The sequence below is a fragment of the Euphorbia lathyris genome, chromosome 10 (assembly GCF_963576675.1).
Source record: "Euphorbia lathyris chromosome 10, ddEupLath1.1, whole genome shotgun sequence".
Lineage (NCBI taxonomy): Eukaryota > Viridiplantae > Streptophyta > Magnoliopsida > Malpighiales > Euphorbiaceae > Euphorbia > Euphorbia lathyris.
The window spans coordinates 16,406,265-16,478,353 of record NC_088919.1 but is presented as its reverse complement, the minus strand read 5'-3'; the positions used below and the strand labels follow the sequence as shown (position 1 = coordinate 16,478,353).

At 37.3% G+C, this 72,089-nt stretch overlaps 3 protein-coding genes across 8 annotated transcripts in view; 1 reads left to right on the top strand and 2 right to left on the bottom strand.

Moving 5' to 3' along the window:
- LOC136208032 (ABC transporter G family member 15-like) overlaps window positions 1-8,071 on the bottom strand; it is a 9,603-nt gene extending 1,532 nt beyond the window's left edge. Inside the window, exons 1-6 of the mRNA XM_065998882.1 lie at window positions 7,915-8,071; window positions 5,265-5,344; window positions 2,606-3,067; window positions 781-1,035; window positions 408-695; window positions 52-348 (exon numbers count right to left, since the gene is read on the bottom strand). Of these exons, the coding sequence (XP_065854954.1) occupies window positions 52-348; window positions 408-695; window positions 781-1,035; window positions 2,606-3,067; window positions 5,265-5,344; window positions 7,915-8,071 (1,539 nt within the window). The remainder of the gene's footprint in view (window positions 1-51; window positions 349-407; window positions 696-780; window positions 1,036-2,605; window positions 3,068-5,264; window positions 5,345-7,914) is intronic.
- Window positions 8,072-55,713: 47,642 nt separating this feature from the next.
- Window positions 55,714-63,094, top strand: LOC136208698 (peroxisomal ATPase PEX6-like). Of its 2 annotated transcripts, XM_065999811.1 has the most exons (18): window positions 55,714-55,856; window positions 56,443-56,751; window positions 56,928-57,053; window positions 57,336-57,563; window positions 57,667-57,910; window positions 58,077-58,218; window positions 58,445-58,613; window positions 58,835-59,026; window positions 59,507-59,788; window positions 59,949-60,020; window positions 61,121-61,207; window positions 61,325-61,447; window positions 61,524-61,634; window positions 61,719-61,757; window positions 61,869-61,990; window positions 62,075-62,219; window positions 62,431-62,511; window positions 62,661-63,094. In XM_065999811.1, exons 2-18 carry the CDS (start codon window positions 56,515-56,517, stop codon window positions 62,742-62,744), a joined length of 2,484 nt encoding a protein of 827 aa, XP_065855883.1. In that variant the 5' UTR covers window positions 55,714-55,856; window positions 56,443-56,514; the 3' UTR covers window positions 62,745-63,094. The 2 variants fall into 2 exon arrangements, with proteins under 2 accessions (XP_065855883.1, XP_065855882.1); XM_065999810.1 differs by having other exon boundaries at window positions 56,928-57,563.
- Window positions 63,095-65,290: 2,196 nt separating this feature from the next.
- LOC136208813 (ABC transporter G family member 12-like) overlaps window positions 65,291-72,089 on the bottom strand; it is a 7,165-nt gene continuing 366 nt past the window's right edge. The window contains exons 1-9 of one of the 5 annotated variants that reach the window (XM_066000061.1): window positions 71,960-72,089; window positions 70,873-71,543; window positions 68,115-68,194; window positions 67,476-67,937; window positions 67,142-67,396; window positions 66,773-67,060; window positions 66,421-66,693; window positions 66,210-66,317; window positions 65,291-65,887 (exon numbers count right to left, since the gene is read on the bottom strand). The exon at window positions 71,960-72,089 is cut by the window's right edge and continues 365 nt beyond it. In XM_066000061.1, coding sequence (XP_065856133.1) covers window positions 65,531-65,887; window positions 66,210-66,317; window positions 66,421-66,693; window positions 66,773-67,060; window positions 67,142-67,396; window positions 67,476-67,937; window positions 68,115-68,194; window positions 70,873-71,056 — 2,007 coding nt within the window. In that variant the 5' untranslated portion in view covers window positions 71,057-71,543; window positions 71,960-72,089 and the 3' untranslated portion in view covers window positions 65,291-65,530. Of the gene's footprint in view, window positions 65,888-66,209; window positions 66,318-66,420; window positions 66,694-66,772; window positions 67,061-67,141; window positions 67,397-67,475; window positions 67,938-68,114; window positions 68,195-70,872; window positions 71,931-71,959 lie in introns of those variants that run through there. The other 4 variants (XM_066000062.1, XM_066000063.1, XM_066000064.1 and 1 more) reach the window with 4 other exon arrangements.

The following is a 72,089-nucleotide window of genomic DNA, read 5'->3' as shown; positions in this document are numbered from 1 at the left end:
TCGAATTTTGAAGTTGAGTAAGGAACATAGACGAACATGTCATATACTTACAATGACTGCAGCTGAAATTCCTACGCCCATGAAAAAGTTGGGGACAAGCAATGCAACAGTCATAGTGATACTCTCCATAATCAAAATACAGAAGAATATATTGATGAAGAAATAGCAAAAGATAGAGAATCCCAAATGAAATTTAACCATGCTGTAAAGTATAGCAACAGGAGATATAGCTGCCAGTGTCACAAAAGGGATTGAGGAGAGGAAGTTTGCACACACAAATACTCCATCTCCATAATGCCTATTCAATCTTTCATAATGTAGCACCTGATTTGATTTCATGAGCAAACCCTATAATTAATGAGTAAGCAATTTTGCTAATTTGTTCAATTTGGTCATAAAATTTGTACCTTCCATTCTTCAATGAAAGAGGGCAGGCCTCCAACAGACAAGCAAAGTAAGAAATTAAAGAAAAAGGAGTAAACTTTAGCTCTTGACATGATTGAGAAGCTTGATAATCCAATATCAAAGAACATTATTCCAGCAGCTGAGGCAATTATGATAGAGAACACAATCCTTAACCAGTAATAACTAAAATCCCTTTTCATATTGACAAAAGATCGAACAGTTAGTGTGCAAAGCTGATTCCAGTTCCACCAATTGTCCTTGTTCATGTCTAACTCGCTCGCCGACTCAGCCTAATGTATATCAAAAACTACAAGGTCAATTAAGCACAATTGGGTAGAGTAATTTAATAAAAGGGAAGAAGTATGGATAACTTACATGAACAAGTGTAATTTCCCTAATGAATTTTCTTGCATTTAGTGAATATGGAGAGTTGTGGTAGTGTTGTAGAAGCTTTTCTTTGATGTTTTTTGTAGTGAAATTGAGTGAAGACTCAGGGTCCAGAGATGTGTGTGGGTGTGATAGGTAATTTCGAAATGGAAGAATGTTGTCGAAATCGGAATTGATACAACGGAGAAAATGATCAGAAGGGCTTCTTCTTGGTGGACAAGGAAATCCAGCATCACAAAAGAACTGCACTAGAAAGAAAGCTAAACCAAGTCACCATTCATATCTAAACTTACTTTTGGACATTAGAGCCTTTTGACCAAGAAATCAGAATTTACACCCATATCTAGCTCCTTATTGAGAGAATGTTGTAGTTGTTTTCATAGAATTTCACATTTTCAATTGAGTGGTAGAGTATATGAAACAAGAAATGAAATAGATAAATAGGGTTGTATTTGTTTCTTAAAAATTTCTATAATGGGTCAGTTTAGTTGATGCCACGTCAATCTAACTGTAAATGACGAATACATGATTGGTCAGTCTGATTTTATACTTGCATGTGCAAAAAAAAAAATTTTTTACTAAATCGAACTTGTTAAAAAAAATCGTATGTATACATGTTATAATTTGAGTGGTCAAGAACCAATTTGTTGTTTAAAATTCTGAATATGTATGAAAATTGTGTCTAAATAGAAAAAATCATATTTGGGGTGGGTCTAATAAACCAAAAAAAAAAATTGATTTAACAATGACCTAACAAATAAATAAAAAAAAATAGAATTTTGAATTTAGAGAGGACTAGACAGAACATGAGTCAAACTTGGGGGTGCTAATTCAGCACCCTTATCAAAAAAGTTTGGAGAGAGGGGGTCAGAACCACCACAACATCAAATTTTCTAGAGACAAGAGTCAAAACTATCCATGGTCAAAGTGGTTCCGGCGGCTGAAGGGGTCAGGTCCCTGCTAGCTGCTGATTGACATTATGTGAGTGGAGAGACCTATACTAATCCCGGTCCAGTAGAACCTTCCATTTGTTTTTTTCACCTTCTACAAGATGCATATAATGACTAGTTTTACTGTTATCCAAGTCAAAATTACCCACGACGAACTCAAAAATAAAAAGTTCAAGTTCAAAATCATAATTTCCATGGAACAATGTTGTAGATTTTTCAATTCACCATTTGCAGAGTTTTCTATCTTAAAACAACTCATTTCTCTCTCTTGACCAAACAATCCTTAAAACTACAAAAGTTAAAATTGCTTAAAATATAATTTTCATCAATTTTACATTAAAATGTTACATGCTATTGAAGTGGTTATCTTGATCAACAATAAAATTGCATTATATTAGTAAAATACAAAGTTTCAAGAGCCATAATATCCGGTTTCAAAGTTCCATGGTTGTAATAAAAGTAAGGCAAAATCATCGGTGCAATTTATGTGGTGAGTTTACAACCTAAAAAATATAAGCTATTTTTTATTTGGATTCACTTTGTTAGGATTTGACCGATAACGATTTCAGGTTATATATGTGTTGTTTTTTTAGGAGGGAGAAAGTTAATGTTTAGAGAGAGAAAATAAAGATTTTGAAAAATTAAAAATACGGTTAATATGATACTAAACAACTTTAATTTTTTTTAAAAATTCATTTTGAGGTCGTTATCGGCCAAATTTGACAAAGTAAAAATATGCAAAATTTTACAAACCACAGAATTGCGTTCGTAAAGAAAAATAAATACCACCGATATCCATCTAAACATAATCTACTTATAATTAAGCCATAATTTAACTATAGCTAATAAAGATTTGAAAGTACCTGGATGGCAGCCTTAGCCTCACCAAAATAGATGGTATCTCCACTTGAAAGAAGGCATAAATCATCAAACAAATCAAACACAAAACTACTAGGCTGATGAATACAGCATATAACAATCTTGCCATCAAGAGCAACATTTTTAAGAGCATGAATAACAAAGAAAGCAGAAGCACTATCAAGACCAGAAGTGGGTTCATCAAGAAGCATGAGATAAGGCTGTGTTAACATTTCAAGACCAATACTAAGTCTTCTCTTTTCACCACCACTTATTCCTCTTGAATGCCAATTTCCAACCCTATTTTCACCGCATTCCTCTAATCCTATCTTTATCATTGTTTCTTCTACTACTTTATCCATTTCGGTATTCGTCATTGTACATGGAAGCCTCAAACGTGCCGAGTAAGTTAGGGTTTCTCTTACTGTTAGACACCCTAACAGATTATCTTCTTGTGTTACATAAGACTGCAAAATATTTTATACAAACATTCAGGAATTAATATCAGAATTAAATTTGTTTAGATATATATGGACTTATAATATGGATTTAGATATAGATTCAATATGAGATGACCAAAAAAGATATTTGGACTTATAATATGGATTTAGATATAGATTCAATATGGTCTAAGATGGAGCATAGTATAAGGGAAGTAACGAATGAAGTTCTAGGGGAATCTAAATGTAGCATGCCACCGGGTAAGGACACATCTTGGTGGACAGAAGAAGTACGTCGAGCAGTAAAGAATAAGCGAGAATCCTATAAAATATTGGGGAAATGCAGGAGTGATGAGAACTACGAAAAGTACAAAGAGGCTAAAAGGGAAGCAAAGAATGTCATACGGGATAGGTGAATCGAGATCTATATACAAGGTTGGATACGAAGGAAGGGGAAAGAGACATATATAGAATTGCTCGGATGAGAGATAGGAAGACGCGAGATCTCGGAAAAGTTAAATGTGTGAAGGATATGGACCAAAAAGTCCTAGTTGGAGATAAGGATATCAAGGAACGATGAAGGTCCTATTTTGATGACTTATTTAATGGAGATCGCGGACAAGATGTTGGAATATAAGTATCCCTCACGATATGATAAATCATGACTGCATGTGGAGAATTCAAAAGGGTAAAGTCAAAATGGCATTAAATAAGTTGAGATTGAAGAAAACAGTAGGACCTGATGGCATCCTATTGAGATCTGAAGATGTTTGGGAAAGAGAGGAATTGAATGGTTGGCGACGTTCTTCAACAAAATTTGGAGAAACAATAAGATGCCATCAGAATTGAGGAAAAGTATCCTAATCCCTTTGTATAAGAACAAAGACGATGTCCAAGATTGTGCATACTATCGAGGAATCAAATTAATGAGTCACACTATAAAATTTTGGGAGCGAGTGACCGAATAAAGGCTAAGGAGGACAGTGAAGATCTCGGAAAACCAGTTTGGCTTTATGCCGAGAAGATCAATTATGGAAGTCATCCATCTAATGAGACGATTAATGGAACACTATCGAAATAAGAAGAAAGATTTGCATATGGTTTTCATCGACTTAGAGAAGATATATGATAAGGTACCAAGGGAAGTACTTTGGTGGGCCTTAATAAAGAAATGCATTTCGCGGAAATATATTGACATCATAAAGGACATGTATGAGGGAGCATGCACGAGTGTGCGTACCAGTGTTGGGAAGACTGAAGAGTTTCCTATTACGATTGGAGTGCATCAAGGTTCCGCACTAAGCCCATTTCTTTTTGCCATCGTTATGGATGAACTAACGAGTTCACTTCAAGATGGTATACGATGGTGCATGTTGTTTGCAGATGATATTGTGTTGGTTGATGAGACGAAAGAAGACGTGGAGAGGAAGTTAGAACTATGGAGACAAACTTTAGAATCTAGAGGCTTTAAGTTGAGCCGAAGTAAGACAGAATATTTGGAGTGTAAGTTAAGCGACGATAGGAGTAGGGAGGCAGGGACAATCACCCTAGATGGGAGAGTTGTTCAGGCCTCGGATTGCTTCTGGTATTTAGGATCTATTATCCAAACGGATGCAGAAGTAGATGGAGATGTTGCTCATAGGATTAAATCTGGTTGGGCAAAGTGGAAGAGTGCTACGGGTTTCTTTTGTGACCCCAGCATGCCTAATAGATTGAAGAAAAAATTCTACCGCACGGCAATCAGACCAGCATTGCTATATGGTACGGAGTGTTGGGCAATGAAACACTGTCACATTCATAAGATGTCGGTAGTAGAGATGCGTATGTTGAGATGGATGTGTGGTCATACGAGAAATGATCGGGTGAGTAATGAAATAACTAGGACAAAAGTAGGCGTTACATCTGTTGAGAATAAAATGAGGGGAAACCGACTAAGAGCGTTTGATACGCCGGTTAGGAGGACTGGAGAATGGCAAAGGGATGTAGTGATGAGGGGTAGGGGAAGACCTAAGCAAACTTGGAGGAGAGTGATCGAGAGTGATATGAGTTTATTGGGGATTGAGGAAAATATGGTAATGAATAGGACAGAGTGGAGGGAGAGAATTTGTGTTGTTGACACGGCTTGATTTTACGATTTTATATGATGGTTCATGTTAGCCGATCGCAAATCATTTCGAGACTAAGGTTTTATTGTTATTGTATATAGTAGGTGTGGCCAACTTACAATATTTGTAGAGGCTCTGCTTGTTTGCTTCCCATTCAGTAGGATGTTTCCAGTTAATAATACATTGGATGAAAGCCTTCCTATCAATATAAATTAAACTCATAAGGATTATGTTAGATAATATCCCGATTTGATAATGTTGCCATTGGGCTCAGACTTAAGGCCCATAAGATGACTCTCAAAATAGTCAAATTTACTTCTTTGAAAATTTTCATTTTGAGAAATTTATTGATTAAATTTGGTAAAGTTAATCTAAAATGGCTAACGATACCAACCAGATGATTTGTTTTGTAACAAAAAAAAAAAAAAAATTATAATTACTGATCTACTAAAACATGAAATCAAAGTGGTTTTATTTAAAATTAACTCTATATAATATTCTCATCTATTTTGCAGTGATTTTAGATGGTTAACTTAAATATCTCCTAATTGATTCTCCTATTAGCAATAGGAGAACCATATATGCAAATTATCAATTGTGCCTTGTTGTGCATCGAACACATAATTACACAATTTCCATAAATTTAAGAGTTTAGGTAAAATGTTTCCTTGATATACAGCTATGTTGCACGAAAAAACGGAAACAGATACGGATACGGAAACGATACTGGGAAATATAATTTCTAAAAAACATAGAAAACGGAAGCGTGGAGAAAACATGTAAATATTAAAAATATAGGGGCATATTTATAAATATTAAAAATATAATAATACAAAACAAGATGACGAAAGTCCAAACTCAATTAATTTTCAAGAGATAAGGATTATAGGAGAAAGAAATATGGATAAGTTCTTTAAATTGAAGGATATAAAGAAGTAATTATCTCTCAAATAGAAAGTTTCAATTTTTATAATATTAGATTGGGCAAGAACTGCAAAATAGAAAGTTTGAATTTCCAAAATTTTAATCGAAATATGTATGGAAACCCGTTTAATAACTGAGAGACACGTTTCATATTTTTGGTAATTATGGAAACGTGCCCGGAAACATTTTGTATCAGTTTCCGAGAGTTTCTGTTTCCCACATCTGCCGGAAACGGGGAAGCGCTTGTCATAAAGAGTTTCCATGCATTATAGATATACAGTGATATCATATTATCACAAAAGGTAATTATGGAAGAATCACACGCGAATCAATGAGGATTGTTTCATCAAAAATCATAACCGTCAATACATATGTCTCAATTAAGAATGACGAAGGGTACTGTATCCACGGGTATCTACCACTATCCAACCCTAATTGGACTACCCATACTATGCATAAAAGGGTATAAGACGGGTATGAGATCAAAACCATTACCCGTGATGGGTATGGGAATATCCCAGGATATCCGTTACCCGTGACGGGTATGGGAATATCCCAGGATATCCGTTACCCGTCATAAATCTTTTATATATTAAAAAATATTATTGTATTTTAGTTTTAAAATGTGGGATTCAAACCCCAACTTTTTGTTCTTCAACCATTGAGTCATACCATTAATTAAGATACTTTATTTTTATTGATTAATGTTTAATTTGTTCAAATTGTAGATTGATGATTTATTAAATTTATACTATCTGTAATATTTAGTGTTTTATGTATTGATTCTTAACGGGTAAAGGTACCCGCGAATTAAATAGGACGGGTATGAAATGCAAAAAGTATACCCGTTAAGGTAATGGGATGGTTACAGATAATTAAAAAAATAAACGAGTAAGGGTTTGGTATTGGTACTACTAGCGGGTATCATATCCGTCGTCATCCTTGGTTTAAATATACACTCTCTTTTCCCTCGTTTCTCATTGTAACTTACGAAAAAAGTGGACAATCCCAAAAGGTACCCGAAATGAATAGACCATTAAGGAATTGCCACGTAGAAACCTATTAAATATAGGATACCCAATTTCTTAAGGTACACACAACTGATTCCTTTCTCGATTATTTTAAAGCTCATACTTCTGAGTATAATACAGTCAAAAAACCAAGTTTGGAAATCTCAGACATCATACGATATTACAATCTTTTTAGATCAACTCATTGAGGGTTCAAATCTTGACAACTTCATTTATTAGTGGAATTTCAAACACACACTAAGACGTACTTGTGTTGTACACGTTACAATTTCAAAGAATTCGACAAACTTAAACTTTTAGGTCAAATAGTTCAATGGCATTGTATCGCAGCCTTTTAAACCAAGTGGTCTTGGGTTCAAATCTAGACATCTCCATTTATTAGTTGAATTTCAACACATAGTAAGATAAACTATTATCTTCAAACGCCTTAAAGCCCAAAGAGCATTCGCCTGTGAAGATATGTAAGAGGTAATAATAATAATAATAAAATCTATTCTCATGTCTATCGGTATACGTTTTTTAGTCAAATGGTTTCTTGACATAACCATAGCCTCTGAACCCAGATAGTAGAAGGTTCACATCCTAACAACTTCATTTATTAACAAAATTTCAACACATGAAAAATGGATAGGTATTGTACGCGTTTCAAGTTGAATTAACATTCGCGATAAAAGGGATTACCTTGTATGGATCCACATGGATACCTTTATACATTTATTCTGTTGACATATCCATTTTGTTTTATTACATGGAAAAGGAAGGCAAATAAAAGAATATGGGGAAATTATGAAAGATGTAGAGAAAGAAAGAGTACCAGAAAGTGCATTGAGCAAGGTAGATTTGCCAGAACCAGAAGGACCCATAATAGCCATAATCCTATTTGGCAAAGCAAAGCCACTAACTCTATTCACCAAAATTCTTTTTCTTTTGGGCATAAACAATGTCAAATCCTCCCACACTAAGTAATGCATCTTTTCTTTACTTTCTTCTCTCCATTTCCCTTTTCTTATATGTCTATGCATTTATATATAACAATTCTCACAATGGGTCACTTAAATGCATTATTAATAGAAGCACTGTTGTAGATGCAATTTTGTGGTTGCAAAATTTTTGCATTTTTTTACTTTGTTAAATTTGGCCGATAAGGACCTAAAAATATGAATTTTTTTAAGAATTAAAGTTGTTTAGTATGGAACCATATTTTTAATTTTCAAAAATCAGCATTTTTTGAGTTTTCTCTCTCTAAATATTAACTTTCTTTCTCATAAAAAACAACAACACTTAAATGACGTCAAACCTAAAAAGTTGAAGAATTAAAGTTACTTAAAATATCATTTAACTCTTGAAAATTTTCATTTCGAGATTGTTATCGGCCAAATTCTAACTCAAATGCAAAATTTTGCAAACGCAATAAATAAAATACCACAAATATCCATCTGCAAGTCGGTGAAACCACAGAACATCTATATGTAATTAACCCTTAAATATATGTGAGTCAATTTTTCGTTCAAATAATACTTATGGTTTAGTTAATTTGTAAAATTAAATGATCTATTTTGGATAATTTTCAAAGTCAGCATTTTTAATTTATACGGTTTTTTTTTTTTTTTGATAAATAGTCACGGTAAAATTTTTGAAAAAATAACATTTGTAGATTGTAAAAAACACGTACCTGTATCTACAAAATTTTAAGACAGCAAATCACAAGTAGTTTTCCCTTATTAATGTTAGCTAAGACCGTTAATTTCCTTTCTTGATCATTGTCACTTCTTTTCAATATTGACATGATTTTTTTTTAACCAAATAATTTATTGACATATAACACAGGTTTAAAAGTCAGAGCTTCATATCAATCGTTAATATTTTCAATCAACTAATTTTATTTTATTTTCCCAAATATATTTAACTAGTTGATTTTTTTCTTAATAAATCTGGGAACCAGAAGTAGAAAAAGTTAGAGCTTAATTGATTGGGTTAAGGTGTAAAAATACCCCTAACGTTTTGGGTCAGGAGTAATTTTATCCATAACGTTTAAAATGGTGCAATTTTACCCCTAACGTTGATAAATTGGTTCAATTTGAAAAATAATTCATCAAACTGTCTCCTCGGTCATCAATTTTATCATTTACACTTCACATATGCGTTATTTTATCAGTAAGAAATCACAAGCATATGTTGGGATGTGAAAAAAAAAATAAAAAAATACTGTCATTTTGTACGAATTAGACAAAAAAAATCCAAAAAATTCACCAAATTTATAAATATTAATCTTCAATTCTATTATTAAATTATAAAAAATATGAATTTTTTTTTAAAACGAATTGTTATACAATTGGTGTAGAATAAGAAACAAAAATATATGTGTTTTATAATAGTGTCTGAAATTGATCCAATTTATCAACGTTAGGGGTAAAATTGCTCATGACTTCCATCGTTAGGGGTAAAATTGTACCATTTTAGACGTTAGGGGTAAAATTATACCATTTTAGACGTTAGGGGTAAAATTATACCATTTTAGACGTTAGGGGTAAAATTGCTCCTGTCCCAAAACGTTGAGGGTATTTTTGCACCTTAACCCTAATTGATTTGTATTTTATATATATATATATATATATATATATATATATATATATATATATATATATATATATATATATAGTGCATTTATATTGGTTCGGGCAATAACACAGTATGGTAGGAATCACCCTACCGTCCAACTCCGGAGTAGAATGATATTTTCACATGTCTAGCATATTAGAAATAATATGTAGATTATTTAATAGAACCACAAGATTGAAACTCATATCAATTCATCGAAATCAATAGTGGAAACGTACCTGAATCTATAATACAACGGATTGAGCGCAATCGAAAGCGTCTCGGGTTGATTGGTCTTCTAGGACAAGACACGACCTGAATCTCTGCGCTTGATGGGGAAAAATGTAGAATCTGTAACAATGTCTGTCCTAGGGACCATAACCCCTATTTATAGTAAAATATAACGGGTGTTATTGCCCATCACAGAATTAGATAATTACAACCAGGTATCAACACATAATTAAGTCCATACCCGTATATACGCATCAGTCCCATAGACTAAATTAGATCACTTAACTGGCTAACATTATGATAACCCGTAATTTATAATATTATACATGTAAAGTTCACATTGTGGATTTTAATCCAACAATCTCCCACTTGGACGAAACATGTATATCCATGTAAATTATGAAACATTTATGACGTCAAATATGTTATCATATTTACTATAGGTGTATATCAATCATACCAACATATAACCAAAGTAGAATCAGTCATCTTTATTGGTCCCGTGTGATTAGTTCCAATGGGAGGTTAGGAACTAATATAACTTTTTTGTTTGTTTATTGTGCTGACTTAGTTATTTGGTGAGTTTGTCAACTCAGCTTTTGGTCAGCTTGGCCAGATATGTTACAAGACAGCTTTGGCCGGATATTGACTAAGGCTGTTTTACTTGTAAGTTAGATATTGACACTCTTGGAGGTCAGCTTCTAACTCAGCACTTGAAATTACTCAGAGTCAACTTTAAACAATTTTATATGTTGAGTAAACTTCTCACACAACACATGCAAATATATATATTGAGAGAGGGTTAGAGATTACTCAGTATCACTTATCCTGGTTCGGCCTCTCCGCCTACGTCTAGTCCCCAGAGTCCTCCGGGCTTTTAGAATCCAATACTGAGCTCTTTAAAGGTAGAGCACAAACCGATTACAAGGCAGTTGAATATGCAAGAGTATCTTCCTCTATCCGTCTACTCAACTCCTACTAAGTGCTACAACCCAGCACCTAGATTTCTCTACCACTGAATGTTTACAACCAAACGCTCAGCACAACGCTCTCAATGTTACAATTGATAAACACTTGTTCCTTTTCAAATAAAGAACACTTTAGAAGATTACAAGTAATCACTCTAGCATTTACACAAAGAATAGAAGATGGGTGTAAGATCTCTTTTTGTATCTAAGTGCTTTTGTATCTTTTCTCTCTTGTACTTTTTGTTTTTGTCAATCGGCAATGATCCAGGGATTTTGATTGTCCTTATATAGGAGAAAATCTGGAATCGGATCATTTTGAAATGATGTAGCCGTTAATGTTAAAACGACTCTTTTAGGAGACAGCCTCTCGTCAGCTTGAGAATTCTCAGGCCAATACTTTTCCTCTGATTTCTTCAGATTCCAGGTTTGTCATTATCTTGCAGACTTGTCTTTTTGTGCCAGTTGTCCTTTACCAATAATCCATTGACCCATACATCTCGGAATGTGTCCTTTGCGTTATTCCAAGGAATCAATTATTGGCGCAGAGGGATGGCAATTATTGTCTTCTAGTGAACGACTCTTTTATGCTGTCCTGAAGATTCACTCAGCTTTGTTCATTGTCTTTGGCAACTTCCATGCTGAGTTCACTTTTAGTTGGCTCAACTTCGTAAGACAATTGTTTCGACGGCTTCTCATGCTGAGTTCTATCTTACTTAGCTCTGTTGGACTATAAACCTCAATCTTTTGATGCTGAGTTCGATTCTACTCAACTTGATCATGAGACTTCTATACTTAGCTTGTTCTGTCATCTCATGCTGACTTTGTCCTATTTTACTTTTATATCTATTTATATTTATATTTATACTCAACATTGAACAAACGGATTAGTACAATTAAAATAAAGCACTTAAATTTGATTGTCTCTTAATCATGGATGATTTTGTCAAATCAAAATCTTGTGGAAAGGTGTTTCAACAAACTCCCCCATTTTGATGTTGGCAAAATACATGATTATGGAACTCAGTTTTGAAATTCCCCATGATTGAATTATTTTTCATATTTCTGAAATTGCTCCCCCGAAAGGGTTGCATCTATTAATTCACCTCTAAACCTTCCAAGATTTAATTGAGACAAATTAAGGATATTTGTACTGACTAGATTCAGGCCTAGGCATAAAGTTCTAATTTAGACGAGTCTAGGTCAGCTTTCAGAAATGCTTGAGTACTCAGTTTGATTCATTGATTTGTTTTTATGTATACTGAGTATGTTTCATTATGATTTGTTTGTTCAATTTGGACAGATCAGCGTATGGTATTAAGACAAGTTGGATATTAAGACAAGTTGGATAAAGTGATGCTCATCATAATTTTACTCAGCAAGAAATATAAAATATTAAGCACAAGTGAAGTATGGGCTAGGTTCTAAGCTTTAGACTAGACTACTTCTTTTTCTTCGGATTGACTTGAGCTTGGTGATCAGCTTGAGACTTGCCTTTTCCTTTATCTTTACTCCCTGATGCACCACCGGCGTGCTGAGTTCCATCTTGGCTTTTCTCCCCCGTTTTGCCATCATTGGGAGGAGAAGGAATGAAAGTATCATTTCTAGCAGCACCAGACAGAGCGTTTGAATAACGCTTCAACCTTCTTGTACTCTCACTTAAGCCATCAATAACTGGAACACAGTCATCTTGAACAGTTCGAGGAACCCATAAGGAGCTGCTCAGCATGCTGATGAGACATTCATGAGATTTGCTGATCCAAGAGATGGACGCAGTGAGCTGAGCAAAGGATTGATGGTACATCTTGAGCAGAGCTGAGTCGTAGAATTGCCGTTGAGCATTTGTGTAGGGTACTGAGCGAAGGATGGTTTGGGAGAAGCTCAGAAGGGTTTCATGAGTGATGGGGTCAACATCCATCTGTGCTTTGTTGATGTTGAGGAGACTTACCGCTTCACTCAGTTGGTCAATTGTACACTGAGAAGAAGAAGAAACTAACTCACGTGTACAAGTAAGATCAGCAGTCAGCTTGGCAAAGCATTCTTGCAACTCGGCAGATGTGGCAGATTCAGGATTTCCCGTAGACTGTAGATGGGTCAGCTCTGCAGTCAGCTTAGCAAAGTGTTGGGCTAACTCAGTTGAAGTGACATATCCTGGATTGACCACAGAGAGAGTGTTGATTTTTCCTTCAAGCGAATCCATGTGATTTACCATGAGAAATAGCAGCTCGGTCAGCTTCGCAATTTGGTCTTGCTTGGGTTGCTGTGTTTGAACTGATATCATAACACTTATAAGATCCTTGAGCCCCTTGATTTCATTAAGAAGTTGACCGATGGATGAGATGTTAGATGACTCGGGATGAACAGACCCAGCAGCATCAGAAGTGTTGAACTCCTGGAGAAGGGATTGAGCAGTTTCTACGATGCGACGGCCAGATTGAGTTGAACTAAGATAGGCAAATTGACCAGCTGGATTTGACTCAGAAGCAGGTATGGAAGTTGAGCTGGATGGTGGTGGAGTTGGCTGCTTATCAGCTTGAGTTGAGTGATCAACAGTTGGTCCTTGAGGTAATTCAGTACAAGGAGCTGAGTGTTCTTCATGAGGTGGAAATTGAGCAGGTGGATTCATGGTTTGGTCTCCTTTTTGAGTAGCTGTGACTTCGAGTTCTTGCTCGACAGATTTTGGATCCTCTGGAGTCTTGGCTTGTTCCTCAATATGAGTAACAGAGGCTTGATTTTTGGCCGGTTCTTTAGGAGGAGACTCTATGGTGTGGGAGAAGTATTCAAACTGAATATCAGACAGATCGGTGATTGGGTCCAGAGGTGGAGAATCTATGAGTAAATCAATAACTGGTCCCTTGAAGGCCTTCTTCTTGAGCCTGTTGAATGACTTAGCTTTAGGAGGAGATGGGTCAGCTTGAATGTCATCTGGACTTTCATGTTGTGTGAGCTTCTCCTCTTGCTGATCATCTCCTTCTTGTTTAGTATCTTTCGCTTGATGTTGCTCAGCATCATCTGACTCAGTATGAACTTCTTCCTCAACATCAGGCTGATTGACAGCCTGTCGTTGTTCTTCCTCTTCTTCTGTTTGCTCAACTGGAGTTTTCTCCAAGTCAATTCCAAGACCTTGAGCGTAGTGTGACTTGGGTGGCACAACCCAATCAATGGGATCAGCTTCAACAATATTCAAGCCAGAACTTCGACTCTTCTTCTTTAGAGGTTGTTCTGGGGTGTCATCACTTTCTTCTTCGGGCTCAGCTTGCCCTTTTCTTTTCTCTGCTGACCTAGGTGTAACCTGAGGTTGGGCAGCATCAACGTTCTTGCCCTTAGCCATGGCCCGCTTCTTCTTTAGGATGACAGAGATGTCCTTTGTGCACGTTTCAAGTGCTTTCCTCTTCTTCTTTGCCTTTGGTGACTCAGCAGGGACTTCCTTCCCTTTCTTAGGTTCAACTTCTGGCTCAGCATCACCTGCTTCTTCCTCTTCCACAATTTCTTCAATGGCTGGTTGAATACTAACCCAAACAGCAAAGCTGCGGTTATTTCTATTCCCAAACTCTTAGTCTCATTGATTGTCTCTATTTTGTGATCTTCAAGGATTTTGGTGATTAGAGAACCTAGTCTAAGTTTCTTACCTCCACGTTGAAGTGCACCAACCAGAAACACAGGCATATTGAGTGGGATGTAGGTCAGCATGTGCCATATAAAGCACTGCTCGAAGTTGGAGGCCTACGAGGCTGAGCTGAGTTTAGGGAAGATGAAGTTGGTCAGTATGTAGTGTGCCATCTTCTGGTTTTGTCCCATACAGGTACTGCGTATTTCTCCTTTGTGGTTTTTGGGTTTGCAGAATCCCTTGACATGATCAAGCTTTTCCTTTGTTGTTCTAAACTCAGTCCCTTCTTCTGGCTGATTTAGCAGGGTTGCCAAGTAGGATGGTGTGATTGTTATCTTGTGGCCCTTGACATGGTTTTCCAAGTAGTCTGCATCGTCTTCATCCACAAACAGACCGGAGTAAAATTCCCTAACCAGGTGAGGATAGGTAGTTCCGGGGAGAGAGAAAAGGCCTGCCCAATTGTTTTTCTCAATCCACTCACAGAATGGCTTCTCGGCTGTGATGAAGCTGGGAGAGAACCATCGGCATTTTAGGACTTCGAGATTGTTGACGTTCTTGTGAACCTTTACCATGGTTCTAGTCTTGGGTTTCTTTTGTTTCGAGGAGCTTGCTGGGTCATCTCGAGAGTTTTTGCTAGGAGTTAGGTTAGACTGAGGAAGAGATTTGAGGTTTTCATCGGTGTGTAATTTGCCGGAATCACCACCGGAGACGTTCTGAGGGTTCGACATTCTCAGAGATTTTTAGGGATTTTGAAGTTTTGACAGAGAGTGAAGAATTCGAATGCCTAAATCGCCCCCATTTATTGAACTAGCCGTTTCACTTTCGGATATTCAATCTGTTGAAACACCTTTCCACAAGATTTTGATTTGACAAAATCATCCATGATTAAGAGACAATTAAATTTAAGTGCTTTATTTTAATTGTACTAATCCGTTTGTTCAATGTTGAGTATAAATATAAATAAAGATAAATATAAAAAGCAAGACAGGACGAAGTCATCATGAGATGAACAAATGAAGCTGAGTGGAATCAAACTTAGCATCAAAAGACAAAGACATAAACGCCCAACAAAGAAAAGCGAAATAAAGCTCAGCATAAGAAGCCGCAACAACAACTGTCTTACGAAGCTGAGCTGACTAAAAATATACTCAGCTTAGAAATTGCCGAAGACAAAGACTTACGCAGTAGAAGCTGAGTGATCCCTCAAGACATCATGAAAGAGTCGTTCGCTAAAAGAAAATGATTACCGCCCCTCTGTACCAATAATTGAATCCTTGGAAATACGCAGAAGACACATTCCGAGATGTATGGGTCAATGGATTATTGGTAAAAGACAATTGGCACAAAAAGACAAGCCTGACGCAAGAAGACAAGCCTGACGTCTGAAGGAAAACAGAGGAAGGGAATGGCCGGAACAGTCTGAAGCTGACCAGAATCTGTCCCCTAAAAGAGCCGTTTTAACATCAACGGCTAAATCATTTCAAAATGATCCAACACAGATTTTCCCCTATATAAGGACAATCAAACTTCTTGGATCATTGCCGATTCACAAAAGAAAAGTACAAGAGAGAAAAGATACAAAAACACTTAGATACAAAAAGAGATCTTACACCCATCTTCTATTCTTTGTGTAAATGCTAGAGTGATTACTTGTAATCTTCTAAAGTGTTCTTTATTTGAAAAGGAACAAGTGTTTATCAATTGTAACATTGAGAGCGTTGTGCTGAGTGTTTGGTTGTAAACATTCAGTGGTAGAGAAATCTAGGTGCTGGGTTGTAGCACTTAGTAGGAGTTGAGTAGACGAATAGAGGAATGTACTCTTGCATATTCAACTGCCTTGTAATCGGTTTGTGCTCTATCGTTAAAGAGCTCAGTATTGGATTCAAAAAGCCCGGAGGACTCTGGGGACTGGACGTAGGCAGAGAGGCCGAACCAGGATAAGTGATACTGAGTAATCTCTAAACTCTCTCTCAAAAAATATATATATATATATATATATATATATATATATATATATATATTGCATGTGTTGTTTGACATATTTACTCAGCATATAAATTGCCTAAACTGACCCTGAGTAAATTAAGGTGCTGAGTTAGAAGTTGACCCCTTAAAGCGTCAATTCTTAACTCACAAGCTTGATAGCCTTAGTCAATATCTGACTAAAGCTGTTTCGCACTAAGCTCACCCAAGCTGACCAAAAGATGAGTTAACCAATTCATTTAAAACATATAAGTCAGCATAAATAAATCGAAAAAGTTATATTAGTTCCTACCCCCCCCCCTTGGAACTAATTACACGGGACCAACAAGTGGTATCAGAGCAAAAGCTCACTACTCAAAGATCTAACAATCTTGAGCTGATCCCGAAAAATGGGTGAGAATAGCACTCGTTTCCTTCCAGGAAACCAAACAACACAGATACTCCCTGAGGGATTATCAATCACTAGACCTCCTTTATTCTTTGGGTCTAATTATACATTCTGGAAGAATAGAATGAAGAACTTTATTCAAGCCACAAACATGAGTGCATGGCTTGCAATCATTCAAGGTCCACATGTGCCATACAAAACTGTTAACAATGAGAAAGTTGTTAAGAGTGAAGCTGAGTGGACAGAGGATGATCTTAAAAAATTACGAAATAACGCTTCGGCTATAAATATGCTTCACTGTGTGTTAGATGCTGCAGAATACAATAAGATTTAAGGTTGTGAATCAGCACAGGAGATTTGGAAAAAGCTTGAAGTGACCTATGAAGGCACTAGTAAAGTTAAGAAGTCAAAAGTCAATCAGCATATGAGACTCTACGAGCTGTTCGAGATGAACGAGAACGAAGATATCTCTGAAATGAACTCAAGATTCACAAATATTATAAATGAGCTTAAAAGGCTTGGAAAGAACTTCACTGAATAAGAACAAGTGAAGAAGATCTTGAGAAGTTTACCTAAGAGTTGGCAAGCAAAGAAAACAGTTGTAGAAGAAGCTCAGGACTTGACTACCTACAAATATGATGAGCTAATCGGATCCCTGCTGACCCACGAGATCTCTATGAAAAATTTTGAGGCAAAAGAAAAATCTGATGATAAGAAACAGAAATCTCTAGTGATGAAAGCTGACTCCACAGAAGCTGAGTCAACTGATGATGAGGAAATAGCTATGTTCACTAGAAAGATGAAGAAGTTGTTCAGAAGAAATGACAGGAACAGCAAAAGGCCATACAAAAGAGGTGATAGATATAAAGCTGAGCCAAGTGACAACAGATATAAGAAAGATAGCTCCAAGTCCGTCACATGTTTTGAGTGCCACCAAACTGGGCACATCAAGTCAAGCTGCCCAAACCTAAAAAGAGATAAGAAGGGAAACAAGAAGGCAATGGTAGCAACATGGAGTGACAGTGACGAGTCAACATCATCCGAAGCTGATGCAAATGAAACGGCAAACATATGCTTCATGGCCGATGATGCTGAACACTCTCAATCTGAGCAAGCTGACCTCTCTGATGAAACTGACCAGGAGGAACACAACAATGAGGTAACATCCCTACTTTTGCTTAGAAACGAGATGGTAAATGCCTTGAGTGATTTATACACACTAACTAAAAAGTGTAACAAGAAAATCAAATCACTCAGCAGGCGGTGTGACGAGATTGAAGAGGTCAAGCTGAGTGACCTCAGATATCTCCTCCAAGACAATGCAGATTTACATAACAACATCCAAATAATGCATAAGTTTGTCACGGAGGTTCAATCTGAGTCAAAGAAACTTAGAAAGGACGTTACAACCCTACAGAGTCAAGTAAAAGGCTCAAATAAACATAAATCCCATGCTGAGTACTCAAGTACTAGTCAGCATAAACAGTTCACCCAGTGTGAATGTTGCGGAAAAAGGGGACACACAAAAGATGTGTGTTGGTTAAACAAGCGGATTGTCCAATGTGACTTCTGCGGAAGAAAAGGACATACCACTAAGGTATGTTGGCATGCTCAACATAACAATGCTGACCACACTCAGCATCACCCTCAAAGGGTAGTTTATTGTGACTTCTGTGGTAAAAATGGCCACACTATAAAAGTATGTCGTCACAAACTAAAATATGATTTTGCACCTGTTTATACTAACAAGAAAGGACCCAAAAAGAATTGGGTACCTAAAGATGAATAGTTTAAAATGCAGGTTAGCTTGACATGCGTGGAGAAGTCAAAACTTTGGTACATAGACAGCGCATGCTCAAGACACATGACATGTGATGAAACACAATTCATCACACTAGAGCTTAAACAAGGTGGAAGTGTAAGCTTCGGAGACAATAAGAAGGGTAAGATAGTCGGCTCAGGAACTATCAGAGGTAACCCAACTGTTGAGTCTGTCTCCTTAGTCAAATGTCTCAAATACAATCTACTTAGTGTAGCTCAGCTTTGCAAAAGTGGTAGAAAGGTTGTATTTGATAATACCAAGTGTCAAATACTCGAGGGAAATACAAATGAATTAATTTTAATTGCCCCTCGGGTAGAAAATGTGTACATGCTAAATTTAGAAAAACAATTTTCCAAAAACATATGCTTGGTGTCTAAAGAGGATAACTCCTGGCTATGGCATAGAAGACTTGGGCATGTCAGCATGGACCTTCTTGCCAAATTAGCTAGAAAGCAATTAGTTGAGGGATTACCCAAATTAAAATTTGAAAAAGATCAACTGTGTAAAGCTTGTCAGCAAGGCAAACAAACTAAAAAGTCATTTCATAGTAAAAATATTGTCTCAACCAAGAGACCATTGGAATTACTACACTTGGATCTTTTCGGACCTATCCAGCCACTCAGCTTGGGAGGTAAGAAATTTTTCTTAGTCATTGTAGACGATTTCTCTCGGTACACTTGGATCATCTTGCTGAGTAGCAAGGATGAAACATTTGAGATGTTCACCACATTGATTAAAAAGCTTGAAATTGACAAAGACCTAAAAGTAGCTCATATTAGAAGTGACAATGGTGGAGAATTCAAAAACCAATAGTTTGACGAATTCTGTGAAACCAGTGGTATTGACCACAATTTCTCTGCTCCTAGAACACCTCAACAGAATGGGGTTGTTGAAAGGAAGAATAGAACTATTGTCGAAATTGCTAGAACCATGCTGAGTGAAAATAGGCTTCCAAAGTACTTCTGGGGTGAAGCTGTCCACACAACATGCTATATACTGAATAGGGCTATAGTAAGACCTATACTTAAGAAAACCTCATATGAACTTTGGAAAGGACGAAAGCCCAACATTGGGTACTTTCGTGGTTTTGGGTGTAAATGCTTTATACTCAATACAAAGGACAATCTTGCAAAATTTGATGCTAAAGCTGACGAAGCGAACTTCTTAGGGTACTCAACAAACAGCAAAGCATATAGAGTCTATAATAAACGAACTCAGGTTGTAGAAGAGTCTGTCCATGTTGAGTTCGATGAAGCTGACCCTGCAGGAAAGTCAACTCAGCTCACTGAAGATGAACCAAGCTCAGCTTCCGCTGATCAAAATGGAGCCTCTGAATCATCAATACAAGGGCTGACCAAAGGTAAGCAAGAAGTTGAAATAACATTTACTGACCAATCTATTCCTGTAGAGATTGTAGAAACACCTATTCCAAATGACTCAACATTGCCCAAAGAAATAAAAATCCCAAAAGGGCATTCAGAAAAGTCCATTCTTGATGCTACTGACAACAAGCTGATGACCAGAGATCAGATTAGGAAATACCTCAGCAATGTTGCATTCGTCTCAATACATGAGCCAAAGAATTTTGCTGATGCTGAGCACGATGAATATTGGATCAATGCCATGCAAGAAGAGCTTGACCAATTCACCAGAAATGAGGTATGGGATTTAGTGCCTAAACCTAGGAATCAAAAGCCTATAAGAACTAAGTGGGTCTTTAGAAACAAACTAGATGAGCATGGAAATGTAATAAGAAACAAAGCACGACTTGTAGCCCAAGGTTATAGTCAGCAAGAGGGTATTGACTATGGGGAAACATTTGCACTTGTTGCTAGGTTAGAAGCAATACGTATATCGTGTGCCTATGCCAGTTTCATGAACTTTAAGTTATACCAAATGGATGTTAAAAATGCATTTCTTAATGGTTTCATAAACGAAGAGGTATATGTTAACCAACCTCTTGGGTTTGAAGATCCAAAATTTCCAAACCACGTTTATAAACTCAAAAAGGTCCTGTACGGCTAAAACAAGCTCCAAGAGCTTGGTATGAGAGGTTGACCAACTTCCTGCTAACCAGGAATTATGTCAGAGGAAAAGCTGATACAACATTAGTTATTAAGAAAAAGGGTAAGCATACCCTACTTGCATAAATATATGTAGATGATATAATATTTGGTGCTACTGACGAATCTTTGTGCAAAGAATTTAGCAAACAGATGGAAATTGAGTTCGAGATGTCCATGATGGGGGAACTCAACTTCTTCCTTGGACTCCAAATCAAGCAAGGTAAGAATGGCATCTTCATAAGTTAGTCCAAGTACACCAAAGAAATGTTAAAGAAATTCGATATGATGGACTGCAAACCCATATCAACCCCTATGAGTACTGATACTGTCCTATGCAAAGATGAGAAAAGTAAGTCAATAGACACTAAACTCTATCGAGGTATGATAGGTTCGTTACTTTATCTCACAGCTAGTCGACCTGATATACAGTACTCAGTATGTTATTGTGCGAGATATCAAGCTGACCCCAGAGAATCTCATCTAACGGCTGTAAAAAGAATTTTTAGATATTTGCAGAGCTCAATTAATGCAGGTCTATGGTATCTGATAGGGGTCAACAACCTCTATCTTTGGGTACGGTTTTAGGACGGTTTTTAGGTTTATTTGGCTAATAAGCGAGCAATTCTCGCATTTAAATGCTTTTGTGTGAGTTAGTTAGAAATTGGAAACATTCTATTTACTTTTCGTCGATTAGGCTCCTTTTATGATCAATTTAGGCAAATACGGCCGAAATAACATGCATATTAGAATTCCGTTATCTTTTGAAGCTAATTGGTCCGTCAAAAGTCGCACCAAACGAAGCGTTTGCTCAAAATAAGCGATTGACGGATCAATTTGGCTTTTGGACTAATGTTTTCTGGAGTTGTTATGCGTGTGCAGGTGTAAGTTCGGACGAAAAAGGGTTTGGAAGTCATCCGGCACGGATCGAGCGCGCTTCGGGCGAAAACGCTCGGCGAGCAGGGCCCCCCGGGCCATTTCTGCTCGCCAAGCAGGCCTCTAGAGGCCTGCTCGGCGAGCAGGAGCCTGCTCGCCGAGCAGGGCGCCAGGGGCCTGCTCGGCGAGCAGGAGCCTGCTCGACGAGCAGGCCACCAGGTGCCTGCTCGGCGAGCAGGGGCTGCTCGTCGCAATCCTGCTCGGCGAGCAGACCTGCGGGAATTGGTCAAAAAGACCAATTTCGCCCCCACGAAGCCACGTTCGGCCCCACATCTTCCTACACCAACAAGGACACGAAATTAGGTCAAAACGAGACCCGAGACGCGGCTATAAATAGGAATTTCCAATTGTAAATTAGATATCTTTTGTTTTTATAATTTTCTTATCTTCCACCTCGAGAAATCCTCTCCACCTCCTCCAAAAACCTTCAAACCTCCATTGAAGACGCCTCCGAAGCTCCATTCACCGAGGATTGCTCGAGCTCCATCCTTAAGTCCTAGGAAGACGCCTGCATTGGTTGACAGGTTCCCTGAAAGGGATTTTTCTTCTTTTATAACTTGTTTATCCTATGATACATGCTATGAATCTTAGGCTTATTGTAACTTCGTGACAATGTTCTCCATCTTTGATTAATATAATAGTTTTGTTTCTTCAATTGTTTTAATGCTTTGAATCTTTGTCTTACGCTTTGTTTGATTGGTTTAACTCATTCGATAATCCTAAAATCAAGTTGGCACATATTGCGAGCTGAATCTGACCTAGTCAGTGCCTATAGGATTGACGACCCTATAGAAGATTAAGCCCAAATTACTGAGCCTTAGAGCTAGTTTCGGCCTTACAAGGGAATCACGAACTAGGAACCTTAGGAGGATAGGTCGGGTTAATCGCCTCGAACACAAGTGACTTAGGTTTTAATTCAATTGTTTAAACAATCTATTTCCATTATCATCGTATCCCTCCATGATCCTTTAGATGATTGCATTGACAAAAGATCACTTAGGAGTAGTTTAACTTAATTAGGGGTAGAGTAATTTAGTTAGGGTTAGAATAACTTAGTCAGAATTAGATAATCTAGTTAGGATTAGTGCAAACCAACCTAGGAGTAGATTAATTAAACAAAACCAACTCAAACCCCTTAAGCCTAGATAACATCCTAGACTTAGTAATTCGGTACTTGCAGAAATAAATCCTGTGGACGATAACCTGGACTTAAACCCAGAAATTTATTACTTGATAATGACGGGGTACACTTATCCCTTAGTGAGTTCCCATCTCTAACCCAGGTGGGGACGCATCAAGTTTTTGGTGCCGTTGCCGGGGATTTATTTCTTCTGCAATATCGAACCAAAGGTCAACTTGTTAGTTTAGGCATTCTTTGTGAATACTTTCCTTGTTAATATCATATATACTTGTTGATATACTATTACTTAAATTGGATCGTTCTTCCAGCAATTATGGACAACAGAGCATCAAACCCGTCCATGAACGATCTCAACACAAAAATGGACTTCCTGGTGGCTTCATACAACCAAAATAACCAACCAAGGATACCATTCTGCGAGAGATGCGGCCAGAATCACCCCGGTAGGGTATGCCACATCAACTATTACGTACCTAGAGGTGAGAATGTAAGTTATTTGGGTAATCATCAAAGGTATAATTCTGAACCCTCAACTTACAACTACTACGATCAGGAGCATACACGATATCCACCGGCGCCCTACGTGGCACCTATGGATACCTTTCCATGTCCTCATTCTAACTCTGATTTTTATGGCAGGCAAACAGGGTACTCAGAAGGAATAATGACTCTCCTAAAAGAGATATCCGTCCGACTGGCAGCCAACGAGGAGGCATGCATGACCTTGAGTGACCAACTCGCCACAATCAGACAAGAAGAAAGGGAATGCCACGAGGCGTTCCTCTTGCAAGAAGAGGCGGCTCAAACCATCGCCCTAAGGAGCGGCAAGGAAGTGGATACACTCGTGGCATCTCCATCGCAAATACCTCTGTCACCTCAGGTAAGTAGGGAACCGGAAGTGGTAAGCAACCCCGGTCCCGCATCTGAAACTTCAGCCTCTGAAAAAGCTGTAGGAAAAGTGGTTAGGACTTATACACCAAAACTGCCATTCCCTCAGAAGCAGAAAAAGGCCAACCTAGATAAGAAATTTGCCCGGTTCTCGGAAATCCTTAGTAGATTAGAAATAAACATTCCATTAATGGAAGCACTAGAGGAGATGCCGAACTATGCAAAATTTCTTAAAGACATGTTGTCGAAAAAGAAGAAGTTTGGGGAAAACGAGATAGTGGATTTAACAGAACAATGCTCGGCCATAATCACCCATAAATTAGCCCCCAAGCTTAAAGATCAAGGGAGCTTTACCATCCCGTGTAGGATAGGCAACATGCACATAGATAGGGCATTATGTGATTTAGGAGCAAGTATTAATCTTATGCCTCTATCAATTTTCAGGAAATTGGGGCTCGGAGAACCTAAACCAACAAACATGACACTGCAACTAGCGGATCGGTCAATTGCACGGCCTAGAGGCATAGTTGAAGATGTGCTTGTAAAGGTGGACAAACTGATCTTCCCGGTCGATTTTGTGGTCCTCGACATGGAAGAAGATGACTCCGTCCCCATTCTCCTCGGGAGACCGTTTCTTGCAACCGGTAGGACACTAATAGACGTCCATGGAGGTAAATTGGTCCTAAGGGTGCAGGACGAAGAGGTAACATTTAACGTTTATGAATCTATGAAATTTCCTCAAGAACGCTCCAAAAGTTGTAACTTTGTGGATGCACTTATAGATGAATGTGTTGAGGAAGTTGATCTCGATATAAGAAATGCCTGTTTAGAACTCGGTCTAGGTGGTGAGACATGTGAAAACTCAAGTGAGCCATTTGAAGATCTCCCACCTGAAAAATGTTATTGGGTTAAGGGTAGAAAAGAGGACCTTGATCGTGAGATCAAACCTAAACCTAAGACCTCGTTGGAGGAACCTCCAAAATTGGAGCTTAAACCCTTGCCCAACAACCTGAAATATGTTTTTCTTCAACCTCCCACAGATTTACCCGTTATTATTTCTTCTTTGTTGACAGTTGAACAGGAAGAAAAATTGGTGGAGGTGCTGATGGAACATAAAGGAGCCTTTGGATGGTCAATCCACGACATCAAAGGTATCGACCCCAAAATCTGCACACATAGAATTTTTCTTGAGGAGGAGATCAAGCCATCTGCCTAACCTCAACGACGGCTCAACCCTAACATGAAAGAGGTGGTAAAAGTCGAGGTTATAAAACTCCTCGACGCAGGTATCATCTTTCCAATTTCTGATAGTCAATGGGTAAGCCCGGTTCAATGTGTGCCCAAAAAAGGGGGAACAACGGTAATGGAAAATGAAAAAGGAGAATTAATCCCAACTAGAAAGGTTACGGGTTGGCGTGTATGCATAGATTATAGGAAATTAAACGAGGCCACCCGTAAAGACCACTTTCCCTTACCATTTATTGATCAAATGTTGGAACGATTGGCAGGGCACGAATTTTTCTGCACTTTAGATGGGCTATCTGGCTATATGCAAATCCCTGTGGACCCTTTGGATCAAGAGAAAACAACATTCACTTGCCCCTATGGGACTTTTGCATATAGACGGATGCCTTTCGGATTATGTAATGCCCCTGCCACGTTCCAACGTTGTATGATGGCTATGTTTTCTGATATGGTCGAGGAGTTCCTAGAAATTTTCATGGATGATTTTAATGTTGTAGGACCTACTTTCGACCAATGTCTTGAAAACTTGGACCGAGTCTTAGAACGTTGTGAAGACAAGAACTTGGCACTTAATTGGGAAAAGTGCCAGTTCATGGTCCAAAACTGCATAGTATTAGGACACAAGGTGTCGGGGAAGGGGATCGAGGTCGATCCGGCAAAAATTGAGGTGATTGAAAAACTGCCACCTCCTACTAATGTGAAATTAGTTAGGAGCTTTTTAGGACACGCGGGGTTTTATAGACGATTTATAAAAGACTTTTCAAAAATCACTAAACCCCTCACTCAATTATTGCTAAAAGATGCTGATTTTAATTTCAATGAAGAATGTATGCTTGCATTTAAATTGCTGAAAAAGAAATTAATTGAAGCACCCATTATGGTAAGCCCGGATTGGTCCCTTCCCTTTGAGTTAATGTGCGATGCTAGTGATCTGGCTGTAGGAGCCTGTCTTGGGCAGAGGGTGGATAAACTTTTTCGCCCAATTTTCTATGCTAGCAAAACCTTAAATGATGCACAACAGAATTATTCAATAACTGAAAAGGAATTGCTAGCCGTAGTATTTGCCTTTGACAAATTCAGATCTTATTTGGTGTTATCTAAGGTAATTGTTTTTACTGACCATGCAGCCCTGAGATATCTGATGAGCAAACAGGATGCAAAACCTAGGCTGATCCGTTGGATCTTACTACTCCAAGAATTTGACATCGAGATCAGAGACAAAAAAAGGGGTAGAAAACGTGATAGCGGACCATCTATCCAGGTTAGAGTCAGATCAGCAATCCTTAGAGCATGGGGCAATAAAGGAAGTATTCCCGGATGAAACACTATATTCGGTAAAAACTCTCCCCTGGTTTGCAGACATCGCGAACTACAAAGTCGGTAACATTCTTCCTCTTGATTTAGATGCAAACAAAAGACGTGAGTTTTTGTTTGAAAGCAAACAATATTTTTGGGAAGAGCCCTATTTATTTCGATTCTGCACTGATGGCATGATTAGGAGATGTATACCTGAGGAAGAGGTAGAGTCAGTGATTAACATGTGCCACTCTAGGGAACCAGGCGGCCACTTCGGGCCAGATAGGACAGTGGCTAAAATTCTCCAAAGTGGACTTTGGTGGCCACAAATGCATAGTGATGTCAATAATTATATTAAATATTGTGATGCATGTCAGAGAGTAGGGAATATTTCTAGGAGAAATGAAATGCTTCAACAAGGCATACTCGTCTGTGAGCTATTTGACGTTTGGGGCATAGACTTTATGGGACCTTTCCCTATGTCACACACCAACCAATACATTCTTGTTGCGGTTGATTATGTCTCTAAATGGGTAGAGGTCGAAGCCCTACCCACAAACGATGCTCGAGTAGTGATAAAATTCCTGAAAAAGAATATCTTTACCAGATTTGGTACACCCCGGACTATCATTAGCGATGGGGGATCCCATTTCTGCAATAAGCAGTTTGACACATTGCTCCAAAAGTATGGCGTAGCCCATAGGGTCGCAACACCTTACCACCCTCAGACAAGTGGTCAGGTAGAAGTGTCAAACAGAGAGCTAAAACGCATTCTTGAGAAAACGGTAGGGAATGCTAGAAAAGATTGGAGTCTTAAACTGGACGATGCTCTCTGGGCATACCGGACAGCATTCAAAACTCCCATAGGAATGTCCCCCTACCGTCTGGTTTTTGGGAAATCTTGCCACTTGCCTGTTGAATTAGAGCACAAAGCTTATTGGGCGCTAAAATTTCTAAACTTTGACCCTAAACTTTCAGGTGATCTACGGTTAACACAACTGCACGAACTGGATGAGCTCCGATATAACTCTTACGAGAATGCCAAATTGTACAAAGAACGAACCAAGCGGGTGCACGATAAAAAGGTACAGCGGAAAACCTTCCAAAAAGGCGACCAAGTGCTACTCTATAACTCCCGATTGAGATTCTTCCCAGGCAAGCTCAAGAGTAGATGGTATGGACCATTTTCAGTTCTTGACGCACATCCCTCCGGTATGGTTGAGATCATGTTGAAAGATGGAACCACCCAAAAAGTTAATGGACACCGACTTAAACTTTATCTCGGTAAAGACACTTCGGGTGTCCAAATCCTCCAGCTTCAAGATGATTAGTAAGTTGTCTTCTCCACCCTAACTTTTTACACTCGTATTTCATGATCTGTGATGCAATGTTGGAACTTATTGCATATTTTAAGTGTGAGGAGGAGGGGTAGACAAACTTACAAAAATTGTACAAATTTTTAAATTTTTGTTGCGTCGTGTCTAGTTTAGGTTTGCGTTTTGGTGTTTTATTTCTGCTTTACTTATGTTTTTGCATGTTTAGGACCTAAAACCGTGAACCTCCTTCGAATCTAAACTTCGTTATTTGTCTTTGAGGGCTGAAAACCGAATCTAAAATTGCATGACAACTATTTTAAGCGTAGGACACAACTCTTGTATCTGTAAAAGCATGAGCTACAGTTTGCATTTAGACCCTACTTTTGAAGAAATGCTGAAATCATTACTTAGGTAGATAACTTAAGAATTGAAGGCATGTGATATTAAACTTGAGTTTGGGGAAAACTAGTAAACACAAAATTGAAACCCAAAGAATTGTGAGTTGAATTTGAGCCTAAGAGCGAACATCAAAAAGCTCTTTTTCTTGACATTTTTGTGTGAATGCTTTGACTTGTGGAAGATTACATATTTTGCACCTAATACTGTGTTGAACCTACATGCAATGATTTGAGATGATAAACGATGAATCAGCCTCATTAGAATTAACCCTTTTCTTTACCTTGTTTTTCTTTTTCATCCACTCTAGGAAGCCCTTTGAGCCGACATTTTTGTAGTTTATAGATTTTTCTTTTGTTCTAACCCGTTTTTGCGAACCACAATTTGGTTCGCTACTTTACCTTTGTTTTTGCAAAGCTCGAACTGAGCCTTTGTTTTCTTCTAGCGTTTTATCGTTGTTTATGGCATTATAGTAGCAAGCCAAAAGGCTAAGGAGTGAATGAGCATCACTATCCCAAAAGAAAAAAAAAAGAGAAAGGAAAAACAGAAAAAGAAAAAAAAAAGGGGAGAAAAGAAAAGAAAAGAGACGAACAAAAGGGAAGAACTTCATTCCCCAGTTCCTGAAAATAAAAACATCTCAAAAAGAAATCCAAAATAAGGGATGAATAAAAAGCTCAGTCACTTCATATTTGCTAAAGCCATTTAAACTCTGTTTTTATAACGCTAGAACGTTTTAACCCTTGTTGTACCTTTAACCCTCTAACCACATTACAACCCCAATTAGAGGCTGTTTTTGATATCATCGGAGTCATATAGCATAGTAGAGGAACTCGGATGAACGTGCAAAATCAACGTAGTCCTAAGCAAGAATATAAGCCGAGAGTAAACACCTTAGCCACCAAAAATTGTGTGAATGAGTGAACTACCTATGGTGAGGTGTTTTACTTAGCGATCCCCTCAAGCTCGTTTAATTGAACATGTGTCCCTTTACTTAAAACTATGACCTATTGTAATTGAAATGCGGCTTTTGGATATCGTGTCTCTACTTTGTATTTCCGAATGCATGTAATTACAGATGCTCGAAATTGTGTCAAGCACCTAGTCAAACTGGGAAGTTTTCTAGCTTGCTTGTGATGACGGGTTTAGTTTTTTAGTTTACTTGGGGACAAGTAAAGTTTTAAGTGCGAGGAGGTTTGATAGGGGTCAAAAACCCCTATCTTTGGGTACGGTTTTAGGACGGTTTTTAGGTTTATTTGGCTAATAAGCGAGCAATTCTCGCATTTAAATGCTTTTGTGTGAGTTAGTTAGAAATTGGAAACATTCTATTTACTTTTCGTCGATTAGGCTCGTTTTGTGATCAATTTAGGCAAATACGGCCGAAATAATATGCATATTAGAATTCCATTATCTTTTGAAGCTAATTGGTCCGTCAAAAGTCGCACCAAACGAAGCGTTTGCTCAAAATAAGCGATTGACGGATCAATTTGGCTTTTGGACTAATGTTTTCTGGAGTTGTTATGCGTGTGCAGGTGTAAGTTCGGACGAAAAAGGGTTTGAAAGTCATCCGGCACGGATCGAGCGCGCTTCGGGCGAAAACGCTCGGCGAGCAGGGCCCCCCGGACCATTTCTGCTCGCCGAGCAGGCCTCTGGAGGCCTGCTCGCCGAGCAGGCCACCAGGCGCCTGCTCGGCGAGCAGGGGCTGCTCGTCGCAATCCTGCTCGGCGAGCAGCCTTTCCTGCTCGGCGAGCAGACTTGCGGGAATTGGTCAAAAAGACCAATTCCGCCCCCACGAAGCCACGTTCGGCCCCACATCTTCCTACACCAACAAGGACATGAAATTAGGTCAAAACGAGACCCGAGACGCGGCTATAAATAGGAATTTCCAATTGTAAATTAGATATCTTTTGTTTTTGTAATTTTCTTATCTTCCACCTCGAGAAATCCTCTCCACCTCCTCCAAAAACCTTCAAACCTCCATTGAAGACGCCTCCGAAGCTCCATTCACCGAGGATTGCTCGAGCTCCATCCTTAAGTCCTAGGAAGACGCCTGCATTGGTTGACAGGTTCCCTGAAAGGGATTTTTCTTCTTTTATAACTTGTTTATCCTATGATACATGCTATGAATCTTAGGCTTATTGTAACTTCGTGACAATGTTCTCCATCTTTGATTAATATAATAGTTTTGTTTCTTCAATTGTTTTAATGCTTTGAATCTTTGTCTTACGCTTTGTTTGATTGGTTTAACTCATTCGATAATCCCAAAATCAAGTTGGCACATATTGCGAGCTGAATCTGACCTAGTCAGTGCCTATAGGATTGACGACCCTATAGAAGATTAAGCCCAAATTACTGAGCCTTAGAGCTAGTTTCGGCCTTACAAGGGAATCACGAACTAGGAACCTTAGGAGGATAGGTCGGGTTAATCGCCTCGAACACAAGTGACTTAGGTTTTAATTCAATTGTTTAAACAATCTATTTCCATTATCATCGTATCCCTCCATGATCCTTTAGATGATTGCATTGACAAAAGATCACTTAGGAGTAGTTTAACTTAATTAGGGGTAGAGTAATTTAGTTAGGGTTAGAATAACTTAGTCAGAATTAGATAATCTAGTTAGGATTAGTGCAAACCAACCTAGGAGTAGATTAATTAAACAAAACCAACTCAAACCCCTTAAGCCTAGATAACATCCGAGACTTAGTAATTCGGTACTTGCAGAAATAAATCCTGTGGACGATAACCTGGACTTAAACCCAGAAATTTATTACTTGATAACGACGGGGTACACTTATCCCTTAGTGAGTTCCCATCTCTAACCCAGGTGGGGACGCATCAGTATCCAACTTCAAATGACTTCACACTCATTGGATATACTGATGCTGACTATGGACGAGATAAGCTAGAACGTAAGAGCACTTTGGGAGGATGTCATTTCCTTGGAAGCTGTCTAGTATCTTAGTTCAGCAAGAAGCAATCATTTGTAGCCCTGTCTACAACTGAAGCTGAGTACGTGGCTGCTGGAAGCTGTGTTGCTCAAGTTCTATGGATAAAGCAACAGCTTGAGGATTATGGAGTGAAGACTGAAACAATAGAGATCAAATGTGACAACAAGAGTGCCATTGATCTGTCCAAAAACCAATCCAACATAGCAGGATGAAGCATGTCAGCATAAGGCATCACTTCATCAGAGATCACGTACTAAAAGATGAGATCAAGCTGACCTACGTGCCAACAAATGAACAGCTTGCAGATATCTTCACCAAGCCCCTGGCACGTGAACAATTCAACATACTAAGGGAAGCTATCGGTATGTCTAATCCCCTTCAATAATTCTATAAGTGAATGTTGAGTGATTGCCATGTTGAGTGAAAATTTGAACGTTGTGCAAATACCATGCTGAGTAAATTAAGTAACTACTACTTACTGAGCTTGAAATCTAGAATAATCACCCCATACTGAGTTGACATACATACTGTGTGATTATCCTGAGTAGGTACATATACTGAGCAATTATCATACACTAAGTGGCTTAGAGATAGGAAAGTTACCTTAATAGAACTAGGTTCTTAGTATCACAAACGGTTCACTTTCTAGGAAAACTACGCTAAAACCCACTTGCACTATTAAATACCAACACGTGTAATAAATAGCACCTGGAAAAGGCAAACAATTATGAGACAAACCATGCGCCGAAAATGTCATAAATGACAGAATCTCTGTCGGTTGAACGCCCCAAGGAAAAACGGCTAGTTCAATAAATAGGGCCATTTTTAGATCTATATAAATAATGGAAGAATTACTCCTCAAATCTCCTCACGTGTAAATCCTTTGGTATTTAGAATCTCTCTCTCTCTCTCAAAACTTCCACAAAAATCTCTGAAAATGTCCAACACTCAGAACATCTCCGGTGAAAATTCCGGCAAATTGATCACCGATGAAAGCCCCAGATCTATTCCTCAATCTAACCTAACTCCGAGAAAACGCCGTCAAGTTGACCCAGCAAGCTCCTCAAAACAAAAGAAACCCAAGGCTAGAACCATGGTAAAGGTTCACACGAAAGTCAGCAACCTGGAAGTACTAAAATGTCGCTGGTTCTCTCCCAGCTTCATCATCGCCGAAAAGCCATTCTGTGAATGGATTAAGAAGAACGAGTGGACAGGCCTCTTCTCTCTCCCTGGAACCACCTACCCTCGGATGGTTAGGGAATTCTACTCCGGTCTCCATATTGATAAGGACGATGTTGACTATCTAGAGACGCACGTTAAGGGTCACAAGATTGTAATCACTCCGTCCTACTTGGCAACCTTACTCAACTTGCCTAACAAAGGAACCGAGTTTAAAACAACAAAGGAAAAGGTATCAACAGAACAGGTTGACTAGATGAAGGGATTCTGCAAACCCAAAAATCACAAAGGAGAAATACCCAGCACAAGTATGGGGCAAAACCAGAAGATGGCGCACTACATATTGACCAACTTCATCTTCCCTAAACTCAACTCAGCTTCGTCTGCATCCAATTTCGAGCAGTGCTTTATATGGCACATGCTAACCTATAGCCCACTCAATATGCCTGTGTTTCTGGTTGGTGCACTTCAACGCGGAGGTAAGAAACTTCGACTAGGTTCTCTAATCACCAAAATCCTTGAAGATCACAAGATCGAGACAATCACTGAGACTAAGAGTTTGGGAACAGAAATAACCGTGGCTCTACTATTTGGGTTGTTATTCAACCAACCTTTAAAGGGAGCTGAAGATGCTGAGGAAGATGAGGAAGAAAATGATGCTGAACAAGGAGTCGAAACTGTTCAAGAAGTAGAAGCTGTGCAAGAAGCAGGTGATGCTGAGCCAGAAGATGAGCCTGAGAAAGGGAAGGAGGTTCCTGCTGAGTCCCCCAAGACAAAGAAGAAAAGAAAAACACTTGCAACATGTGCAAAGGATATTAAAACTGTGCCCAGGAAGAAGCGGGCTATGAACAGAGGAAAGAACGTTGATGCTGACCAACCTCAGGTTACACCTAAGTCAGCAGAGAAAAGGAAAAGGCAAGCTGAGCCCGAAGAAGAAAGTGAAGAATCCCCAGAACAACCTTTAAGGAAGAAAAGTCGAAGTTCTGGATTGACAATTGTTGAAGCTGATCCCATTGATTGGGTTGTGACACCCAAATCTCACTGCAGTCAGAACATTGGGATTGATCTTGAGAAAACTCTAGTTGAGCAAGCTGATGAAGGGGAAGAACAAAGACAGGATAATACTCAGCCTAATGTTGAAGAAAAAGATCATGCTGAGTCGGATGATGTTGAGCAACATCAGGAGGTACATGCTGACCAAGAAGAAGAAGATAAACAAAGTGAGGAACTGGATGTTGAAGCCGAGGTTGAGGATATAAATGTTCAAATTGACCCTTCACCTCCAAAAACTAAGTCCCTCAAAAGACTGAAAAAGAAAGCTGTTAAAACTCCTCTTATTGATCTCTTGGCAGATTCTCCACCTTTGGAGCAACTTACGGATCTATCTGATATCCAGTTCGAGTATTTTTCCCACCATGTTGAGTCTTCTCCTAAGGAACCGGAGCAAAACCAAGCCTCTGTTACTCATACTGAGGAACATGCCAAGACTCCACAGAATCCAAATCCTGCCGAGCAAGAGCTCGAAGATCTAGCCACTCAACACGGGGAGAAAACTATTGATCCACCTACTCAATTTCAACCTCATGAAGACCACTCAACTCCTGATACTGAACCTCATCAAGAACCAATTACTCAAGCTCATAAGCAGCCAACTCCACCACCATCCAGCTCCACCTCCATTCCTACGTCTGAGCCAAATTCCACTGGTCAACTTGCATATCTTAGTGCAACTCAGTCTGGTCGTCGAATCATAGAAACGGCTCAATCTCTTCTCCAGGAGTTCACCACTTCTGATGCTGCTAGGTCTGCTCATCCTGAGTCACCAAATGTGTCTGCCATCACTCAGCTTCTTACTGAAATTAAGGGACTCAAGGATCTTATCAGTGTTATGACCTCCGTCCAAACACAGCAACCTAAGCAAGATCACATTGCCCAACTGACTGAGCTATTCCTCCTGATGATAAACCACATGAACTCCCTTGAAGGTAAAATCAACAATCTCTCTGCACCAAATCCAGGATATGCAACTTCGGCTGAGTTAGATCAATACTTTGCCAAACTGAGAACAGAACTGCCCAACCTTGGGACAACGGTTACTCCTGAGTATGCCACATCTGGCGAGTTGCACGAATGCTTTGCCAAGCTGACTGCTGATCTCATTTGTACACGTGAACTCGTTTCCTCCACTTCTCAATGTACAATTGATCAACTTAGTGAAGCCGTGAGTCTTCTCAATGTCAATAAAGCTCAGATGGATGTTGACCCCATCACCAATGATAATCTTTCACAAGGTATTCTGCAGTCCATGCGCATCGACAATGCTCAACGCATCTTCTATGACTCTGCCCTATTGAAGATGTATCATCAATCCTTTGCTCAGATTACCAGCTCTCTTACTTGGCTTAGTAAGTCCCATGAGTGCATTATCAGCCTGATCACTGGGTCCATACTAGTTCCTCGACACATTCGAGATGATAGTGTTCCTGTGATTGATGGGTTGAGTGAAAGCACCAAGAGATTACAGCGCTATTCAAATGTTCTATCTTCTGCTGCGAGAAATGATACCTTTGTCTATAACCCGATGCTGGCAAAACAGGGGAGAGAACTCAAGATGGAACTCAACAAAGGGCAGGTACATCAGGGAGCCAAGAGAAAGGAAAGGGTGTGAAAGGAAAGGGTAAGGCTGTGCATGAAGCACAAGTGAATCTAAAGAAGAGAGACCAGTGAAACTAAGATTTTCTATTCTGTAGGCACAAATATTTTGTATGTCTCATTATCCAATGAACTTTGTCTTTCATTCTGTCCAAATGCCATGCTTATCAATGCACATTAACATAAGCAAATTGAACAAACAAATACTCAGTATACATAACAATGAATAAATCAAACTGAGTATTCAAGCATTTCTGAAAGCAGACCTAGACTCCAAATAAATTAGAACTGAATCTAGTCAGTACTCACATTCTTAGTTTGTCTCAAATAAATCTTAGAAGGTTTAAGAGGTAAATTAACAGATGCAACCCTTACGGGGGAGCAATTTCAGAAATATGTAAAATAAATCAATCATGGGGAATTTCAAAACTGAGTTCCATAATTATGCATTTTGCCAACATCAAAATGGGGGAGTTTGTTGAAACACCTTTCCACAAGATTTTGATTTGACAAAATCATCCATGATTAAGAGACAATTAAATTTAAGTGCTTTATTTTAATTATACTAATCCATTTGTTCAATGTTGAGTATAAATATAAATAAAGATAAATATAAAAAGCAAGACAGGACGAAGTCAGCATGAGATGAACAAATCAAGCTGAGTGGAATCAAACTTAGCATCAAAAGACAAAGACATAAATGCCCAACAAAGAAAAGCGAAATAAAGCTCAGCATAAGAAGCCGCAACAACAACTGTCTTACGAAGCTGAGTGATCCCTCAAGACAGCATGAAAGACTCGTTCGCTAAAAGACAATGATTACCGCCCCTCTGTACCAATAATTGAATCCTTGGAAATACGCAGAAGACACATTCCGAGATGTATGGGTCAATGGATTATTGGTAAAAGACAACTGGCACAAAAAGACAAGCCTGACGTAAGAAGACAAGCCTGACGTCTGAAGGAAAACAGAGGAAGGGAATGGCCGGACAGTCTGAAGCTGACCAGAATCTGTCCCCTAAAAGAGCCGTTTTAACATCAACGGCTAAATCATTTCAAAATGATCCAACACAGATTTTCCCCTATATAAGGACAATTAAACTTCTTGGATCATTGCTGATTCACAAAAGAAAAGTACAAAAGAGAAAAGATACAAAAGCACTTAGATACAAAAAGAGATCTTACACCCATCTTCTATTCTTTTTGTAAATGCTAGAGTGATTACTTGTAATCTTCTAAAGTGTTCTTTATTTGAAAAGGAACAAGTGTTTATCAATTGTAACATTGAGAGCGTTGTGCTGAGTGTTTGGTTGTAAACATTCAGTGGTAGAGAAATCTAGGTGCTGGGTTGTAGCACTTAGTAGGAGTTGAGTAGACGAATAGAGGAAGGTACTCTTGCATATTCAACTGCCTTGTAATCGGTTTGTGCTCTACACGCTCTCAATGTTACAATTGATAAACACTTGTTCCTTTTCAAATAAAGAACACTTTAGAAGATTACAAGTAATCACTCTAGCATTTACACAAAGAATGGAAGATGGGTGTAAGATCTCTTTTTGTATCTAAGTGCTTTTGTATCTTTTCTCTCTTGTACTTTTTGTTTTTGTCAATCGGCAATGATCCAGGGATTTTGATTGTCCTTATATAGGAGAAAATCTGGAATCGGATCATTTTGAAATGATGTAACCGTTAATGTTAAAACGGCTCTTTTAGGAGACAGCCTCCGGTCAGCTTCAGAATTCTCAGGCCAATCATTTTCCTCTGATTTCTTCAGATGCCAGGTTTGTCATTATCTTGCAGACTTGTCTTTTTGTGCCAGTTGTCCTTTACCAATAATCCATTGACCCATACATCTCGGAATGTGTCCTTTGCGTTATTCCAAGGAATCAATTATTGGCGCAGAGGGATGGCAATTATTGTCTTCTAGTGAATGACTCTTTTATGCTGTCCTGAAGATTCACTCAGCTTTGTTCATTGTCTTTGGCAACTTCCATGCTGAGTTCACTTTTAGTTGGCTCAACTTCGTAAGACAATTGTTTTGACGGCTTCTCATGCTGAGTTCTATCTTACTTAGCTCTGTTGGACTATAAACCTCAATCTTTTGATGCTGAGTTCGATTCTACTCAACTTGATCATGAGACTTCTATACTTAGCTTGTTCTGTCATCTCATGTTGACTTTGTCATGTTTTACTTTTATATCTATTTATATTTATATTTATACTCAACATTGAACAAACAGATTAGTACAATTAAAATAAAGCACTTAAATTTGATTGTCTCTTAATCATGGATGATTTTGTCAAATCAAAATCTTGTGGAAAGGTGTTTCAACAATCTTTAGCGTGACCTCACCAACAATGATCACATATATTAGCAAAATCAAATGACATGAATTAGGTATGGATGTGTAGCATGGAATTTACATATAATGTAATCTCAACATGCCTATTTCGGACTAGTCCTACTTTAGTGAGATTAAGACAATAACACTTGCATAATGGAATAAACTTCAAAACTTTATTAACTACAATAGGTACTGAGCAAACAAGTTTGTCTAAAACTAAAAAGCATCCAAAATACAAACGCACACTGAACTCAGATATTCTTAAGCAATACAACACCCAAATGAGCAATATGCTCATGAAAGACCATAGATAATTATTATTAACTGAGCGGATCCGCGATGATCTAGTTTGTCCTAATAATATACTCATTAGATACTAGTCCATTCTGAACTCTCTACCAAATATTGAATTTACTGGTAAGATATAAGTATTGACTTATTGTCACAATATATTGTATTTCTATGCCAAAATTGAAGTCTAATGAAAATTTCATAGTTAATAAAAAATTTCCTTATGGCTTTGAACCTTATCATTGATGAAGAGTTTTCGTTTCTGAGATATGGTTCAGTATACCATATCTTCATCATTCTTTTTGGTCGGCCGCCAGTAACGACGAAATGTTGGTCCCTTGTAGGGTTGCAAGTATAGTTCCAAGGGGGGGTTAGGAACTATTTAAACTTTTTCGCAATTAGGGCAGACTTCTTTTTCTAAGGAAAAAGGTTTTAACAGCGGCGCTGAGTAAACAACAAGATACTGGCTTAGTCAACTGGTGACTAGGTCAGTTTCTTAGCTTGAGTCAGGAGATAGCACTTAGAGTCTATTCCTAAGCTCAGACGTTCAACGCGCACAACTCAACTTGACCTCTTTACTTGGTCAGTTTTTGGTTATTTTAAGCAAGCAATATAAATAAGGAGTTAAAGGTAAGAAATACTTCACTCAGCAGATTTATCCAGGTTCGGCTTCTTCTAAGCCTACGTCCTGTCCCCGGAACACGTTCCGAGATTTCGAATCCTCTACTGAGCTCTTTAAAGGTAGAGCCTCAAACCTTTTACAATATCAGCAACTGAGTATGACAAGAGTACCTTCCTCTATACCTCTACTCAATCCTAATCTCTCGCTGAGTACTAAAACCGAGTACTCAGCCTCTCCTTTCTATCTCTAGAAATGATAAGTGTTTTGTCCTATACAAAGATTTGCTAAGACACTTTAGACGATTGAAACAATCACTCTAGACTTTTACACAGATATAAGAATTGTAGTGTACGATTTTTCTTTGCTTCTTTGCTTGTAGAACTTGTAGAAATTTGGTCAGCGTAATGTCTTGATTAAGTTCTGTATTGAGTGACGCTTCTGATGGCACTATTTATAGAGACGTCTGGGCATCGGTCATTTCGAATTTCGAAATAACCGTTGGAGGGAAACGGCTACATGTCGTTGTCATCCTGACTTGCTCAGAGCTCTCGGCCAATCAGAATTGTGTATCTTCTGTCCTCGGTCACCTCAGCAGACTGTCTCTCCTTTTATGGTAAAGTCAACTGGACAGCATACTGTGTCGTCTGAACTTTGCCCAAAAGGGAAATACTTTGTCTGGAAGTTTTGCTTTGCCAGCTGCTGTCTTGTACGCTTTGTCGAGACTACTCAGCAGCTTCATCTTGAAGTTGTTCCCGAAGGTCTTCTAGATCCTTCCGTTTGCTGAGTTGCGTTTTGTTCAAAACCGCAACGTCTTGACACACGCGGGCCGAGTTGTACTGAGTTGTTTGACTTGGGCCTTGGCTTCCGTATTGGGCTTGGGCCTTTTAATCCTTATGTCTTATAACAGTTTTAACTCAACATTGAACAAACACATTAGTGGAATAAATCAAAGCATTTAAACTTAGTGTGTTTAGAATATGTATTTTAAATTATACTTAAACAATTTTGTCAAATCAAAATTATGTGGAAAGGTGTTTCAACAAACTCCTCCATTTTAATGTTGGCAAAACTATTCGGCGAGGAACTCAGTATGAGCTCCCCCATAATAGTTGACCTAGTATAATTGAGAAAACTCCCCCGTAAGGGTTGAGCTACTGACTTAGTTTTACTCAAAACATTTAAAGGTTTAAATGAGTAAGTCTAAGGTCAGTTTTCAGATATAGGTCAGCTATATCAACATATTCTATTTACTCAGTATTAAGCGGAAGTTTTAGTCATATAGAGCGCGCTGAGTAATTTGTCGTTCAATGAGTTCTTATCAGAATGTTTTATAAACACATAGGTCAATGTCAAACATGTTATCAGCATATCATTTAGTCAATAAATGTTACAAGTATTAAACATGGCTGATTTAATTGAAGATACATAATGACTCAGTACTTAATAACATATATTATAACTCAGGATTTGAATAAGAGATGCAAATATGATATATAGATAGAAGTCAGTAATTACACAGCAAAATTTTTATAGATAAGGCAAATAGAATTAGATTACAAGTGACTCAGTCTAAAACTGGGCTAGCCTATCTATTTCTTTTTCTTGTGATGCGATGACTGACTTCGCTCATGCTGAGCTCTTGCTGCATGTTCTTTCTCCCCCGTTTTGTCAACTTCAGGGAGTCTGAAAGCATCAGTTAATACAGCGCGAGTCAGTTCTTGGGATAGCTCCTTAAGCTTCTCAGCGCTTTCATTTACTCCATCAAAAATGGCAACTCCATCAGCTGAGACCTCTTTGGGTACTTTGAGATCAGCAGCACTGAGCATATTGATGCTAAATGCTTGAGCTTTGCCTTGCCAGATAAGAGCTTCAGTAAGGCCAGCAAAGATTTGGTGGAAGGTTTTTAAGAGAGCTGTGTCGTAATACTGACATTGGATGTTGTTATGACGAATGTGATTAAAGGTCTGTTGTGCGAGAGTCATCATCTCGTTCTACTTCATTGCATCAGTATCCATCTCTTGCTTATTCAGATTAAGCAACCTTATAGCCTCACCAATTTGCTCTACTAAGCACTGACTATACGACACCATTTGCTCGTTGGTCTTAAGTTGCTCAGTATGAAGCTGAGCAAAGAGCATTTTGATTTCAGATGAAGTGGCATAGTCAGTGTTCACAGCTGATAATTTTTGGACTTGTTGATGGAGAGAGTTCAGGTGTTGCACGGTTGTCAGCTGGATCTCAGCCAGCTTGGCAATTGAATCCTGCTTAGCTTGCTGTGCTTGGAAGGATAAGATGACGTTCAACAGATCCTTTAGTCCCTTAACTTCGTTGAGAAGCTGAGTGACCTGGGAAAGCTGGGTGGTCTCAAGAATTGAAGAGCCATCAGCAGGAGAAGTGGAATGTTGAAGGTCTCTGATTAATGCTTGTACTGAGTCAATGATCTTTTTGCCGGACTCAGTGGCATTCAGATGGCTTTGGGAACCTTCAGGGATATCGGTATGACCGGAAGGAAGAGGAATGAAAGGAGTTACCAGGTCAGTGACTGGAATAGTATTCTCAATCTGCACTTGAGTTTTAGGGATAGTTGATTGATCGGCAGAGAGTTGAGTTGCAGAAGGTGTAATGCGAATACTGTCTGTGCTGACGGCAGAGGTGTGTGGAGTCAGCACCATGCTTGAGGAAATAGCATGAACAGTAGACGACTCAACCTGACTGGTTGATGTTGCAGAAGCATTGGGGTCGGCATGTTCCTGTTGAGAAGAAACAGAGGCTTGCTTTTCTAATACCGCCGATGTAGTGGAAGTGGATTGGCGTTTGAAAAACTTGAGTTTGACAGTAGAAGGGTCCTTAGTTGTCTTTGAGACGACAAAGTCAGGAAGAGTTGGTAGTTGCACAGGAAGTTCACTGTCTAGCTTCTCACTGGCCTTGACCAACTTTCGCCTTCTCCGAGGTGGAGTGACAGTATGATTAGGTTCTCCTGAGTGAGACGGGGAAGATTCTTGTTGCTCAGTATGAGGCTGGTCAGCTTGCTCTTCAGCTGGATCAACAGTATGTTGGTCGAGTACTTGCTCAACTCCAGCAGCCAACTCAGTATCGGCATGCTCAACCTCAATCTCACTGGCTGTTTCCTCAGAGTCCTCAGCGTCATCCTGACCACTGGCTTCTTCTTCTTCTTCTTCTTCAGTACTGTCACCATCAAGTTCTTCCTCAACTTGAGAGATGAAGTGATCATCTAGTTGAACCTCATGTTCATCATGCTCAGCTTCTGTACCTTGACACTGGGTGAAGTGAGAGTCACCCGGTACAACGAAGTCCATAGGTATGGCGTTCAGTGGAGTCAGTGTTGAAGACTTCTGCTTCTTCTGAGGTTGCTCAGCAGCTTCCTCAGTTCCAGGCTCACCTTGCCTGCTTCTTTTCTCAGCTGACTTACCAGCTGACTTCTGCCTCTTTGAAGGAGAATCAACGTTTTTGGTAGGAGTCTCAGTAGTTTTCCTCTTGCGGGAAGCTGGGGCCTTAGTCCTTCACCCTTTCTTAGGCTCAGCAGTTCCCTCAGCTTGGCCAGCAGCAGCAGCAACTTTGCCTTTCTTCAAGGGCTGTCCAAACTTCAATGCCCTCAGCGAGGCAGCTGTTATCTCAGATCCTCGATTTTTCTCCTCACCTTCAAGATCAACCTTATAGTCAATGAGGATTCTGGTGATGAGTGATCCAAGCCGCATCGTGCCAGTGCTTCGAAGGAACCCAGCAACGAGAAAGATCGGCATATTGATGGGGGTGTACGTCAGCATGTGCCATATAAAGCACTGCTCGAAATTGGTTGCTGATGTAGTGCAGTTGATCTTGGGGTATATGAAATAGGTCAGCAAGTAGTGAGCCATTTTCTGGTGCTGACCCATTGATGAAGCTGACACTTCTCCTGAGTGACCCTCAGGTTTGCAAAAGTTGTGTGCATAGTTAGTTTTGTCCTGATCTCCCGATCTTCTCAGCCTTGCTCCCTCAGTTTTTAGCTTGAGAAGATTTCCTATGTAGAGAGGGTTGATGAAGATGGTTTTGCCTTTCACCTCAGTGCACAGGTAGTCAGTGTTGTCATTGGCAACTTTGAGGTTGTGGTAAAACTCCCTCACTAGGTCAGGATAGGTTTCATCCCTAACCGAAAACAGCTCCGTCCATCCGTTTTGTGAAATCCATTCGTAGAAAGGTTGTTCGTTCTGTGCGAAGTGTTTTGAGACCCATCTGGAGGGCTCAACTTTCCATTCTCGTACGTTCTCAAAAACTTTGGAGTAGGTTCGGACTTTCACAGTCTTTCCTTGACCAGAGGTTTGGCCAGTTTTTCCTATGCTCGGCGTAGGAGGATTTCCAGTAGGTTCATCGGAGTTAGTCTTTTGGTGGCCGGCACCGGAGACGTTGTAGGATATCTTAGTCATTTTCAAGGATGGGGAAGGTTTAGAAGGATCTTGAGAGAGAAAGTTTCTTTGCCATAGAATTTGATTAAGCGTAAAGAATAAAAAATGGGAAATTACCCATTATTTATAGAAGAAATGAGCGGTGTGGATTTAATCAAATCCATGTGTCAGCTTTGCCTTGGGATTGTGTACCGACAAAGATCCTGGAATTTATGACACATACGGTGAATACGTCATCCTAGGGCTATACGCGTGCTATTGCATTCATTCTAACGGATCTAACACTCAGCGTGTAGAATACTAAGCGTTTGATATTCTGAGTGGTCAGTATTGCATAAAGGGATGATTTTTAAGTTTAAGTTTAAACTAATTTACTCAGTGTGCAAGTTTACTCAGTATTTGATGTTCAGTCTGTTTCGATGAGTTACTCAGCAAACAATCAATCATTCAACATAGTAATTCACTCAGCATTCATATTCATTTAGCACAGGAATTTACTGAAGAGGATTAAACATACCAATTGCTTCTCTCAGTATGCTGAACTGCTCATGGGCCAGTGGCTTCGTGAAGATATCCGCAAGCTGTTCGTTCGTTGGGACAAAGGTCAGCTTGATCTCACCCTTAAGTACATGGTCTCTAATGAAGTGATGTCTGATGCTGACATGCTTCATTCTGCTGTGTTGAATTGGGTTCTTTGAGAGATCAATTGCACTTTTGTTGTCACATTTGACTTCAATTGTCTTCGTTTGAACACCATAGTCTTCAAGCTGTTGCTTAATCCATAGGACTTGAGCAACACAATGACTAGCAGCAATGTACTCAGCTTCAGTGGTAGACAAGGCTACTAACGCCTGCTTTTTGCTGAACCAGGATACAAGACAGCTTCCTAAGAAGTGACATCCTCCAGAGGTGCTTTTATGTTCTAGCTTATCCCGTCCATAGTCAGCGTCAGTGTATCCGATGAGTGTAAAATCATGAGTATTTGGATACCACAGACCTGCGTTCACTGAGCTTTGCAAATATCTAAGGATTCTTTTTACAGCAATGTAATGAGATTCCTTAGGGTTAGATTGATATCTAGCACAGTAGCATACTGAAAACTGAATGTCCGGTCTACTGGCTGTTAAGTAAAGTAGAGAGCCTGTCATACCTCGATATAATTTGCTGTCTACTGACTTACCATTCTCGTCAGCGCAGAGGACAGTGTCAGTGCCCATAGGAGTGGATATTGGCTTGCAATTCTCCAAGTCATATTTCTTTAATATCTCCTTGGCATATTTGGCTTGACTGATGAAGATGCCATTCTTTCCTTGTTTAATTTGAAGACCGAGGAAGAAGTTGAGTTCTCCCATCATGGACATTTCAAACTCAGTCTGCATTTGTTTGCTAAACTCCTTGCACATTGATTCGTTAGTTGCACCAAATATTATATCATCAACATAAATTTGGGCCAGCAGGGTATCTTTACCCTTTTTCTTAATGAATAAGGTTGTATCAACTTTGCCCCTGACGTAATTTCTAGTCAGCAGGAAACTGGTCAGCCTCTCATACCAAGCACGTGGTGCTTGCTTGAGGCCGTACAGAGCCTTTTTGAGTTTGTAAACATGGTTTGGGAACTTAGGGTCCTCAAAACCTGGAGGTTGATTTACATAAACCTCCTCATTTATAACTCCATTAAGAAATGCACTTTTGACATCCATTTGGAATAATTTAAAGTTCATGTAAGATGCATATGCACATAGAATTCTAATTGCCTCTAGCCTTGCCACTGGGGCAAAGGTCTCACCGTAGTCAATACCTTCTTGCTGACTGTAGCCCTGAGCTACAAGCCTTGCTTTGTTCCTGACTACGTTTCCTTGTTCATCCATCTTGTTCCTGAAGACCCATCTTGTTCCGATGGTCTTTTGACTCTTTGGATGAGGCACTAACTCCCATACATCATTTCTTCTAAATTGATCGAGCTCCTCTTGCATTGCGATCATCTAGAATTCATCGTACTCAGCTTCAGCGAAATTCTTCAGTTCTTGTACTGAGACGAAAGCAACATTGCTGAGGTACTTCCTGAGTTGATTCCTCGTCATCAGGGTATTCCCAGCAGAATCAAGGATTGCACTTTCTGAGTGCCCTCTTGGAATCCTTATTTCTTTGGGTAGATTTATGTCTTGTGCTGTTTCTGTTTCAACAATCTCTGCAGAAGTAGATGGGTCAGTAAAAGTAATCTTAGGTTCACTCTTACTCTTGGTCAGCCTTTTCATGAATGACTCAATAGCTGGTTCTTGGTCAGCGGTGGTTACTGAGTGTGGATCATCTTCGGTCAGCGGCTGGTATCTACCTGCAGGGTCAGTTTCGTCGAACTCTACATGTACTGACTCTTCTAAAACTTGAGTTCACTTATTAAAAACTCTGTATGCTTTGCTGTTTGTTGAGTAGCCCAAAAAGATAGCCTCATCAGCTTTTGAATCAAACTTTGCTAAGCTATCTTTGGTATTTAAAATAAAACATCTACAGCCACAGGCACGAAAGTATCCAATATTTGGCTTTCGTCCTTTCCAAAGTTCATAGGGGGTTTTCTTGAGTATAGGTCTAACTAGAGCCCTATTAAGAATATAGCATGCTGTGTTAACAGCCTCTCCCCAAAAATACTTTGGAAGCCTATGCTCATCCAGCATTGTCCTGGCTATTTCAACCAGAGTTCTGTTCTTCCTTTCTACAACCCCATTTTGCTGAGGTGTTCTAGGAGCAGAAAAATTATGGTCAATGCCGCTGGCTTCACAGAATTCAACAAACTTTTGATTTTTGAATTCTCCACCGTTATCACTACGGATGTGAGCTAATTTTAGGTCTTTTTCATTTTCAATTTTTCTAACCAAATTTGAAAATGTCTTAAAGGTCTCATCCTTGCTGGTCAGCAAGATAACCCACGTATACCGAGAGAAGTCATCTACAATGACCAAGGAAAATCTTCTTCCACCCAGACTCAGCGGCTGGACTGGACCGAAGAGATCCAAGTGTAGTAACTCTAACGGACGTTTAGTTGAGACGATAGTTTTGCTATGAAAAGATTGTTTGGTTTGTTTTCCAGCTTGGCAAGCGTGGCATAATTGATCTTTTTGAAATTTAAGTTCAGGCAGTCCCTCAACCAATTGCTTTCTTGCTAGTTTGGCCAGGAGGTCCATGCTTACATGACCAAGTCTCATGTGCCATAGCCAGGAATTTTCTTCCTTTGATACTAAGCACACAGTTTTTGAAAACTTTTTCTCTAAATCTAGCATAAAGACATTATCTATTCGAGGGGCAGTTAATATTAACTCATTTGTTTTACCCTCGTATATTTTACATCCAGTAGCATCAAATATAACTTTTCTCCCATTGTCACATAGCTGAGCTACGCTGAGTAAGTTATATTTGAGTCCGCTGACTAGGGAGACAGATTCAATAGTAGGATTACCTCTGATGGTTCCTGACCCTACTATCTTACCCTTCTTGTTGTCTCCAAAACTTACGCTCCCTCCTCGTTTACGCTCAAACGTGATGAACTGAGTTTCATCACCCGTCATATGCCTTGAGCATGCGCTGTCAATATACCACATCTTTGACTTCTCGGCACATCTCAGGCTTACCTCATTTGATTGCTCCTCATCTTCTGATAGGTCAGCATGCTCAGAGACGCATGGCTCAGCAAGTTCGTCAGCCATGAAGCATATCTTCGCTGACTCGGTGGCCTCAGTTTCTGTAGATGAAGACTCATCGCTGTCGCTCCAAGTAGCCACCATTGCTTTCTTCCCACTTTTCTTGTCTTTCCTCAGCGTGGGGCAGTTTGACTTAATATGGCCAGTTTGATGGCACTCAAAGCATGTAATGGGCTTTGAGCTGTCCTTTCTGTATTTGCTGTCACTTGAGTCAGCCTTATACTTATCAAACTTTCTGTAAGGCTTTTTAGAGTATTTGTCACTCTTCCTGAATAGTCTTTTCATATTCCTTGTGAACATAGCCATCTCCTCATCGTCAGTTGAACTCCCGTCAGTGGAGTCAGCTTTCATGATAAGGGATTTCTGCTTCTTGTCTTCAGATTTTTCCTTCACCTCAAAGTTTTTCATGGATATCTCATGGGTCAGCAATGAACCGATGAGTTCGTCATATTTATAGGTGGTTAAATCCTGAGCTTCCTCAACTGCTGTCTTCTTTGCTTGCCAGTCTTTAGGAAGACTCATGAGTATCTTTTTAACTTGTTCTTCCTCAGTGAAGATTTTCCCAAGTCTCTTGAGCTCATTAATGATGTTGGTAAACCTTGCATTCATGTCTGAAATTCCCTCATCATTGTTCATCTCGAACAGCTCGTACAGTCTCATCTGCTGATTCACCTTAGACTCTTTTACTTTATTGGTTCCCTCGTAGGTGACTTCCAGCTTTCTCCAGATCTCTTGTGCCGACTCACAACCTGAGATTTTATTATATTCTGCAGCATCGAGCGCACAGTGAAGCATATTGATAGCCGAAGCATGGTTTTGGAGCTTCTTAAGATCATCCTCTGTCCATTTGGCCTCAGCTTTTACAACTGTTTGGCCAGCCACAACCTCGACAGGTACAAATGGGCCTTGGACTATAGATAGCCAGGCACTCATGTTTGTAGCCTGGATGAAGTTTTTCATCCTATTCTTCCAGAAGGTATAGTTTGACCCGAAGAATAGGGGAGGCCTAGTAATGGACAGCCCCTCAGGCAGTATTTGAGTTGTTTGGTTTCCAGGGAGAAACCGAGTGCTGTTTTTGCCCATGGTAGGGATCAGCTCAAGGTTGTTAGACCTTTTAGAGTGAGCTTTTAAGCTCTGATACCACTTGTTGGTCCCTTGTAGGGTTGCAAGTATAGTTCCAAGGGGGGGTTAGGAACTATTTAAACTTTTTCGTAATTAGGGCAGACTTCTTTTTCTAAGGAAAAAGGTTTTAACAGCGGCGCTGAGTAAACAGCAAGATACTGGCTTAGTCAACTGGTGACTAGGTCAGTTTCTTAGCTTGAGTCAGGAGATAGCACTTAGAGTCTATTCCTGAGCTCAGACGTTCAACGCGCACAACTCAACTTGACCTCTTTACTTGGTCAGTTTTTGGTTATTTTAAGCAAGCAATATAAATAAGGAGTTAAAGGTAAGAAATACTTCACTTAGCAGATTTATCCAGGTTCGGCTTCTTCTAAGCCTACGTCCTGTCCTCGGAACACGTTCTGAGATTTCGAATCCTCTACTGAGCTCTTTAAAGGTAGAGCCTCAAACCTTTTACAATATCAGCAACTGAGTATGATAAGAGTACCTTCCTCTATACCTCTACTCAATCCTAATCTCTCGCTGAGTACTAAAACCAAGTAATCAGCATCTCCTTTCTATCTCTAGAAATGATAAGTGTTTTGTCCTATACAAAGATTTGCTAAGACACTTTAGACGATTGAAACAATAACTCTAGACTTTTACACAGATATAAGAATTGTAGTGTAAGATTTTGCTTTGCTTCTTTGCTTGCAGAACTTGTAGAAATTTGGTCAGCGTAATGGCTTGATCAAGTTCTGTATTGAGTGAAGCTTCTGATGGCACTATTTATAGAGACATCTGGGCATCGGTCATTTCGAATTTCGAAATAACCGTTGGAGGGAAACGGCTACATGTCGTTGTCATCCTGACTTGCTCAGAGCTCTCGACCAATCAGAATTGTGTATCTTCTGTCCTCGGTCACCTCAGCAGACTGTCTCTCCTTTTATGGTAAAGTCAACTGGACAGCATACTGTGTCGTCTAAACTTTGCCCAAAAGGGAAATACTTTGTCTGGAAGTTTTGCTTTGCCAGCTGCTGTCTTGTACGCTTTGTCGAGACTACTCAGCAGCTTCATCTTGAAGTTGTTCCCGAAGGTCTTCTAGATCCTTCCGTTTGCTGAGTTGCGTTTTGTTCAAAACGGCAACGTCTTGACACACGCGGGCCGAGTTGTACTGAGTTGTTTGACTTGGGCCTTGGCTTCCGTATTGGGCTTGGGCCTTTTAATCCTTATGTCTTATAACAGTTTTAACTCAACATTGAACAAACACATTAGTGGAATAAATCAAAGCATTTAAACTTAGTGTGTTTAGAATATGTATTTTAAATTATACTTAAACAATTTTGTCAAATCAAAATTATGTGGAAAGGTGTTTCAACACGAAAGAGAGATCCGGTCAGCATGATTCTAAGATCTCTGCAAACTTCACTAAAGCTAAAAAGCTCCATCCAAACGGTGGGAGTGATTTGGCATGGGCATAAGTTAAATTCTTGTAAAACCGAAACGACGCCCTCATGAAGGGGAATGTTCATCTCCCACTCTAGATATTGGGTGAAAAGCCCCAATTTCACTTCAGAGGGAGGATTGTGAGCTCTCTGGTGGGATTTTAGAAGGGAAATATTCATCGTCTCAAGCCAATCGTACTGTTATTTTATATCTTGGAGATTTTCTTGGTCAGAGAGGAAGGTTGATCTGGGATCCTGGGTTTCATTTTTCTAGGTTTTTTTAACCTTCTCAACATCTTCAGGAGCTTGGGAATTGCGGATTTTCTTGGTAGCGGCTTTAGGAGCCATGTGAATCAAAGAAAATTACGGTAAAATGAAGCAGACAGGTTAAAGAACTTACAATTTTTGCCAAAGTCAGAATCACTGAAAAAGGAGAAGAAGTGCATCCACCAAGCTTTTCTAAATTTATAGAAGAAAAGGATTATGAAGAGTTTTTCTTAAAGTTGTCAAAGCATTTATTACTGAAATGTAATAATGGCTTTAGGGGAAGACGACACATTTAAAGGGGTGTTATGATGATGTCATTACTGTTAGAGTAATGATGGAATTAAGACAGCCGAATAAGCCCTAAAAAGCTCTTCAAAAGACTTTTGGTGGGAGACTCCTCATATGGTAATTAGTGATTTATGGGCTTAAACGAACTAAGTCCAGACCCATTAATTACCAAGACATCAAGCAGCCCGTTAAGAACGGAGGCAAAAATGGAAAAAGAGCTTTGGACGTCATAAACATGCTCATTGCGGAATTATAGGGTCCAAAACCTATAATATGTTGACACGTGTACAAGGCACAAACTAAAAGGTAAAAAGTTATCTATAAATAACATGGAAGTGATCACCATAGGTACGCGATTTTCATATATTGCACACTTACTAAATTGCTTTCAAGTTAGTATTCCATTCACTGATTTAAGCATTAAACAAAGGAAAATTACACTAAAGACAAAGGAAAACCCTCAATCCACCCCACCTATGTGATTCGAACCCATGACCTCTAGGATCATAAGTAAGCTCTCAACCAACAGGCTAAGAGTTTCACCACTAATTATTAATTCTAATTAATTTAAAGGGATAAGGTGCAAAAATACCGCTACAGAGCGTTTGGTATTCTATGGGGATAGAGATATGGATAAAAGTTGATACAGAGATAAGGATAAAAGATTGAGATAAAGATAAAAATAAGATAAGAGAGTTTATTATCCCATGTTTGATATGTAGGATACAGATATGGATAAAATAATTTATTTTACTATATTACCACTATCCAAATTTAAATAAAAGGTATATATCATTGTAGTATCAACATATCAACCTAAATGTAATAACTTGAGCAATACTTGGAACACTATTAAATTTTCAAAATACAAAAAATGTAATAACTTGAGAAATATTTGGAACACTGTATTAAATTTTCAAAACACAAAAAATAGATTAACTAATATATTTAAGATGCAGATTAAATTTAATTAATTTTATTCGACATTGATACTACAATAATATATGGACAAACTTAGGTTTTTAAAAGTTCAAAGATTAAAATTAACTTGAAAAAAATTTAGAACACTCTAGTAAATTTTCAAAACACAACAAATGGAATAAATAATAAAATTTGAAGGACAAATTAGACTTTTCCATCTAAATAATTTATCCGCATATCGTATACCACCACCCCCTCTAGGAATAATTTTAGTGGCATAAGAGGCTTATCTCTACCTTGTCTCACCCTTTTATCTCCCAAACAAACATGGAATAACTTATCTCGTTTTTTTATCCCTATCTCACCTCTTATATCTCCTCTAACAAACACTCCGCTAAAGTTTATGAGTAGGAGTAATTTTATCTCCAACGTCTAAAATGGTGCAATTTTACCCTTAGCGAGGGCAGCCAAGAGCAATTTTACTCCGAACATTGACAAGTTGGGTCAATTAGAGAAATTATTTATCAAATTATCTTCTCGGTCATGAATCTTCTCATCTACACTTCACATATGCGTCATTTTATTACTTATGAGTAATATATCACAAACAAATGATTAAATGTGATTTTTTAAGTTAAAAAATATACTGTATTTTTTACGAGTTGGACCAAAAAAATTCAAATATTTCGCCGAATTTTTAAAAATATTAATCTCCAATTCTATTATTAAATCACAAAAAATATGAAACTTTTTTTTAATCAATTTACGTGCAATTGATGCAGAATACGGAACAAAATATGTGTGTTTTATATAATACTATCTGAAATTGACCCAACTTGTCAAACGTTAGAGGTAAAATCAACGTGAGAAGTAAAATTGCATCATTTTAAATGTTAGGGGTAAAATTATTTTTACTCGTAAATGTTTGGGGTATTTTTGCACTTTATCCCTAATTTAAATTAAAATCAAGAAGCTTTACAAAAAAAAAAAAAAAAAAAAAAAAGGGGTATGTATATGATGAAAGAGATGAAATCAAAGAGAGTTTGCTAATTAAACCATGTCTAGACAATAACCTTGAACCACCCCATTTATGGAGCATGACATTGACAACTTAACCAAATCATTAAATAGATGAAAAGAAGTCAATGGTTCGCAACATGCGACTTGTATTTCCAAAATACCTTTGAACTTACCAACAAATTCTAAAAAAAAAAAAAACAAAAAAAAAAAATTCTATATCTCACTTTCTCCAACTTATCTACATATGATTGTTTTAATTTAGGGTAAAGGGATATAGGTACATAATATAAATCGATTAGTTGTCTACGTGTAGAAAGCTACTCAAGAGTTAGGTACCTTTCACTTATCTATAAATAGTTATTTCTAAAAGATCATAAGTTACATAATCATCTAACTTCATTCTTCATTACTCTTTTCTTAATAAAATAGTCACTTAAGTATCAGAAAAGGGACGACATGCATCAGTCCCTCCCTGACAGTTTGTTCATTCTGTTCAACTGACTCCAATTCATCCTAATCAATATATTTTGTAAAGTGACATACATCATTTGGTGCGGTGAACGTGAATCTTATTTCGTATAATGTCTCAGTTAAATAGTTTTGTCATTCAGCCAGTTATCCAACCAGTTTTTTTATATTCCAAGCACATCGGCTACTCGAAATCGTGGCCTCGTGGACACTAGCAATAACACATTGGAGCCACTGTATATCACTCCAACCTTAGACCAGAAGATTGGGGCTTGCTTAGGATCTTTGGATCATGAGCAGCATCGGTTCATGGACGGAATTACAAAGCAGCTCATATACAATATGGGCTCCGTTCAAGAATCGATGGATATTTTGAGGGCGGAACATGCAATGCAGATGGAGATTATGAGAGTAGAGCTATCGGGCAACGTTTCAAAATGAAGGATTAGGTTTGAAGAATATATTCAGAGGATGTCAATGAAAAAGATTTGATGGAAAAATAGACTCATGTTGTTTGGAAATAAGTTTTGGAATAGTAGCCAGACGGTACAGTTTTTTACAAAAAAAAACATATTTCATATAAAACTTTGAATTAATCAAAATCTTAATGCTGAATCAATTTGTTGAATTGAGATGATTAGTGAATTGAAAATGATGGATAGAAATGGTTTGAGAATCGAAAATGGGGAAGGATAAAGGTTTGGGATGTTTTGGGTTGAAGCTCAAAAGTTTAAAGGTAATGAAGAAGATGATAATGTCGTATTAAAAAAAATGGTCTGCTTTAAACGAATTGAGAGCTTGGATAACAATATTGAGAGTTTGGAGATGAGGATTGAATGTTCAAAATGCAAATTAATGATTGGTATGAGGGAATTCGAAAATCGATTTGAGAATTTGAATTTCAACAGAAATGGAAATCGAAGCTTGGATGTTCAAATTTGGGAATTGGAATGAAAATTATAGTTTGGAGATGAGAATGGAAGGCTTAAAAAATAATTGAAAGTTGGAAAGTGAGTTTTTGAGATTGATTTTGAGTTATAATTTTGTTGTTGACTTTGTTGGTTGTGTTGATTGTGTTAAAAATGAAGAAAACAACTCTTATTTATAGACTTTTTGAACATCCGCCTTTTCCAAATTAGCTCCTAAATTTACTCCACTTTTGTTTTGATTCTGCATTGAAAAAGTCCAAGCAAGCAACGTTCTACTAGAAATATGAGTCTCTTGGTTGACCGCCCCAACTTGCTATCTTCCTTTCATATACCGCTTAACAGCAGCAGCAACATTTATTTTTTGGTGTGAGTGAGAATTCCGCATCCTTCTCATTAACATTATATATACTTATAAAAGTGAAAGTGGAGCTTTGTGAACAGTAGCAATTCAAACTTTTTTCCAATTTATTCCAATCTTACCCTCCTCTATTTTATATTCCTCATTTTCCAAATTTGCCATCAACAATCCATTGTATCTTCCTTTGATTTCTCTCAACGGTGCCGTTTCTTTCATGGCTTTTTAAAGGCTTCCTTTCCTTTACATGCTCTCATGTTTCTTTTCTTTTTATATATAAACAGTTGATGGCTTTTTTATTTTTTCTCTTTTATTGTTATTTCATAGTCCAATTTATGTCTATAAAAAAAGTCCAATTTATTCTTTTGTACAATGTTGGAATATAAACATAGAAATATCCATTAACCTCTACCCTTGTTATGTAAAGCTTTAGACCACTTAAGTTATAATATTATATTAACAATAATGTTCACTTAAATCTATTTAACAAAATAAATTTGATTATTAACTTGTTAGATCTAAACTTACTAAAGTAAAAATTCTTAGCATTTTAGGACTAAAAATTAATAATCTAGACTTATTAAAATTTTAGGATTAAGATTCTAAAGATTTAAGTGATGTTTGATAAAACTTAAAATTAAGTACTGAAAAATAATTACTGAATTTTAAGTGTTGAAAATTATAAGTGCTGAAAGTATTAAATGATGTAACTGCTTTAAAAATATTAGTTAATAATATTTAACTCAAAATGTTAAGTTAAATATTTTTACTTATCAAAATAAATAATTTTTTAACTTAATTGACTAAATTAAGTGGTAAAGAAAAAAACACTTAAATTAAATAAGTGCTTAATATTTTAATTTAAGCGATTAAGTAAGTTATTAAACAAGATCGTAGATTTAATAAGTCTGGATTTCACGGTAAATAACCAAATTCATTTATTTGATCATTCAGGATCAATATGAACACTACTGATAATATTGATAGTCTAATTTTACATAACTCCTTAATTTGATCATAATTTTATAACTCGAATAGAAAAAATAAAAATTATTAACCTCCAATTCTCTGATCTTATTAGAATTTTTCTACTTTAATTTTTTTTTTTCAATCCAGCTCAATCTCTCAACCAAGAACAAAATTATTTACAGAATTTTGATGTTGAGTTGGTTGCTTTTAATTTTTAGATTTTCAGGTTTTTAAGTTCAGATATTTATTTGATTAGATAGACATTTATGGAAAAAAAACCTTTGTATTTTTAGTTATTATATATCAATTAGTTAATGTACAAATTAATTTAGTAAAGTTATCAAAGTTATTTTTTCCTGAAGCCAAACAAGGGTATTTTTCTAGTAAGCAATAAAATGGCTGCATCCCAGTCCCAAACAAATGGTGACGGTTCAACAATACCAAGATCCTTGACTTCTATTCGTCTTCCCTTTTCCACTCCCATCCAACCGCAACCGCAACATCAACACCAACACCATACCACATCACACCATCCAACCGCAAAAAAAAAAACGAACAAATCGGTATCTAAACCGAAAAAATCGGTTAACCAAACCGGTGATTTTTCTTTAGGATTGAAAAAATAGACAAATTTCGGTTTTAGTTTCAGTTTGGTGTGTTAAAAACTGCAGTTCACGATTAACCGAACCGATTAATATATATGTATTTTTTAAAATATATACAAAAGACTAATAAATTTATATTATACTATATTATTATTCAAAATAAAAGCTATCTTTTTTATATTTTGTACAAGTTTTAGAAAACCTAAATTCTAAAACAACCTAAAAGAGGGATTAAATACACTGTAATTAAACTTATATGATTGTCTTAAACTGGTCACTCAACTTCAATTTGTCTTAATAAAATCATTCAACTTTAAGTTTTGTTTCAACTAGGTTACTCCGACGATTTCAATGGTTAAAATACATCGGAATGATGTCATAGCTGATACGTGAGCATGAGTCAACTCACATATCTGATCAAAACGACACATGACATTCATTTATGCGCCACATATCGGTTATTTGTATGGAAAATAAACAAAATTTAGTTATTTTTTTTATAAAAATAACCGAGATGTGGGTGTCACGCGTCGTTTCGATTAGATATATGAGTTAACTCATGCTCACGTGTCATCCATGACACCACTCTGATGCATTTTAACCACTGAAATCGCCGGAGTGTCCTAATTGAGAAAAAAGGCTTAATACATCATTTGCCCCCTGAACTTGTCAAAAATGGTTGATTGGCCCCCCTGAACTTTGAAAGTGTATCGATAGCCTCCTGAACTTGCATGAAATGTTCAGTTAGCCTTCTGAACTTGCGTAAAATGTAATCAATTGATCATTTAGTGGTAAAAAAATAAGTCAAATGCGGAAGATATGTTACACATGTCTTATAATGTTATTACATACTTCACAAAATATATTAAAACATGTCAAAAAAGAATTTCGTACTTATTCAACTATAAAATATTTTCTTCTCTAATATAATAATCGCATACCCCGATCTAGGTCGTTTTACTTTTTTAAGATGTATGCAACATATCTTCCGCATTTAACTTACTTTTTTTTACGATCAACTGATTAACTGATTATATTTTATGCAAGTCCAGGGAGCTAACTGAACATTTTATACAAGTTCAGGAGGCTATCAAGACACTTTTAAAGTTCAGGGGTCAATCAACCATTTTGGACAAGTTCAGGGGACAAATGATGTATTAAGCCGAGAAAAAAAATTCAAAGTTCAATAATTTTATTGAGACAAATTGAAGTTGAGTGGGCGATTTTGAGGCAACAATGTAAATTTAGTGACCAATTATGCATTTAACCCTCCTAAAAAGAGAAGAACGAAAAGAAGCCGGCGCCGCAGCCTTTGCTCCTCGCACCGTCGTTCCTCATTCTCTCTCGCACCGCTGTCGTCCCGATCTCTCACCGCCGTCGTTGATTAAGGTAAGTAGCAATGTCTGGGTTTTCTTAGATTGTATTTTTCTTTTTCACATAGCAGACTGTATTTTCATGAGTTGAGAAAAGGGCATTTTTGTTCTTAGATTTCCCCAGACATGGTTCTTAATACTCAGTTGAAGCAAGAACCCAACTTTAATAAAACAATGAATCAGTGAGTTTTCAGCAAAACGAAGAGAGAAATGAGAAGTTGGGTGGTTGAATTGATTTGAACTTAAAATTGGATCTGAGAAGGTTGATAGTTGATGATGACTTTAATATGTATATATTTAATATTTCCTTCAAAATTATGTGAGAGACTTTGTTTAGATTATAAGATGATTTCCATTCCTAAATTGGATTTTCTAGAAACATAGATAGCATAGCTATCTATGAATATTTTTGATTAAATTCCCAAATCCTGACAAGGAATTTTCAGGTTGAGTTTGCTGAATCAGAACATACCCAATTGATTTGCGTTCATGCCGTATGTTCCTTATATTATAACATGACATTTTAATTATGTTCTGTATAAACATATTATACAGTTGTGGCTCACCTATAGAACTGATCCTAATTTTTTCTACATTTTCAGATGTCTCAGGAGACAATGATGTCTGCTCTCTCTAGCTAATCAACACTGTTAGGGTTATTCCACTCCTACACGATGGTCGAGAGACGAAGGAAGCCTTTGATCCTTTCTTCCACCAAATTCCTCATTGATTCTCTACTCAATTCCTCCACACCTGCTCACCAGAAGCTCACCGCTGATGAAGTCTCACCCACCTTACACCTACAGGCTGGAATACTCCGGTTCTTAAAAGACAAAATCAGTGACGATTCAGCTTTGGTTGGCCTTTCTACGCCTGTTCTTAAGAAATTGGCTCTAACGTCGGGTTCTCTGGTAAGCTTTAACAGTAATGGTTTTATCTCTCTGTAGTGTGCATAACAAGTTCAATTGAACTATGAATATCTCGTGCTTCTTCTTCAAGTTTATCTCTTTGACCATATCAATTTTCTTCCAAAAGGGAAAGGCTTATGACATTTTCTTTTTCATCCATTTTTTTTAATCAATATTAGGTGCTTATCAAGAATAACGAAGCAAAGGTACAGAGGATTGCCCAGGTTGTCATTTTGGATCCTCCCACGAACCATGGACGCACATCTACTGTTAAAGACCCTATTTCTCTTGCTCCTCATACAATGGTTGTGTTTCCTACCTGTAGATTTCCTTCAGATTACCCTCTGTTATTGGATAGGGAAATTGCATATCTCTCACCTCTGTTAGCTTTTAACATTGACTTGCACATATCTTGTTTGAACTCGCTTGTCTGCCTTGGAAACGAGACCTTGGCATCGCTTTTTGAATCTAAAGTAGATGATGATACTAGTAGAAAAGTTAGAGAGGCTTCTTTAATCAGCTTAGAATTGGAACCTGTTGCTCAACTGCCTAGATATGCCTCACACTTGAGAGTTTCTTTTGTTAAGATACCAGAATGTGGTGCACTTGAGTCTTTGAGAGGAACCTCATCAGTTGAAGCTGAAGATCGGCAAGAACTTATTGATTTGGCATTACATAAATACTTTGAAGTTGATAGATACCTATCACAAGGCGATGTTTTCAGTATCTGCATAGATTGGACTTGCAATTCAGCTATGTGTATACCTTGCAATCAAATATCAAAAAATAGAAGTGACAACATCATCTACTTCAAGGTAATGTTCTCTGTATGTTACCTTGCTGGCACCAAATGCTAATGGATTGTTATCATGTGTCAGGATCTCGTGTGGAGATATTTGATAATTTTGATATCTTCAGGTTGTAGCTATGGAGCCTTCAAATGAAGACTTTCTTCGAGTCAACCGCACTCAAACAGCCCTTGTACTTGGAGGGACTGCTTCTTCTGGTCTGCCCCCAGATGTGTTGACTGATGGATCCATAGGTTTTGCTCCTTCTCAAAAGGACGCAGTGAAATCCTTGGCCTCCATTCTTGCACCACCTTTATGCCTGTCAGCCCTTTCTTCAAAATTTAGAGTTTCTGTCCTACTATATGGCCCAGAAGGTCGGTTTATACTGTATCTTTACTATTAGCATCAGAAAGTAAATTCTTTTCTTTGGCAGTGCCAGCACGATTTTTGTAGATGCAGATAAATTACAGAAGATAGGTTATTGGTTGTGAATTGTGATTAATTACTGTAGAAAGTTTACTCGGTTATAACATTATGTAGGGTGTGGTAAGAAGACAGTTGTTAGATACGTTTCTCGTAGGTTGGGCCTTCATGTTGTGGAATTCAATTGTCATAATTTTATGGCATCCTCTGACAAAATGGCATCTACTGCTCTTGCTCAAGCCTTCAACACAGCTCAAAGGTGAAGCAATTTGTTGTTTAGCATATGCAATTTTTCCTCAACTTATGAGCTACTGGACTATTGAGTTGCTTTCTGATGGAAGAACTTAATTGCTAGTTGCCATACATATTTTTTAAATTCTCATAATTGGCTTTTTCACTTAATATCACAATGCCATTTTTTTTTAATCTCTCATAGAGTGAAATTTAGTTCTAAAATTTTATTTCATGTCATGATATGTTTACAGATACATGCCAACAATAATTTTTCTCCGCCATTTTGACGTCTTTCGAAATTTGATGTCACATGAGGGTTCACCGAATGATCAAGTTGGTCTCGCCTCAGAAATTGCATCAGTCATTAGGGAATTCACCGAACCTGTTGCTGAAGATGATGACAACACACACAGTGATTTGGTAAGATGTAACTTTTGGTTGTAACATTGTTATATCTTTTCAGCAACCTGCCAAAGAAATCAAGAAAATTTATGAGCTAATGCATTACTTTCCTCTACCTCTCTCAAAAAAAAAAAAAAAAACGATTGGTATAAATTTGAAATATTCAATGTTGGGGAAGGAGAAAAAAACATGACATGATGGAACTGTATCAGGATCTTTCTCATTCATTGTTAATGCAGCCAGTCAAGGATCCTGGAAGAAAAAGTAGGCATCAGGTGCTGTTAGTTGCAGCTGCTGAGAGTTCTGAAGGTATACCACCAGTTGTACGGCGTTGTTTTAGCCATGAAATAAGTATGGGTCCTCTAACAGAAGAACAAAGGGTTGAGATGTTGTCGCAGTTGCTACAAAATGGTTCTGAGCTACTTTCTAATGTATGTCAAAAGATTGATTTTTCTTTTGTTTTTCCATATTTGTTGAGAAGAAATGTTGTGCATGAAGATGAACTCAGTGAATCTTTTCTTTTCCAGTCCCTGTGATTAGTCTTTTCTAGCAAATAGAAACCAATACTTTCTGCCCATAAGGAAAAACCACTAATGCTGCTGCTGGTCCCAAACATCATTTGTCAAAATGGCAGTTTTTAGTAAGAAACATATGCATGGTTTGTATGCTTTAGGATGCTTTGGTTTAGTGATCAGAACAATTTCGTAGACTGTATTCTGTATTATCATCCATTTTATTGGCTGGGCCGTTTTAGCTGCAAAGCAAACATAAGTCTTCTATTAGCAAAAAATCTTTTTTTTATTAAATTGGTTAAGGTCTGTAACGATTAATGATTATTGATTTAACATCTCTTTCAGAGATTTCATCTCACGATCATCATGACGATTGACTTTGATAGTTGCCTCTTGCAGACTGGGTTGGAAGATGCTGTAAAGGACATTGTTGGGCAGACATCTGGTTTCATGCCCAGGGATTTGGGTGCTTTAATTGCTGATGCTGGTGCAAGCCTAATCTCAAAGGGAAATATTCAAGCTGGTGAGGCTGAGTTCAAGGACTTGGATGGTTCTCTGGGAGGGAAAGCAGTCCAGGACCTTGAATCACATAATGCTACCATTCCTGTGGAGAATTTTTTTTTGCCTAAAGCATTGGAAAGGTCTAAGAAGAGAACTGCATCAGCATTGGGTACTCCTAAGGTTAGTTAGCTTATTAATGGCAATCCAAACCATAATGCTGCACCATTATCTTTCTGTCCTTTTCTTTCAGCAATTTTCGTTACATGTAACCATTTAGCTAATGCTTTCTTTCAAAAATTCTGTTTTGTGTGGAAACTGTGCCTGAATTTCTTAATGACAGGTTCCTAATGTGAAATGGGAAGACGTAGGTGGGCTTGAGGACGTGAAGACATCAATTTTGGATACTGTTCAGGTAGATTCTTTTTTACCTTTATTGCCTCTTATGTTTCACCTAAGCTATTTTCAGCTGTTGGCCTCTAGAAGCAGTATAAACTAAAACAGCTTCCATGTTGACTATAATTATTACCCATCTTTCTCTCTAAGTTAAGCTCTAGCTCAGCTGGTTCAATTTGGTTTTTTATTTCATATCTAACTGCTTCATTTTACAATATTTCTCCTTACTTGTACACCATACAGAATGGAAGCTTTATATTAATATAGACAGTGCATTTTTGTGTGTTTATTTATTTGTTTATGGTGTATGTGTATGTACATATAATACTAGAACACCAGTTTTAAAATATTTGCTTAGAAGTTTCTAACGTGATTAAATTTAATATATATATATATGTATATATATATATATATATATATATATAGTGGTATGGGGCATTATGTACTGCTTGAGTAAGTAGAAAGTCAAACCATTTTCTGCTTTTATGTCAACTTTTACAATAGTGAAAGGTATAATACTGGCCTTCACAGAATCTGACTGGAATTCTAGGGAAAGTAGGGGTTAAGATTCAGGATGAAGGAAACACATCAAAAAAATTCACGAATCTGGCCAATTAAGTTCCATTGCCTCCTTTTAGATCCTTTCACATTGTCAAAATAATGAATTTGAAATTACTTGGGTATTACTCCCTCCATTCCTTTTTATAAGTCATTCTAGCAATTGAGTTTTTTTCCAAAATATAAGTCTTTCTAGCTTTTCAAGAACTTATAATATAGTTTTCCGGTCCAAGCATTAAACTTTTTGTCTTGGTCTATGTGTTTTTCAAAATTACAAGACTTATTCACCAACCATTACATGAGAGAAATTTTTTTTAGTTAATCAATTCAAATTCATTAATTTCACTCTATATTAATTGTATTTCTTAATTTGTGTGAAACAACCTAGAATGACTGATATTTTGGAATGGAAGGGAGTATATGATCTTCATCTCTTGCTTTCTTTGTTGAGCACATGCTTGTGTTTCATGTCATGCATTATGTATCCTATTGATTATTGAAAACTATAAGATTTGTTTCTAGTTAAATCAAACTCATTATATTTGTTTTCTGTATCTGTAGTTACCCCTTCTACATAAGGATTTATTTTCATCGGGGCTGCGTAAGCGCTCTGGTGTACTGCTATATGGCCCTCCAGGAACAGGAAAAGTGAGGTTTCATATTGGCAAATTGTTATAAGATTCTTAATTTTCCATAAATCCTTTAAGCAGAAAGGAATAACTTTTCTTTTCTCATAACTTCAGTTTTCCTATTTTTGCGCCACAGACTTTACTTGCCAAAGCTGTTGCAACAGAATGTTCCCTAAATTTTCTAAGTGTAAAAGGGCCTGAATTGATCAACATGTACATAGGGGAGTCAGAGAAAAATGTCCGCGACATTTTCCAGAAGGCAAGCCGTCTTTTTTTTAAAAGAACATTTTTTGCTTTTACTCTGGATCTTTTAGCTAAGTATACATTATTTGCAGGCAAGATCAGCACGACCGTGTGTAATATTCTTTGATGAACTTGATTCTCTTGCTCCAGCTCGGGGTGCCTCTGGGGATTCTGGGGGTGTTATGGACAGAGTTGTTTCTCAGGTAAAGATATTTTTGTCCGTATTTTGAAAACCTGAATATCTGTGGATTAATGGTACTTAATGTGGCAAATTTCTTCCTTAATAGATGCTTGCAGAGATTGATGGCCTAAATGATTCTACACAGGTACTGTACGAATGATCCTTGTTATTTTTATTTTTCCTTTTGTTTCTCTTTCTTTTGGCTTCTACATTAAACATACGATATATCCTTTCTTGTTTCTGTCTGATTCTGTAGGATCTATTTATCATAGGGGCAAGCAACAGACCAGATCTAATTGATCCAGCACTTCTCAGGCCTGGCCGGTTTGATAAGCTGCTATATGTTGGGGTTAATTCTGATCCATCTTATAGGGAGCGGTTAGCATTCCGCACATTTTATGTTATATTTGTTATTGATTTTGTGTATTTGTTCTCACTTGCCTGATTGGTTTGGTTGTTTAGGGTCCTTAAGGCACTCACCCGTAAGTTCACATTGCATCAAGATGTTTCTCTATACTCCATTGCAAAAAAATGCCCCTCGAACTTCACTGGTGCGGACATGTATGCTTTGTGTGCAGATGCATGGTTTCATGCTGCAAAGCGTAAGGTGTGTCGATCTATCACTATTTGTGGAAGTAGGTGCAATTTGTCTGCAAGGATGGGTTCATGCATGATGTCCGTCTATTGTTAAATGGTCTTTGCTTTCTTTTAGTTCTCTGTTCCCTTCCCTGTACTGTTCATCTAACTACCATTCGATAACGACTATTCTCTTAAGACGTGCATGCAGTAAGTATTATGGCTTCTTTATGAATGTGCAGGCTTTAAGTTCGGAATCAGAGACTTCTTCTGATGCCAACCAAGCTGATTCAGTTGTTATTGAATACGAAGACTTTATAAAGGTATGAAATTGAGAGTATTTTTTGATAATAAATCCTCTTTTGCTGGTCTGAAAGTAGTTTTTGTAAGTATATTTATGCCACATTGTTATTGGTGATAGACAGTGTATAGGACGATTATAGTATGTGACAGCAGGATCCAAATTTGTCAGGTATTGGGAGAGTTGTCTCCGTCCCTTTCGATGGCAGAGCTTTATAAATACGAGCGGCTGCGGGATCAATTTGAAGGAGCATAGAAGTGAAGTTGTGGTGAGATTGTGTATGGTAACAGTTGTGGAGTCTGTTCCTGTTCCTGTTGTTGTATTTTATGCCCAGCAAGGATTTGGAATCTAAATCATTAAGGTGCCGTTTGGTTCGCGGAATGGAATAGAATAGAATGGTTATTCCAAAGGAATAGAATAACAAAGAATGGAATAGAAATTCGTTAGGAATAGCTATTCCTATGTTTGGTTGGTGGAATAAGATAAAATGGATAAAAAAATTTATTCAAAAGACAACATTACCCTCAAATGTAATTTCTTACCTGATTACATGTTAGTTATAACTTGGAATATTGTGTTCTGAAAAACGTTTTTTCTTTCCTCAAGATTTATTCCAACTTCCTTTGTCTTCATTCCTACAAAGCCTACTGTCTCAATCACATCCTCCAGGCGACAGCTAAAAAAGACCCCAATTTTCTATGTTCAAACCACATCGATCTCACCCAAAATTTCCACCATCCAAGACTCCTTCACTACCTCGTACAATCATGTGGCTTATCATGCAGCAATTTCAGCATCCCAGAAGTCACAGTTGCACACCATTGAGAAGCCGGACTCTGTTCTTGCCCTTCTACAAAATCGTGGATTCTCAAAAACCCAGATCTAAAGCCTTGTAAAGAAACGTCCTATTATTCTTTTAGCTAATCCTAACAATACCTTTTTGTCCAAACTTACTTCTTCTACTCTATTGGGGTTTCAAGGTCCGACCTTGCGAGAACCCTCTCTTCAGACCCAACAGTTTTGACTAGGAGCTTGCAGAATCAAATCATTCCCTCCTACAACTTCCTTAAAAGCATTATGCTCGCTAATGAAAAGATTATTTCTTCTTTGAAGCGCACAACTTGGATATTTCTAGAAGATCATTCCAAGAATCTTGCACCAAATATTGAGCTATTGAGAAAATTAGGCGTGCCACATTCTTGTATCACATTGTTGCTTGCCCATTTTCCTTAAAATTATGAAAGAGGTTTCGGAAATGGGATTTGATCCGAAAAAGTGCACTTTTGAGGCAATTAGAGGTTGATAAGGATATAAGTTTGCTACGTCATGACCAAGGGACTCCCTAAAGGAAGGTTTGAAAAGCCGAGAAGTCTTCTTGGAGTATTAGAACAAAATTCTCAAAGAGGGGTGTTACAAAATTGAGAAATTTGTTCTATAATTTTTTTTGTATTTAATTAAAATGTATGTTTTGTTCTGGTTGTATGTAACTTTTTTAGTTTAAAATATTTAAGTTAACTATAGTTAGTGTTTAGAAGTCTGTAGAAGAATCAAGAGAATAATTGTAACTGTACAAGATTTTTTGCATTAGTATATATAGAAATGAAGTAACCCTCTCTAGAATGGGGGAGTTTCATCTATTCCATTCTATCTAATTGTTCTCTATGATTATAAGAAAAAACAGTGTTTGTGAATCCGAAAGTTTTTCTCTTCTAAAATTAACATTAATTTTAAGTCTTTTTAGGGTCTTTCTATGCAGCTGCAAAGGTCGCAAAGACCTTGAACGGACGGCCATGGTTTACTGGGATAATATTCCCGACTAATGAATTCACGACACATGCATATATAGTTTTTTTTTTTCCACCAATCATGTCCATGTAGTGGGATTTAAAATGATTTTCATTGGTCGCGAGTATTACTCTCAGAGTACTGTAAAATTTCTCTTAGGCTCTATGTTCAAATAGAAATGTTGTAGTTTGAAATCATAGAGCTGACCAAGCACATATCCTTTTCAATAACGCAGCCTCGTTTCTCTCCCGCTGGAAACAGGGGCAGCTTTTGGATAATCTCTCCTCGCCCTCCCGTTGATTATCGGCTACTCATTTGTCTACTACAGCCAAGGGGCTGCTGGTTTTGGTTTTGTAATTCATAGTCACTTCTGGAGATTTTGTCGCTGCTGTTAATGGCTCGCTTTGCTTCCCTGCTGATCCGTTCCTTATGGAGGATCTTTCGTGTAGAGAAGCATTGAATTGGCTCAGGATGTTGCAATGTTGAAGTTGAGTTGGATTCCTAGTTACTTATTCATGCTCTTCATAATGCTTCTGGCTCCTTTTTAATTAGTACTGTTATTGCTGATTATAAATCCTTGCTTCAGGATTTAGGCGACTGTCATGACCGTTTTGTCAAACGTTCAGCCAATCATTCTGCGCATGTCTTAGATAGAGCGGCTGATTATTTGTCTGTTTGTAATGTTTTGAACTCTGCTGGTTAATAATATTTTTCTGTCTTTAAAAAAAAAGTTCGATTTTTTAAGAATATAGGAAGAAGAGCCTTAAAGATTAATGTAATTGGTGAATACAATCAAGCTCTTAGATGATAAATTTTTAGACTCGAGTTTTAAATGTCCCTTCAGTCTTTCATAATTGGTCAAGTATCTCACAAATGTTGTAGCGAACTCCAATGACATCACATTTCAGAAACTTCCCATAATAAAAAATTAAATGTAATTACTGTTGGGTTATTTCCAGATAGAAATAAAGAAATAAAATAAATAGCGGAATGAATAAAATTAGAGGATCTACATCTCCACTTGATTTCTAATTTTATTATTGATTTTGATAGTTAGTTGTTGGTTCTATCTAAACCATAAACAATAAACCTATATATAGGTCAATATTAGTAACTACTGATCTATTTAGTAGCTATTAACTGTAGTAACCCTTAACTTATTTATTACATATTAATTTTAGTAACTCTACTAATTAAAATATATTAAATATTTTTTCATAACTGCTAAATCAAAATAACTAATTATTTATTAAGTACTATTGCAATGGAGATGTGAGACCTTCTTGAGAAGACAGTGAATGGAGAGGTTGATGTCTTTTAGAGGGAATAACTCTTTCCATTCTGAATGAACTTCTCTTTCCAAGTTCCTCCAAAGATTGTTTCATCCAACGTTTTCTCCATACCCACACTACTCTATCTTTATATTTCAGAACCATGAAAAATATAACTCTGTGACACAAAAATAACAGCAAAACAGCACCCAAATCCCACCACTTAGATTGGTTAGAATCCACACCAAAATACGTTGCAAGGACTTGTTCTCCTTTCATCTTTGGTTGCCCTGGCTTTATAGGTTCAAACTCCAATCCTACCATGTCATTTTTGTACAGCCCCTGTTCACATCATCAACACTATCACTTACCTACAGTAAAACTCTATATAGGAATACACTTGGGACCGGACTATTTGTATAACAATTGGGAAGTTATTACTAAATAGAGTTTGGTAATAGAGATTATTACCAAGTTGGGACAAAGTTTTTTTATAACAAAATAGAGGTTATTCCTATATAGAGGTTTTACTGTAGTTTGTTTCAACAGATTGTTTAACTGTTCCTAAGCTATGTTCGTTGAACAGAAACTTATATGAAAAACAGAAACATGGAGAAAAATGTGTTCCAAAACAGAAAATAAGTTGGAAATAATTTGGCTTTACCTTGACAGCCCAAGAAGTGTAACTAATATAGGACATTGGGTAGCGCCAGAAGAAGTTAGGCAGCTCAGGTAGCGGCCTATAGAGTCCAGATGCAATTGTCAAAAACATCTGCAAATAAAACATATGTAATCTTATGAGCTCTCTCCAGTAGCAGCATTTATATATAGTTTAATTAAGAACAATAGATGAGATGAGGATGCCTTTTACTTACAATTACAGCAGCTGAAACACCTATACCCATCAAAAAGTTGGGGACAAGTAATGCAATAGTCATTGTGATACTCTCCATAATCGAAATACAGAAGAACATGTTGATGAAGAAATAGAAAAAAATGGAGAATCCCATATGAAACTTAACCATGCTGCAAAGTATAGCAACAGAAGAGACAGCTGCCAGTACCAAGAAAGGAAATGATGAGAAGAAGTTTGCAAACACAAATACTCCTTCCCCATAATGCATATTCAATCTTTCATAATATGACACCTGATTTCATGAGCAAACACTATTAATGTTTGAGCAAGTTATTTCATTAATTTGTTCAATCTGGTGATAATTTTTTTACCTTCCACTCTTCAATGAAAGAGGGTAAGCCTCCAACACATAAGCAAAGGAAGAAATCAAAGAAGTATGTGTAAAATTTAGCTCTTGACAAGATTGAGGAGCTTGATAAGCCAATATTAAAGAACATTATTCCAGCACCTAAAGCAATTACCACAAGGAACACAATCCTTAACCAGTAATAACCCAAATCTCTTGTCATATTGACAGAAGATCGATTAGTTAATGTGATTAGCTGCTTCCACCAACTGATTTCGTTCATGTTCAAATTACTCGTTGACTGTCCCGGACCCTGATGGTACATTAACAAGATGAGTCAGTGTAATTGATATTGCAAAAAAGAAAAACTTTGGTGAAGGTTGAGTCAGTTTACATCAACAAGTGTGATCTCCCTAATCATTTTCCTTGTATTGATTGAATATGCAGAATTCCTGTATTCTTCTATAAGCTTTTCTTTGATGTTTTGTGTAGTTAAATTAAGTGAAGACTCGGCCTCAGGAGATCCAGCATCTCTTTGTGACTGTAATCTGATTGAAAGAATCTTGTCAAAATCGGAATTGACACAACGAAGAAAATGATCTGAAGGGTTTCTTCTTGTTGGACAAGGAAATCCAGCATCAGAAAAGAACTGCATTACAATTTACAAGTTAAGTTAACCAAGTCAGATTTGAGTACAACTAATTAAGTAATACTTCAAATATATCTACCTGGATTGCAGCCTTTGCCTCACCAAAATAGATGGTATCCCCACTTGAAAGAAGGCATAAATCATCAAATAAATCAAAGACGAAACTACTTGGCTGATGAATGGAGCAAATAACAATCTTTCCTTCAAGAGCAATATTTTTAAGAGCATGAATAACAAAGAAAGCAGAAGCACTATCAAGACCAGAAGTGGGTTCATCAAGAAACATGAGATGAGGTTGTGTTAACATTTCAAGACCAATACTAAGTCTCCTCTTTTCACCACCACTTATTCCTCTTGAATGCCAATTTCCAATCTTAGTTGCAGCACATTCCTCTAATCCCATTTTCATAGTTGTTGTTTCTACTACTTCATTGATTTGAGAATTGGTCAATGTGGATGGAAGCCTCAAATGTGCTGAGTAAGTTAAGGTTTCTCTTACTGTTAGAGATCCTAACAGATGATCTTCTTGTGTTACATAAGACTGCAAATTTCAATTCCAGACACATTCAGAATGAAATGACAAGAAGAAAATATTCAAAGATTAATTATATACTATAATATAATAAACCACACTACGTATACTTTAGAGGTTACTTAACAATATAAGATGGAGATAGGGTTTAATTTGTTTAAGATAATTGGGGATAATCACACTTACAATATTTCTAGAGGCGGTGCTTCTCTGCTTCCCATTCAACAAAACATTTCCAGTTATTATTACATTGGGTGAAAGCCTTCCTGTCAATAAAAATAAAGATCATAAGCATTATATATATAGTAGGCATAAAGGCGAAATTTAACCTTAACATTAATGTTAAGTGCAGATTTACGTCCAAATTTAACCTAACGCTTCCAATTAAGATCAATTTTAGCCCTGCATCGTTGAAATTTTGAAAGGACTGTTTTGACTGTTACTCACATAGGACCTTCCAAACATCAATTACTTCTAAAATATTTAATGTGTCACTAACACAGTTACAAAAGAACTTGTTAAAATGCTAACAGCTAAATCTGCTATATAATTATTGTTTTTTTTTTCAATGTCTCTAAAATATATACTGCGTTACTAATATAGTTACGAATAACCAATGCAATTACTTCAGTTTATTGACAAACTTGTTTGGAAGCTCTATCAAATAACAGTCAAAACAGCTTTTTCAAATTTTCAATAACATAGGGCTAAAATTGATCTTGCTTGAAAACGTTAACGTTAAATTTGCATCATTTCATATATTAAGGCGAAATCTACACTTCAAATATTAGTGTCAAATTTGATCTTTATCCCAACTGTATTATTTGAGAAAAGTACCCTATCCCAATATCGTTGCTTATTTGCTTGCTAGGCACTGAATTTATTTCATTTATATGATAAGCATGGTTCTGACAGCATGGTTTTTGAAATAATTGGGATAAATGAAGTTTAAATTTTTTTAATAATATTTTGGGTTTAGAAGTTCTAAAAAGACCACATTATTTAATTCAATACAACCAAGATGCAATTTGATTAAGCTGAAACTTTAGTGGTAAAAAAAATAAATATGAAGTTTTAAGTATGGAATATTAGTTTTGTTGAATTGAAACTGTTTAATGATAAAAATAATTTGATAATGCTACAGAGTACTGAATTTAAAGATATTAAAAAAATTAAATTTTAAAAAAAACATTTTTATGAAAAGATTAATAAGAACTAGTAATATGTATATATAAAAAAGTACATAAATTAATTTTATATAAAATTTTGGAAAATTATTCTTGACATTTTGACTAAGTTAAAATTTTTAATTTAAATATTTTGATTTATTAAAATTTTTCATTTTAATAATAATTTTGATTTAGTTAAATGTTTACTATTATTATTTAATGCATTAATTTTAATTTTAATAATATATTGTATGGGCAAAAGGATCTACACAAAATTTATGATTTTTTTAGAGGAACAGAGACGAGTTTTAGGGACAGAAGATAAATCTCTCACTTTGCACAGGCTCCTTTTTTTTTTCTTTCTTTTTTTAGCCTCCAAAACTTTTAATTTTCTCACTTCAAGCTTTTCTATTTAAAAAAAAAAAAAAAAAAAAATCAACATATGTTTGCTAGCTTAATTCGTTAATTCATACTTGTTGTCTGTTAAAAAAAAAATCTTAATATACTCTACTAATTAACTAACATGTATCTGTGTTTTTAATTGGTTAAGTATATTACTTAAAGTATTACTTAAAAGAAAATACTAGAAATTCTCAATTAATACACATTACTTAGAACTAATAATTTCACTTTTCAAAAAAAAAAAAACTAATAATTTCACGATTTCTTAATACTCTTATTTCCTTCTCCAACTTTTATAAGATCAAATTCTAAATTAAAAAACAAAGAAAGAAAAAATTACAAATTCAAAAAAAAAAAAAAAACCAAAAATTGTATTAGAAAAAGATTTTCACTAACAGGTGAACTTTTTATATAGATGTTTAGATTTTCGCTAAAATGAAACAAAATAAATTTCCGCACATGAAAAAGGAAACATTTCCTATAAAACTCAATACATGTGAAAATGGATGTACTCGGCATTCATTCAATCAAAATAGCACTGCGCTTTTCTACGGCCAATAATTGTTAAATGTATTACTTCTGCATTCATCTAAAATTTTCGTGAAAATGACTTTCCATTAAATTTAAAGCATCAATTACACCCGGATTTAGAAGCACATACTCCCTTAAAAAAAAGTAAAAGGTTTAATATAATAACAATAAAAGATATGCCCAAGGGAATATTACTCCTATGTATACTAAAGAAGCAATCAGGACATCAAACAATGAATTAATAATATGATTTTAATCAAGATTTGCCCTCGGTTTGTTAAAAAAATTGATGAATTCGAGTTCAAGATTTTGTTTGCGAGCTACTATGAAACTGCTCATTTATTGTTTACAAGCTTTGCTAGCGAGCATCTCATTAATTATATTAATTTGAAATTTCTTTAACACAAATTACATAGTTTTGATTCCGATAAAACTATCTAAGTTTACATTTCCCTTTTTATAGAAATAATATTATTAAAAAAAAAAAATCGAACAAAACATGCTCATGAGCTTGTTCATGAACCTACAACTGATCATGTTCATGAACCTATAAATGAGTCTGCTCATGAGCTTTCGAGCCGAATTTCACGGTGCTCAAGCTCAGCTTATTTATAAATTGAGCTGACGGTCGAGCTTTTATAGAACTGAAAGCCAAACTGCTCATGAGCGGATGGACTCATTTACAGTACTAATTAACAATATTAGGACGTCTACATAAAATCCTGAGATAACACAGAAATATTTATGTTATTTCTTAGAGTCATTCTAAAGAGACTTGGAAATAAACAAATCACAATAAAATACAACATGAAAATGAAGAGAGTGAGAGAGATGAGGAGTACCAGAGAGTGCATTAAGCAAGGTAGATTTACCAGAGCCAGAAGGACCCATAATAGCCATAATCCTATCAGGCAAAGCATATCCACTTACTCTATTCAGCAAACTTCTTCTCTTTGCACCAAGAGGCATTAATACACTTAAATCTTCCCACACTAAATGCATCCTTTCTGCACTCTTTCTCTCCATTTCCTCTTCTTCTATATATTATAATATCATCTGATCTGGTCTCACACCCACATCTTCTTCAGTACACTTAATATGTGTTCCAGATTTATAATAGCCTAGCCTTTATGAAAACAGATTTCTAAATTGACAATCCAAGGCAATTTCAAGTACTCTTCTTTATTTTTTTTTTGGCAGAGGTCTTAGTCAGAAACTACCCCACGGATTAACTTCCTTTCTTTTCAATATTAAACACCAACCTAATGGACTAGCAAGTGAGGATATGGTAGGGTTGCACAATAATTTCAAAATCACAATGCATAAATGTCAAATTGGGTGAACAGCAATCTACATTAAATATTCAACAGTTACAGTACTTTACTCCATACGTGTATGGTCTCAAAGTTTGCTATTGCCATATATACCCATGTGTAGTACATGTTTCTTATCAAAGATAGTAACAAACATGTTCCTTGCACATCATCATCAAAGAATCAAAGCAATCAGATAACTGCAAAATTTAACAGCAATTAAATGGGTTCTCAGTTCTCACTCAATCAAATAGTCACTACATCCAAATTGCCAAACCACAAGATTGTGCAGTTGTATATTCATTTCAGAGTCTAACTAGCTAAGTTGCAAAATTATGCAGCTCAAACTCAAGATTTACCCAAATTAAGTCAATTAATTAGATTAAAAACCGAAAGAATAGGTGATGGTAATTTCAATGACGATTTGATCAAAATTGGGGATGAATTATACAGCTCAATAACTGAGATGAAGCCATCAAAGAAGAGCGTTAGTGACTATCTGCAATTTTTTTTGGAAGAATTCAGAGTTCTATGCATTGAAATATCATGGAACAAGGCTGAAGGCTCACGATAAATTTTTCAACATAATTAAGAAATTATAGGGTTTAGTAACTACCTGAATGAAATTGAATGAGATGTGCAATCTTCAGTCGTTGATACTCGAAAAATAGAAGAAGCGAAAAAACAAGGAGCGGTAACGACCATGTTGATGACGGAAGGACTGCTAGTGTTAGAGATCCGTAGTG

Coding starts and splice junctions, on each gene's coding strand:
- LOC136208698 (XM_065999810.1), top strand. CDS start 56,515: ATGGTCGAGAGACGAAGGAAGCCTTTGATCCTTTCTTCCACCAAATTC. Junction 57,911..58,076: donor CCTACTATATGGCCCAGAAG/GTCGGTTTATAC, acceptor AACATTATGTAG/GGTGTGGTAAGAAGACAGTT. Junction 62,512..62,660: donor AATACGAAGACTTTATAAAG/GTATGAAATTGA, acceptor CAAATTTGTCAG/GTATTGGGAGAGTTGTCTCC.